The 71104-nt window shown below is 34.3% G+C and overlaps 5 protein-coding genes, 3 long non-coding RNA genes and 1 pseudogene across 18 annotated transcripts in view; 8 read left to right on the forward strand and 1 right to left on the reverse strand.

Annotated features, from left to right (window-relative positions):
- Positions 1-538, forward strand: part of LOC108848229 (uncharacterized) — a 9317-nt gene extending 8779 nt beyond the window's left edge. For all 6 annotated transcript variants that reach the window (XR_008944764.1, XR_008944765.1, XR_001949043.2 and 3 more), the window contains 2 exons: positions 1-16; positions 95-538. The exon at positions 1-16 is cut by the window's left edge and continues 232 nt beyond it. This is a non-coding gene — a long non-coding RNA (uncharacterized LOC108848229). The remainder of the gene's footprint in view (positions 17-94) is intronic.
- A 2279-nt stretch (positions 539-2817) lies between these two features.
- On the forward strand, positions 2818-5709 carry LOC108855790 (GTPase LSG1-1). The gene is made up of 7 exons (XM_018629696.2): positions 2818-3201; positions 3265-3366; positions 3455-3541; positions 4042-4135; positions 4245-4301; positions 4375-4454; positions 4533-5709. The coding sequence occupies exons 1-7, from the start codon at positions 2972-2974 to the stop codon at positions 5464-5466; spliced, it is 1584 nt and encodes a 527-aa protein (XP_018485198.2). The 5' UTR covers positions 2818-2971; the 3' UTR covers positions 5467-5709.
- Positions 5710-10150: 4441 nt separating this feature from the next.
- Positions 10151-16689, forward strand: LOC108854966 (serine/threonine-protein phosphatase BSL3). 2 transcript variants are annotated; one of them, XM_057007762.1, is made up of 21 exons: positions 10151-10797; positions 10889-10949; positions 11033-11111; positions 11183-11262; positions 11346-11440; positions 11532-11631; positions 11727-11796; positions 12109-12210; positions 12291-12372; positions 12774-12953; positions 13302-13566; positions 13641-13890; positions 14052-14222; positions 14480-14718; positions 14809-14893; positions 14981-15079; positions 15149-15348; positions 15431-15506; positions 15624-15759; positions 15858-15997; positions 16073-16689. In XM_057007762.1, exons 1-21 carry the CDS (start codon positions 10401-10403, stop codon positions 16154-16156), a joined length of 2991 nt encoding a protein of 996 aa, XP_056863742.1. In that variant the 5' UTR covers positions 10151-10400; the 3' UTR covers positions 16157-16689. The 2 variants fall into 2 exon arrangements, with proteins under 2 accessions (XP_056863742.1, XP_018484146.1); XM_018628644.2 differs by having other exon boundaries at positions 10152-10797; positions 13653-13890.
- A 3053-nt stretch (positions 16690-19742) lies between these two features.
- On the forward strand, positions 19743-21214 carry LOC108850840 (putative F-box protein At1g32420). Its single transcript, XM_057007763.1, has one exon. The coding sequence runs from the start codon at positions 19818-19820 to the stop codon at positions 20997-20999; it is 1182 nt and encodes a 393-aa protein (XP_056863743.1). The 5' UTR covers positions 19743-19817; the 3' UTR covers positions 21000-21214.
- Positions 21215-21971: 757 nt separating this feature from the next.
- On the forward strand, positions 21972-23478 carry LOC108853541 (putative F-box protein At5g50220; annotated as a pseudogene).
- Positions 23479-24469: 991 nt separating this feature from the next.
- LOC108852828 (uncharacterized) lies at positions 24470-33387 on the reverse strand. Of its 4 annotated transcripts, none has more exons than XR_008944768.1 (7): positions 33270-33387; positions 32529-33016; positions 31705-32036; positions 31262-31322; positions 30351-31127; positions 29975-30032; positions 28976-29243 (listed from the first exon to the last, which is right to left on the reverse strand). XR_008944768.1 is itself a non-coding variant. In XM_057007764.1 (4 exons), the coding sequence occupies exons 3-4, from the start codon at positions 28680-28682 to the stop codon at positions 24715-24717; spliced, it is 1359 nt and encodes a 452-aa protein (XP_056863744.1). In that variant the 5' UTR covers positions 29975-30032; positions 30351-30878; the 3' UTR covers positions 24470-24714. The 4 variants fall into 4 exon arrangements, 1 of the variants encoding a protein (XP_056863744.1); XR_008944769.1 differs by lacking the exon at positions 33270-33387 and adding an exon at positions 33113-33236; XR_008944767.1 differs by lacking the exons at positions 28976-29243; positions 31262-31322; positions 31705-32036; positions 32529-33016; positions 33270-33387 and adding exons at positions 24470-24737; positions 25469-25526; positions 25845-28682 and having other exon boundaries at positions 29975-30878.
- A 12655-nt stretch (positions 33388-46042) lies between these two features.
- On the forward strand, positions 46043-48063 carry LOC130510596 (uncharacterized). The gene is made up of 4 exons (XR_008944287.1): positions 46043-46565; positions 46666-46800; positions 46886-47368; positions 47449-48063. It is a non-coding gene; the product is annotated as an uncharacterized LOC130510596 (long non-coding RNA).
- An 845-nt stretch (positions 48064-48908) lies between these two features.
- Positions 48909-50074, forward strand: LOC108852243 (uncharacterized). The gene is made up of 2 exons (XR_001949463.2): positions 48909-49468; positions 49684-50074. It is a non-coding gene; the product is annotated as an uncharacterized LOC108852243 (long non-coding RNA).
- A 12594-nt stretch (positions 50075-62668) lies between these two features.
- On the forward strand, positions 62669-66517 carry LOC108848502 (transcription factor LHW). Of its 2 annotated transcripts, none has more exons than XM_057009049.1 (8): positions 62669-63037; positions 63119-63288; positions 63601-63892; positions 64022-64981; positions 65064-65165; positions 65253-65390; positions 65812-65937; positions 66027-66517. In XM_057009049.1, exons 2-8 carry the CDS (start codon positions 63194-63196, stop codon positions 66186-66188), a joined length of 1875 nt encoding a protein of 624 aa, XP_056865029.1. In that variant the 5' UTR covers positions 62669-63037; positions 63119-63193; the 3' UTR covers positions 66189-66517. The 2 variants fall into 2 exon arrangements, with proteins under 2 accessions (XP_056865029.1, XP_056865030.1); XM_057009050.1 differs by having other exon boundaries at positions 62669-63012.
- Positions 66518-71104: the final 4587 nt, after the last annotated feature.

Consider the following 71104-nt stretch of genomic DNA (forward strand, 5'->3'; position numbering starts at 1 on the left):
TCCGGCTCTGTTAATGGTCGAGCTCTACTTATGGATTTGTCATTGTGTTATGCACCTAGCTAGAAACTATACCTGATTACATTCATTTTTGCAGGTGAGGAGACTGTAACGGCTTTAGGAAGCAGAGTTGATCGGTTAGAGAAATAGATCAAAGAGCTTGTCCTTGGAATCCGACACGTTGACATCGAAGCACACAATCCCATAGACCAATCTCTATGATCTAACTTTCCTCCAAAGGTCTGAGTTATCGATGCATTCTCTTGGCCTCAAGAAATGGAACCCACAAGCCTGGCACTTTTGGAGAAATAGAAAAGAGAACTGTGTCAGGTTTCTGATTGGGAAATATATGCTTATGAATTCTTCTCTGTCGTGTTTTTAATATCAGAAACTCTCATGTGTTTGCTAAATAGAAAGGTTGTGCGAATGATTGAGCTTTGTTTAGTGAAACCAAACCAAAGTGTCTGTATATCTACTTAACAACCGTTTACCTGTTCATTAAAGTAGATACAAGTTGTTTAAAGAAAATCAAGTTGATTTATTCTTTGTAAGCGCAACAAAAGGACACCACAAGAGGAGGTTGCCATTGTCTAAGAATATATATACAGAGCTGTTATAGTGATTTACAAGATCCTATAGATGAAAATTATAGTTTCTGCAATTGTCATATCTAACGTGGGGATGGGTAAGTTGATATTCATAAGAGAAGATGACTTTTCTTTAAAGTTGTCGTTGGAAAGTTCCTCTGCACTTTTTGTATTGACTTGAGTGACTCACAAAATTTATTAATATATCGTTTTTATTAATTTATAGAATGTTAATTTATAGAGTTTCTACAGTATTCTGATAATATTTAGTAAAATTATATTTAAAACAACATATAAATTCTTACACCAAATAATATAATAAAATTGATTTTCTAAAATTTAATTAATATATATACAGTAAATCTTAAAAGGTTTTCTAAATTAATAATTCTATAAATTAGTAAAACAGTATATTTCGAACATTATTAATTTATAAGAGTATTTTCTGTATCATATACTTATGACTTCGACAGACATCTTATGAATAGTCTTTTAGAAATTGCTCTTCGTAAATATATAGTCCCAGTTAAAGTTATAAATTAATAATTTATAAATATTAGGTTCATATAAGTGCTAACAAAACATTGAATTATTTTCTTTATATTCACAATGAGGATTCTATTTTTCTTTAACACTTTAATATATTTTTGATAATTTTTAGTAAAATCATATCTAAAACTACATTTAAATTATATGAACATATTTTATATTCATCAAACAATCTAAAAAATAACATACTATTTGTATAATGTATCATTTAAATAATATATATACGACAAAATCAACTATTTTTAATTTTATAACAAAGAGGTTGGATGAGGCTAAGAGAGGTGAGAAAGTTATTTTGGTTTTGTAATTAAATCTTGGTGAATCAAGTTATACGAACATCATGTTGTGTTTATACATGTAATGAGTTCTTCAAGGAGCAAGAGTATTATGATGTTGTGATATATCACACTGAAGTGATCGAAAGGAATCCAAAAGATTTGAGAGTAAGTCCAGTCCTAATAATCTTATGTGCTTCACTACTGTGTACAAAGGCTTCTATATTTGATTGTTTGAATTAACAAGATACTATCAGCATTGTCTTCTGGTATTTTGATGAGTATCCCTTAGTAGAATATTTTTGTTCAGTATTTATCTCAAATTGCTTTTTTATTTAATTTAGTTTTCTGTAATAATACATTTGCTTGACTGTTTACCAATAAAAAGATTGGGTCACATTATTAGTTTATCAACAAAAATGACTACAAAATAAAATTCATTAAGAAACTTATTTTTGGTTATGGATTTTGAAGCATGGATATTAATATATTTCATTACACATTTTTATTTTTACAAAGAGTGTCTCTGTAGCCAAAAGTTTTTTGGATGCGTTATATTTCTAACAACTCACGTTAACGTATTTTAATTTCCATTTAAGTTGAAAAATTAACCAACTCTCACTAACACAGCTAAGCCCTAACTTAATATATCTATTCGTCGACCAAACTAACACAACCAAATATACACAACAAGAAAATTCAGAATTCTCTTTTCAGGTAGACTAAAGGCCATAAGATCACCGCCAACTTTTCAGTTACATCGTCTTCTAAATTGGACTTATAGGTCTATTCATACCATTCAGTTTTTTCTTCTTCCAAAAGAATATATTGCACTGCATTTTTGTCCGGTAAAGCCCCAACAAACACTTACAACCTACTGTTTTCATTTATCAACATTTCCAACAAAATAAAATTTAATTTTCAGCATTAGGACTATACTTATTATTTGCAAATATAACCATAACAAATACAAAACATCGTCAGAAAAAAATAGCATGTTTATCAATACCATGGCTAAACAAAAACTTCATAAACACCGCAACACATAAACATTAAGATAAAGTAACAGCTACGTCTACGAACCCTGCGATTGCGCGGAGGCTCCGCCCCTAGTAAAATTAATAAGAGACTTCAAAGAAACAAAGATGTCTTAAAAAAAAAGATAATGATGAGAGAGAGAAAGAGATGAAGAAGTTGATTGTTTTGTGATTGAAAGTGGCCTAACACAGCCTTGGATTCACCTGATTGCACTGCTCCAGTCAAAACAAACCGGAATCGCAAAACGAGATGACTAAACCGAACAGTTAAAAATAAATCCGAACAAGGAAAAAAAATAAATAAACCGTTTGAAGTTTTGAGTAATTACCCTTCGAACCCTACTTTTGACTTTTATTAAACTTCGCCCCACGGCGGTTTCACACGAGCCTCCTCTCTCTGATTCCGAACATCACATTTTCTCCAAATTCACCCACCACCACCGCCATTGAACATCTCTCCTTCGAGAAACACAATCAAAAAAGGTTTTCAATCTCTCCTCAAATCTCAAGAAATCCGCAAAAAAAAATGGGGAAGAACGAGAAGACGTCTCTAGGTCGAGCCCTAGTGAAGCACCACAACCACGCGATCCAGGAAACAAAGGAGAAAGGGAAACAGTACAAGTCCCAGAACAACAAGAAGGTTCTCGAATCCGTCACGGAGGTCAGCGACATCGACGCCATCATCGAGCAAGCCGAGGAAGCTGAGCGTCTCTTCGCTATTCACCACGACTCCGCAACGCCTGTGCCCATCAATATGTATGTGGGTGTTACTTAGATCATATTTCTAAGATCGGGCTTTAATGTTGTTATTTCTAACAGGGACGCGGGTTCGAGCTCGAGTGGTGTAACGGCTAAAGAATGGAAAGAGCAACGGATGAGAGAAGAGGCTTTACATGCTACTAGTCTTCAAGTTCCCAGAAGGTTTGTTTTTTTTTTCTCTCTCTACGTTTAGAGTCTTGTTTTGTTGTTTTCATTTAGTGATGTTGTATTCTTTGTTAATGATATTCAGACCTCATTGGACACCTAAAATGAGTGTGGAACAACTTGATGCTAATGAAAAACAAGCTTTTCTCTCTTGGCGCAGGAAGCTTGCCAGGTTTTGTTCTGTTTTTTTTTACCTCTCGTCTGAAAGGGTTTCTATCTTCTTTATAGTGTTGACAGTAAACAGGATGTTGTTGTTGTTAGTAGAATTTGGGAGTACTCATTCATATGCAAATTGTTCAAAATGCTTTGCATTAAGAAAATGGATACTTGCATCAGCGTTCACAAGTGAGCTAAATGCAATCTTTTTAGCTTAATGCTGATACAAAAGAAGTGCAACCTTTTAGCCATCACTTTACCCCTTGGATGATGAAATTGGGTCTAACGAGTTGATATGCTTATCTCTAATTTTACCATTTGAGAATATTGATAAGCTTTTGTGATAAAGAAGAGCTGATAAGAGTCTGGGATAGGGTACCGAAACAGTTATAGCTCACTCCAGATATTGTTTAGCTGCTATTTTAGATGCATGGTTTGATTTTATTATGTGTAACTTTCCTTGGGACCTTGTGATATTCACTTATGCATTCCTACTTTTTTCCTGCATTCATTCAGCCTCGAGGAAAATGAAAAGCTTGTGTTGACACCATTCGAGAAGAACCTTGACATATGGAGACAACTTTGGCGAGTGCTTGAACGAAGTGATTTGGTATGTCCTTTTGTTCCAGGATTATCATTTTTTTACCTCCTAGATCCCATTTGAATGTGTTAAGTTCATTTCGGAATATAATTGGCTCTTCTTTTCACTTGTATTTCAGATTGTTATGGTTGTTGATGCTAGAGATCCTCTGTTTTACCGTTGCCCTGATCTTGAGGTAACTCTCTCTCTTAATAGACTTCTCCTTGATCCATACCAAATCATCTATTTGTTCTAACACTCTAACACAGGCATATGCACGAGAAATTGATGAGCATAAAGAAACAATGCTTCTTGTAAACAAGGCGGATCTCTTACCTCCTTATGTCAGGTAAACTTCTGCCTTACGTCTTTTCCCCCTAACCTTTTTTTTTTAAGTTTTGGCTAACCATTTGGAATCTAAACACAGGGAGAAGTGGGCGGAATACTTCACCCGCAACAACATTTTGTTCGTCTTCTGGTCAGCCAAAGCCGCTACTGCTACCTTAGATGGCAAACCCTTAAAAGAACAGTGGACCCCAGCACCTGAAACCTCTCCAGCTGTTAAAGTATATGGCAGGGACGAGCTTTTGGACCGGCTAAAATTCGAGGCTCAGGAGATAGCGAAAAGGAGGAAAGCTTCTGCTGATTCGCACCGAGAACGTGTTGTGGTTGGCTTTGTTGGGTACCCTAACGTGGGGAAGAGTTCAACGATCAACGCACTGGTAGGTCAGAAGCGGACAGGCGTCACATCTACCCCCGGGAAGACAAAGCATTTCCAGACGTTGATAATCTCCGAGGAGCTGATGCTCTGCGATTGCCCTGGTTTGGTCTTCCCTTCGTTCTCGAGTTCGAGATACGATATGATCGCCTGTGGGGTGCTTCCGATAGACAGGATGACAGAGCATCGGGAAGCTGTTAAGGTCGTGGCTGAACGTGTTCCTCGAGATGTTATTGAGGAAGTGTACAACATCTCTCTGCCTAAACCCAAAAGCTATGAGTCTAGGTTCCGTCCACCACTTGCCTCGGAGCTTCTTAGAACTTACTGCCTCTCTCGTGGCTACGTTGCCGCTAGTGGTCTACCTGACGAGACGAGAGCTGCTAGGCAGATTTTGAAAGACTACATCGAAGGTAAGCTTCCACATTTTGCCATGCCTCCGGAGATGACCCGAGATGATGAAAACGAGACGGGTGAAACTGGAGAGGGGTCACAGTCTGAGGTAAGTGAAGAAGCTCGTGGGCCTGGGCTTGATCAAGTTCTAGATGATCTCAGCTCGTTTGATATTGCAAATGGGATTGGGTATTCCAAGAAGAAACAAGTGGACTCGCATAAACAGCACAAGAAGCCGCAGAGGAAAAACTGATCGGTTTCAATGTATTGATCAGTAAATGCTCGAAAATAGTATGAAACAGTGTTTGATTCTTATGTGAAAGTGTGTCCTTGCGAAATATTATCGAGAACTTTCCAGGTCGATTGCCATTGACGTATTATAGGATCGCTCTGCGCTTACTCGTAGGCAAAGCATAGTTTCATACAACCAGTAAGTTCGTTGTGTACCCATGACGAGACAACTAAACTTAAATTTCAATCGAATGTGTGTTTCTTAGGTGTTGATTGCACACAATAAACGGTTACCTTTTCATCTTCAACATTACTCGTGATCAATGCACATGCAAGGTTTCTTGTCTTTTAAAGCAAGATCACTATCTTAATTTTGCATTTTCACCTCTATTTTCATAGCTTTGGACTTTGCAGAAATGCAGTTATTTCCCTAAGTTTATGTGTCATTTTTAGCATGGTAGGTCTTTTAAAAAGCCACAAAACTTATCCCTTTAAGGAAGCCAACACGTTTTTCTGTTTTTTCTTATCACATGCATACTGAAGAACAATATAAGTTAGCATACGATTATAAATGATACATGCAATTCTCCATATAAATGTCAATTTGATATCACCGGTTTGGATACCTAAACCATTTCAAGTAGATTCTTGACAGAATAATCAAAAATATTGTTTGTATTGCAAGAAACTGAACTTTTTTTAACTTAAGATTTGGGACTCAACAATTTGAACTAGAACCATTTCTCTATTTAATTATGCAAAAGTCCAAGCCCAATATCTCGGTCATGGTGATGTTCTTTTATCTTGATGAACCCCTCAAGTCCAAGTCCAGTATCTCGGTCCCGCTTATGTGCGTATCAGCTTTTATACATTTGCTTTTCATCTTGTTGATGTTTGACAAATTGATGAAAATAGAAAACACAAAAGTGTTTATGGAAGAATTATATTAGACTCTCATGAAAATAATGTTACAAGATGCATCATAGTTTATATAGAGAATAAATCAACCTAATTTACTAAACTAATATGAAATAGTATATAATAGATAATGATAAGTTTCCTATTCTAATATATTGATTTATATATTAATATTGACTATTGGATTATGTCGATCTTTTAGATCTCCTAATACCCTTCCTCAAGCTCATATATGGTAACACGTATGAGATTGGACAATCTTTAGAATATAGTAGTAGAAATAATTCAAAGACTTGTGAAACAACGATGGTTGTTCATGTTGCAGAAGCTTGATGAATGTCTCGTAACTCTTTACGAGTTGAGATAGATGATCGGATTTTGATTTGATTGTTTGTTTTATCCATCCTGCAATGAGATGATTGTTTGCTGTCCAATCTTCACAGTACGGTGAATCGGCTGCTGGTTGACTGCCGTAAAAAAATATGAATCTTTCGTGAACTAATAGCCATACGAAAGTTGATGAATGAATATTTGAATCGATGAATGAATTTCTATGCTTTAAATCGAGAAACAAAGAAAAAGAGAATAAAATAGTTGATCTGCAATTTGCTAGAACAACAAGATTTAATTTTTCTGGAGAGTTTTGTTTAGGCTCTGATACAATGACAAATTGATGAAAATAGAAAACACAAAAGTGTTTATGGAAGAATTATATTAGACTCTCATGAAAATAATGTTACAAGATGCATAGTTTATATAGAGAATAAATCAACATAATTTCCTAAACTAATATGCAATAGTGTATAATAGATAATGATAACTTTCCTATTCTAATATATTGATTTATATCCTAATATTGACTATTGAATTATGTCGATCTTCTAGATCTCCTAATACTGTTGAAAGTGACCGAAGATTACAGACTGACCGAAGGATTTCTCGCGGCGTCATTTGCGCTTCTGTTCCCCATGGCGAAAATGAAAATCCATCTATTCTCGTTATTCGTAGGTACCTTACTCTCGCTTTCCTGAGGGAGATAACAGTTACTCCAATCATTCTGGCGATTCCATGATTCATCCGAGTGTCCGGCTACTCTTCTTCCATGATTCCTCCGCGTTCGTCGATTGGGCATAAATCGTAAATTGATTTTTTTCTTTTATCGTATTGTTTTTTTAAAAAAGTAAAAAGTAAAAAAAGATAAGAAAGTAAATAAGAAAAAGGTAAAATGTAACCATTTCAAAAAAGCTTAGTGTCACGTCAGTTTTTGCTCTTCATTCACCCTTCCATGTGGACTTCTTCTATTTCTCTCTTTCATCATTTGTTAAACGAAATGGGCTTCTATCAGAAAAAGAGTTTTTTGTTCCTATCACTATATGGGTTGTACAAGTGTTTAAGGCCCAATAAAATATATTCTGACGATCCTTCGTGTTTCTCGCATATGCCCCCCATATCATACGCTAAATGATACAGTGTATTTTATTTTTTAACACTAAAGAGAAGCTTTCATTATATCGACGATTCCATCAATTCCGACATACATAGCCAGCGGACTACAACCACAGTCCCCAGAATCCTTAGCCCACAAATGGGAAATTAGATGGAACATACTAAGACTAGGATTAACTTACATATATCAAACTAAAGCAGCCTTAAAACAGATCAAATGAACCTATAAATTGAAGAACAAATTGCATGTAGACATCAACGAACTCCTTATATAAAACAAATCGAAGAGACCAACGACTTGCGATACCTCCCATAGTGAATAGCTTCGACAAAATAAGAACACATGCTTTGAAGACCGGCAAGATAGATCACTAAGAACATAAGTCTTGAACCGGAGGCGACATCGGAAAAGAGCAACGGAAACGCCAATTGAAGCATGACAAGAGATGAGATCTCGATCAGATCTATTGGGTTGAAGACAGGGAGCACACCAATCAACTCTGGATTCATCCTCACTCGAAGAACCAAGGAGAAAGAAGATCAAGACCAGAGAAGAGCAAAGAGAGAACCAGAGTCAACATGCAAAAACAACAAGCATAATTCAGATCCGTTTTTTGCTTGATAAAATATACCTTTTACTTGTACTTTCACTTCACACCGAGAAATTATGTATCATATGCTATTTATTCACTTTTTATTTATGGACTGACCGAAAGGTTCCTGTTCCTTGCAGATTTTCAGTTTACTATATAGTCTAACATAGATTACATTACACTAACTGTCATTTCCGTCATCTACAAATTCAATAAAATGAACAAATTCTACGTTTTGATTGGCTTATCCCAAAAGTATCTTAGTTAATTAGATCTTTTTTTTGGTCAAAAGTTAATTAGATCATATTTAACTACGAAGTTTTCTCAAAAAGTTATATGTTTCTTTTTAATTGGTAACCATACCGGTTCATTCTCCTGATTCAGTGAAATCCCTTTCCCTTTTCTCCGGTTGTGACTGTATGTTACTCTAGGGCAACTTTTTACTCCAAAAGTTGTATCAAACTCCAAGGTATGATTACATTTGTATTAGTTTCCATTTGGTTTCGGTTCTTAGAATTTAAACCACGGTTAAAGCACTTCTGGTTCGTTTGCTTGTTTTAGTTGATGTTTCTAACCTGCTCCATCCTTCCTAGCAAACAAATGGGTCTGACATTTTATTTTGAAAGAAAGAGAAGACTGACTTCAAGTGTTTAAGAATATTTGTTTTATCATATTATGAAGACTACATCGAAGGTAAGCTTCCACATTTTGCAATGCCTCCAGAGATGACCCGAGATGGTGAAAACGATACGGGTGAAACTGGAGAGGGTTCTTCACAGTCTGAGGTGAGTGAAGAAGCTCGTGGGCCTGGGCTTGATCAAGTTCTAGATGATCTCAGCTCGTCTGATATTGCAAATGGGATTGGGTATTCCAAGAAGAAACAAGTGGACTCGAATAAACAGCACAAGAAGCCGCAGAGGAAAAACTGATCGGTTTCAAACTTTCAGTGTATTGGTCAGTAAATGCTCGCAAATAGTATGAAACAGTGTTTGATTCTTATGTGAAAGTGTGTCCTTGCGAAATATTATCGAGAACTTTCCAGGTTGATTGCTATTGACGTATTATAGGATCGCTCTGCGCTTACTCGTAGGCAAAGCAGAGTTTCATACAACCAGTAAGTTCGTTGTGTACCCATGATGAGACAACTAAACTTAAATTTCAACCGAATGTGTGTTTCTTAGGTGTTGATTTCACATAAGACAAATAAACGCTTACCTTTTCATCTTCAACATTACTCGTGATCAATGCACATGCAAGGTTTCTTGTCTTTTAAAGCAAGATCACTATCTTGATTTTGCATTTTCACCTCTATTTTCATAGCTTTGGACTTTGCAGAAATGTATTTACTTCCCATAAGTTTATGTGTCATTTTTAGCATGGTAGGTCTTTTAATAAGCCACAAAACTTACCCCTTAAAGGAAGCCAACACATTTTTCTGTTTTTTTCTTATCACATGCATACTGAAGAAGAATATAAGTTAGCATATGATTATAAATAATACATGCAATCTCCATCAGTTATGATAAATGTCAATTTTTGATATCACCGGTTGGGATACCTAAACCATTTCAAGTAGATTCTTAACAAAATAATCAAAAATATTGTTTGTATTGCAAGAAACTGAACCTTTTTTTTCTAACTTAAGATGTGGGGACTCAACATTTTTAGCATGAACTAGAACTATATCTCTCTATTTAACTATGCTTTTTATGAAGTAACGATTAAATTTTAGTGACAACTTATCTGGCTGAAAAAAGAGAGACTAATAAAATAGAGGAAGAGAGAGAGAGAGTGAGGGCAGGTTTTGCTGTTGGTCTCGAGTTCCGTCTCTCAGCCCTTTCTTTCTCCTCTCGAAGGTTAGAACTAACAACTTCGTAACGATTAGAGAGAAGAGAAGAGAAGAGAGAGAAGAGAAACTCTTAACTTAACTTAACAATCCTCTGAGAAGAAAGCTAGGGTTTATGCTATGCGCGAATCTCATAACTGACAAAATAAAAACATGGATTCAGATTCGTGTATGGCACCTGAGGAGAAGGACCAAGATCCCGCCTCTCTCAATCACCACCAATCCGCATCTCAACCTTCTCCCTCCGAAACCGGATCCGAATCGGCGTCTCCCCCCTCAGCTCAACAGCAGCAACAAGCGGCGGTTGTAATTGGTCCGAGATGCGCGCCGTCGTATACCGTGGTGAATGCTATACTAGAGAAGAAAGAGGACGGTCCTGGTCCTAGATGCGGCCACACTCTGACTTCTGTTCCCGCCGTCGGCGAGGAAGGCTCCTCTAATTACATTGGACCGCGTCTCGTTTTGTTCGGTGGGGCCACTGCGCTCGAGGGGAATTCAGGAGGAACGGGGACTCCTACTTCTGCTGGAAGTGCCTCCGGCGGCGGCATTCGTGCGTTTTTTTTTTGTTTCCTAATCAAGATTCAGTTCTTTTTTTATTTTTATCAATTATTTTAGAGTATTGTTTTTGTTTTATAAAACAGGTTTAGCTGGTGCAACTGCTGATGTTCATTGTTATGATGTACTTACTAATAAATGGTCGAGGTGAGAAGAGCTTTAGATAGCAACTCTTTTGTTAAATTATTTTTTTATTTAAAAAATGTGTGAAGTGAAATTTGGTGTGATAGGCTTACACCACATGGAGAACCGCCTAGCCCAAGAGCTGCGCATGTGGCTACTGCTGTTGGGACCATGGTTGTTATTCAGGTGAGGGGGAGAGTATAATATGTTAGTGTGTCTCTTTGTTTACCTGATAACCAATTGTCTCTTTGGCGCAGGGTGGAATAGGTCCTGCTGGTTTGTCAGCTGAGGATCTCCACGTTCTTGATCTGACTCAACAACGGCCACGTTGGCACAGGTTCGGATTATATAAGTCTTGCTTATAGTGAAATTTATTATGCTAGTTTGTCGCTTGATTTTGGATTATACATTTTTTTCCAGGGTTGTTGTACAGGGTCCTGGACCAGGACCGCGTTATGGACATGTCATGGCACTGGTAGGACAGAGGTATCTTATGGCGATTGGTGGAAATGACGGTAAGTATTTTTACTCGCTACCCTCAAGTAAAAGTGTGTTTATATTTTCGCTAAAATAGCTCCCTTTCTCTTAACTTCCGTAAACTATTAGGAAAGCGTCCGTTAGCTGATGTGTGGGCTTTGGACACTGCTGCTAAGCCTTATGAATGGCGTAAGCTGGAACCAGAAGGGGAAGGTCCACCTCCATGCATGTAATTTTGCTTACTTGGCTTAATTTCTTCTATGTGATTGCTTTATTTGCTCTTTAGTGATATATGTATGTCTTTGGTTTGTACGTCAAAACTAGGTATGCGACTGCAAGTGCGCGGTCTGATGGCCTTCTTCTTCTCTGTGGTGGAAGAGATGCGAGTAGTGTGGTAAGCCATATAGTTCCCCTGCTACAAAGTTTATCCCCTGTTTGAAAATAGACACTTGCTTTGGATTGAGCCTTTAAGCTTGTCAGCTGGAGGGAATCCATATATTGAATTTCTCTTAACTACCATTATATTAACGCTGCATCGAGGTGATAGGGGAGTAGCTTCTCTTTGCCAATTACTTCGAACAAAAATTCAAATAGAAAATTATCTATCATGTTTTCATAAATAGAGTTTAAGAGCTTCTTTGTCCGTATTGATCTTCAATATTTGATTGACATGCTTTATATGTCTCTGTGTACCACCATATGATAGCCCCTTGCAAGTGCATATGGACTTGCCAAGCACAGAGATGGACGTTGGGAATGGGCCATAGCTCCTGGTGTTTCACCTTCTGCCAGATACCAGCATGCAGCAGTATGAGATGTTTCTTTTCTTTTCTGTTATTCTCTTATCTATTTCCATCAGAAAAACCAACCTTTGGTAAAATATTTTAGGTCTTTGTAAATGCAAGGCTCCATGTCTCTGGTGGGGCACTTGGTGGTGGACGCATGGTAGAGGACTCATCTAGTGTTGCAGGTTAGCAAAGAAGAGAAACAATCTCATGTTTGTGTTGTTTTGGAGATTTGGGATGATAGAATACTTGTTTTTTTTACTCTTATACATGCAATATCTATAACGATGATTATGTTATACAACTTTAGGTCGTTTTAATCGATTGATTCTGACTGAAGTATATTCTTTCTTTATAAAAGTATGGTAACTATCGTCCGTTGCTTATCATTCTTCCTAATGGACTGTAGAAGCCAGAGTCTGCTTTCAGATGTGAGATTCATCTAAAAGCATCAAACATAGACTGTAATCTTTTTCACCCATCTGATATAGCTATCGTCGAGGGGCTACAATATTCGATTCGTAACAAATAGAACGTGCAGACATCTAATTTTCTCTGACTGGTTCATGTTTGTTGCTTTGTTCAGTGTTGGATACTGCAGCAGGTGTTTGGTGTGATACAAAATCAGTTGTTACTAGTCCTAGAACTGGTAGATATAGCGCTGATGCAGCTGGTGGTGATGCTTCTGTGGAACTGACTAGGCGCTGCAGGCATGCTGCTGCTGCAGTGGGTGATTTGATATTTGTCTATGGTGGTTTGCGTGGAGGTAACTAGAAAATCTTTACAGTTGTTAGTGGCAATATGTACTTGCATATTTGTTCATTTAATGTACCATTTTTATAGTATCTGAGAATCCAATTATTCTGCCAATTGGGCATATTCCATTGAGTTGCCAATGTATGATACACAATTTCCTGAATAGGTAGTTGATCTTTTGTCGAAGTCTGGTACTTTATATCATGAAGTATTAACATTAATCAGTCGTCATATTATAGAGTTTCTCTTTTCACCAAATATGGTGCCATTTATCATTTCTCTTCTCTTTCTAGACCCGTGCACTTTTTTTTTTCAAATTATAGCTGCAAAACTTAACGATAATCTATTGATGCATTAGGTGTGTTACTTGATGATCTGCTGGTTGCTGAAGATCTTGCCGCTGCGGAAACAACCTCTGCGGCCTCTCATGCTGCTGCAGAAGCCGCAGCAAACTCACCACCTGGCCGTTCACCTGGAAGATATGGATTTTCTGATGAAAGGACAGGGGAGCTACCGGAATCAGCTCCAGATGCTGTTGTGCTGGGAAGCCCTGTTGCACCGCCTGCGAATGGGGATATGCATACTGATATAAGCACAGAAAATGCAATGCTCCCTGGAACTCGGTTAGCGTCTTAATTTTTGGTTTTGGTGTATTGCTAGCGTGCCTCTGCATTTCTTCATGAAAAATATTTAACAGCCAGCATTGTAGGAGAACAAGCAAGGGTGTGGAGTATCTTGTTGAAGCATCGGCTGCGGAAGCTGAGGCTATCAGTGCAACCTTAGCTGCAGCAAAGGCACGGCAAGTCAACGGTGAAGTTGAGCAGCCAGATAGGGATCGTGGTGCTGAGGCTACACCCAGTGGAAAACCTTCATCCTCATTAATTAAGCCTGACTCTGCGGTGTCTACTAGTGTTATTCCTGCAGGGGTTCGACTTCATCATAGAGCTGTGAGTCATACTAACTATGTTAAGTAAAATCTGAAGTTTTTTCTTTTGTCAAAAAATTGAAGTCTATAAACATATTTCCAACATCATGTTTCTTTCACTTGCTAGTGTTGTACGTTTAGTTATAAGTGCTAATACTTCGATTATTTCTGGAACTTTGTAAGGTGGTGGTTGCTGCAGAAACAGGTGGAGCCTTAGGTGGAATGGTTAGACAGTTATCTATTGATCAATTTGAAAATGAGGGCCGCCGTGTTGGTTATGGGACACCCGAAAGTGCAACAGCAGCAAGGAAATTATTAGATCGGCAGCAGTCGATCAATAGTGTTCCCAAAAAGGTAAAGATTACTGCAAGAAAGCAAACATGTTCATGAATGCGGGATTTAGAAGAACTGCAAAATATTGCTTCCTTCAATTATTTCAGAGAAATTTTCTTGCTATAACACCGGTCATTTGGTTGATCTGATCGGAACCATAATAGTATTTAGATACTGCTTGTTTATTGTTCAGTGATGTTAGTAGCCTAGAGGTTCCACTTGGCGGCTCCGAAGTGGGACTATTCAATACCGTATAATGAACACCTCTGTTTTATTAGGTTGTAGCTCATCTCTTGAAGCCTCGTGGGTGGAAGCCTCCTGTTCGACGCCAGTTTTTCTTGGATTGCAATGAAATAGCTGATCTTTGCGACAGTGCAGAACGTATCTTCTCAAGCGAGCCTACTGTATTACAGCTTAAAGCTCCTATTAAGATATTTGGTGATTTGCATGGTCAGTTTGGGGATCTCATGCGACTTTTTGATGAATATGGTTCGCCATCAACAGCTGGAGACATATCGTATGTATACAGCTCAGTCTCTAGTGCAATATCATCCCTACTTTCCCTATTCTATTGTTGATCTGACATTGCGTATTAATTGGTTATCAGATATATTGATTACCTCTTCTTAGGGGACTATGTTGATCGGGGTCAACACAGCTTAGAAACAATTACACTCCTGCTCGCGTTAAAGGTAGTTTTCAGAGCACCATATTAATGATGTCTCTATTATGGTAATCTTGATAAAAAAGGGTGTGATGTTCTATGGTTGATGCTGCAGGTTGAATACCAACATAACGTACATCTAATTCGTGGAAACCATGAAGCCGCCGATATTAATGCTCTCTTTGGTTTCCGGATAGAGTGTATTGAGCGAATGGTAAGTGTCTTATCTTTGTGAATATCTTGTTCCCACTTTTAGGGTCTCATGAAAGTTGCTACTTTGCAGGGTGAACGTGATGGGATCTGGGTCTGGCACAGAATGAACCGGTTATTCAATTGGCTACCTCTGGCTGCATTGATTGAGAAGAAAATTATTTGTATGCACGGAGGAATTGGTCGGTCTATAAATCATGTGGAGCAGATCGAAAGTATCCAACGTCCAATAACGATGGAAGCAGGATCAATTGTGCTTATGGATTTATTATGGTAAGTTCATGCCTAATGCAACATCGTTCTAATTTTTCCTTTGATCCTCTGCTCACTAGTATGTAAATTTGCAATCTGTTAGGTCCGATCCAACTGAAAATGACAGTGTCGAAGGTTTAAGGCCAAATGCTAGAGGCCCTGGGCTAGTTACTTTTGGGGTGAGTGGTCTTTGTGTCTTTTGTTTCATACAGTTCACATTTGAAGTAATCTATCTTTTCTTCTTCCATAAGTCTTTCCTCCGGTTCTGTTACTTACCAAGAAACTGGCAATTGCAGCCTGACCGTGTCATGGAGTTCTGTAATAACAATGATCTTCAGTTAATTGTACGTGCGCATGAATGTGTGATGGACGGGTTTGAGCGTTTTGCACAGGGGCATTTGATAACGCTCTTTTCGGCTACGAATTATTGTGGTATGTCTCTGGAATCGAAACCTGCTACTAAACCGGCTAAAGGAGAAAACTTAGCTGATGATAGTGTCTTATGAAATGACATGTTTAATTCTTCTCAGGGAGTGCAAACAATGCTGGGGCTATCTTGGTGTTGGGGAGAGATCTTGTGGTGGTTCCAAAGCTCATCCATCCGTTACCTCCAGCAATTACATCACCTGAAACTTCACCGGAAAGACATATAGATGACACATGGATGCAGGTTTATATCACAAACACATTTTAATTCTTCTATTTATTCGCTTGGAAATTGGTGGAGCTGAGCATTTATTTTCAGGAGTTAAATGCAAATCGACCACCTACACCAACAAGAGGACGCCCACAAACCCCAGACGACCGTGGCTCTCTTGCTTGGATATAAACCTATCCAGAGAGACAGAGACGCACTTGTGGGCTTGCATACTTCTCCTGATGAGCTGCCTCTTTGATGATGATCCTCATATTGTGTACAGATCCAACCAAAACCATTCTTGGTCTATTGCGAGATGGATCACACTTGGAATCAGTGCAAGCGCTCTTAAGATACTGGGGGGATTTCACAGATGATGAAAGAGTAAAGAAGTCAAGTTGGATGGTTTTGGAGGCGGTGAGTATTTGTGAGCGAGGCAGAGTATTTTTATTGGGTAAAAGGGAATTTGTTCATTTTTGTTTGTCTTCTATATATTTTCTAAGTTTTGTTTATTTGTCTGTGGTATTGGGACACAACACAAGTGACTAGCAAAGGGGTTATGGTTGGGATATTAGAGGTGTATTAGTTTCGAGGAAGAAAGGGTGTTTGTATCATAGAGAGGTGTGTGGGCATTGTGTAATTTCTTTATTCCTAAAATCAGAGTATGTAATCTGTAACATCGTTTGTGTGTTTATTATGATTTGCAACAAAAAAAAGTTATCTCCCATTTTCATCTATCTTGTTCTCACCTTTAGAAAAAAAAGTAAAAATGATTTATTCTATAAACCCAGTTTAAGGGATAAGCTGCAAAATTACAACATTGAATTACAACAACATACTAGATCTTGATCCGCGCTTTGGAAGCGCGGAATATTTTACGATGAAAAATTTCACTAATAACTTAATAAATATTTTGGTAATTTTTAAAAGTGTGTATTTAAAATATTTTTGCATTTAAATCAGCGTTTTTAAATTCAACCCAATTGTGATTATACCGGTTAATTCGGAGATCTGACAATTCAATTTAGGTTTTTAAAATATTCATATTAAAAAAAATACTAAAACCCGAGATTAACCGATTGAACTGTTGGATGACCGATATGTAATCTAATTTGATTTAAATTGTAATAATTTCATAATTTGTAATCTTATACTCCAAATTTAAAAGTTCATTATTTTACAATTTATGAAATTATGACGTTTCTACAAAATTTTAAAAAGAAAATGATAGATATAACATAACTAAGATTAATTATTGTATTGTTTGGAAATATTGATAGTAGTATAAAAAAATATATTGTTTGGAAACATTGATAGTAGTATAAAGAAATAAATATATTGTTTGGAAACATAGATAGTAGTATAAAGAAAGAAACATTAATGATTTAATGTAAGTTTAACTATAAAATATAAAGGTGTATTTAATTTAAAAACTTACAAAATAAATGTTAGGTCCAATAGAATGTTTATGTTTTAATAAGATAGATAACATAGCAAACTAGAATCCGTAAGGGGACACAGCTCCGGATCAGATTTCATCATTGTTGCTCGGCTGGACTAAACCAGGTAAGGAGTAATATGCATCCCATTTACGCTGAAACCGCAATCCACCCGCAGAAAGAACAATCGGATTGATAAGGAAGCCACTTTGGCGGAGACGAAATGGTACCTGCATCTTAAAAAAAAAAAGGTCTCCCCCAGTCGAAAATGATCAATGCATCAGCTCCAACACTGGGATGGGAGAGACCAAACAGAGCTGCCAGTAAAGAAAATCTGGAGCTCAAAGACCAAGACCACACATGATTCTTATCTGAGAAGTGAGAACTAGATAGAGACTTTTAACAAATGCAAAAGGTACAACAACAGTGACAGATCAAAATCAAACTGAATGCAAAAACCCTAACCACAGCGTAAATATGAAATAGGGGTCACCACGTGCCAAAACCATGAGATGAAGAAAGTCGAAGAATGCAGAAGTTTTTGTTGTGCCGACATTTGAGCACATACAACTCTACGCGCTAAAACGAAAACATAAAGCAACACATGCCGCCAGGAGATCCACCTGGCACATGCCAAAAGATAAAACACCGTTGAGCGTCTTGGTGAGAAGTTCTTCTCTGGGGCAGTTGAGAGCTGCTCCGAACAGCCAACAACTACCACTCCACACTGATCAAGGTGGACCCATTAGGCACAATGAGAAATTTGTGTAAAAATTGTTTTTATGTCTGTCATTTATGGTAAAATCCATCTCTTCATATCTCATTAATCAGCTAACAATACACTATTTTTTTTGCAATTAAATTTTTGACACCCCATAAAATAACATCCTCTACCTCGTCTTTGCCTTCATGCACAATTTCTAGTTCTTTTGATTCCATGAACTCCATGGTTTCAACCAACTGAAACTCTGGCTTTAGACATTCAAGAGTTTAAAGTCTTGATATATTTTTATTATATATCCCAACTCTTAACTTGCTATAAAAATTGTTAAATAGTCTAAATTAATTTTTTATATTTTGTATATGAAATAAAATTAAAAATAAAGAAAACTAAAGTCAATTTTTTTATATATTTTTTTTAAACATAAAATATCTCATATATTTCAATAGCTGATATATTATTACATAATAAAATTAATTAATTTGTTAATCCACGATTCGCCCAATCAAATAATATAGTGACCCAGAAAGTTGTCAATTAAGGGATCAGGTATGGTTTAAGAACATTGCTTCTGAATGTCTAATACTCTCTCAGTTTTGAACTATTTATCGTTTTAGAGTAAAATTTGCGTTTCAAAATAAGTGTCGTTTTCGGTTTTCAATGCAAAATTTATTGACAATATTCTCTATTCTATTTTTCTATTGGTTGATAGATGGTTAGGTGTATTGGTAATAGTGTTTTTATTTTGAAAATATGTAAAATTAAATGTTTTCTTAATATGTGTGCATAAATCTATAACAACAAGTAATATGAAACGGAGGAAGTATATTTCTTACCCTAGCCAGCTGCCACCTCTGTTGAGAAGTAAACTTGATTTGGAGTTGGGCTAATCCCCTAAACTATATCTGAAAAGTGATTTTGCCAAATGTTTTCTCTACAATTATTCTCACAAAAATAATATGAGATTACTACTAAAATTGATGACATGTCTTCTCTACAATCATTCTCTATAATTGTCCATGTCATATTAATTTATAAGACATGTCATCAATTTTACTAGTCATGTCATATTATTTTTGTGAAAAATGATTGTAGAAGACATGTGGCAAAATCACTTTTCAAATATAGTCTAGAGGATAAAAATTTCATAATTGTCAAAAATTAAAATTAAAAAATATTTATAAAATCTGTAGATATGTATAAGAAAATAATGATTTTACGATTTAATTTGATTTAGTGATTTAATTTTTATAATTTGCTAAAAATATATAATGAAATATTTTTAATTTAAATGATATTTCGAAATTTGAAATGCCATAATTGATTATATTTATTTTAATGATGATTTATGAGTTATTACCATATTTTTAAAAAGTCCAAAAATATAAATCGAAAATAAATGTAATATATGAGTTATTACCATATTTTAAAAAAGTTTACCATCAATTTTACTAGTCATGTCATATTTATTTTTGTGAGAATGATTGTAGAGAACACATGTCGCAAAATTCGTAAATATAGTCTAGGAGATTGAGAAATAATCCAAGTAATAAGAAATCTTTTTCCATATATAAAAAGCTTTGTCTACCTAAAGTTTCTTTCTGTTCATTCCAACAGCCTCAACCCTATTTCTCCGTCTTCTTCCTCCACAATACCTCACATCTTAGCTGCTAGAACTCATCTCCGTGAGGCCATGCCTAGAAACAGTTCTGGCGTTATCACTATCCCTCTAAAGCTACTGGTGGAGATATTCGAGAAACTTCCTACCAAATCCCTAGCGAGATTTCGATGTGTCTCGCATCAGTGGGAAAGTATTATCAATAACTCCATAGTCATCGACTCGATCGTGACACGGCGATTGATTCAACCACCCCGCCGTGATCCCCACTTCTTCTTCGAGACGTGTCGGTATCAACCACAGCATGATCATCCACCTTTTACCATCTTATCGTATCATCAAGTCACAGACGAAGAACAACACTATCACGAGGAGATCATTGGCGAAGGCTATCTGATAGGCTTTCAATACGTACGTGGCTTGATAGGGTTTTGGTGTTCAGATAATCTTCAGTACTTCAGAATACACAACCCTACAACAAGGCAATCTCTTTTCATACCCAATATTAAACGTTTACCGGGAAGCTTGTTTTACTTATTCGGGTACGACCCTTTCAAGAACCAATACAAAGTATTGTGTCTAACACATAACCTACAGGAACAGTCTCTGTCTTGTACTGTTTTCGTATTGGGAGATGTCTCAAAAGAGTGGCGGGAGATCCAATGCAGCATTGGATTTCACTTCCTTTTCAACCAACAAGTTTGCATCAACGGGGCAATCTATTACAAGGCAAGGGACGCAGACGGGACTCATGTTTTGGCGAGTTTCGATGTTAGGCATGAGACATTTAATCATGTTCAGACTCCAGAAAATCTGCTGGCTCATTATAACCATGACGTTTCGTCTTTTGTGAACTATCATGGGAAGTTAGGATGCATATGTCCAAGCAGCTTCGTCTGGAACGAAATGGACATGTGGGTTATGCATGACGCTGAGAAACAAGAGTGGTCGAAGATTGATACATTCGTAGACATGTTTCAAGGTTTACCAAGTTCGGATATCAGATTTGCGGGTGTCACTAATCCTGGAGGCGAAATCGTTATGGTCCATAAAGATTATCCCAGTGAGTTGGCACTAAACGTTTATTATTATGATACGAAACAAAATGGTCTTAGGAGATCTGAAATTCAAACTACAAGGCCTAGTGAAACTACCAGGCCTAGTGATCAAGTTACAGTCAGGGCTGTGACGGATCATGTTGAGAACATCATGAGTTTTGGAATACTAGATACTATGCGACGTCTTTCATTATTATGATTATTTTCACAATTTATATGTGCCATGTCTCGTGTTGTTAGACTCTGGAGGATAATAACTAAGAAGTAATCATCAAGAACGTTAACATCAGCTGGAAGGGAAGTTATTTGTTCGTTTTGTTAATTGCTTCAGTGACCATACTGCATTTCGTTTTTTTTTTTAATTATTATGGTAATTTCTTTTTATCTAGTTTCATATGACTCTTGTAATCTGATTCCGAAATTTTTTTTTTCTTTCTTTCTTGGCTTACATGCCGTTGGGAACTATTTTTTTAAAGCTGATTTACTCTGAAAAGATTATATAGATGATTTCGGCAACCAAATTATGAGAATCTACACCTAATTGCATCTCACATGTTCTGTTTTACGAAGATCCACGCCTAACCAATTTTACGTGCATTATGTTGAAAATGTTAGAAAATTTCTTGTAAAATTTTTTTGTCGTGTTGTTTGCATAATTGTTTAATTAAGTCCTGAAATTTAGATTTCCTATCATCTACAAGAAATTATACCTGAAGTCTATAAATCTTAATCACTAGACAGTGCTGTTGGAAACTATCTATCATGGCAAAATGTTTCGAAAACATAGCCGTGGGAACCTGTTAACGGCATCGAAGCGCTCGGCTGAGGTGATTACACCATAATCGCTCAACTAATCGGTTTCACTAAGAATTTCATTTTTTTCATAGTTTTGAGCGTTTGAAATGGAATGTTAAAGTTTAAACTTATTAATTCGATGCATAACAAGAAACCTCATAAATTTGGTGATTTTTGATGGATTTATGGGTGACTGGCGGAGGAAGAAAAAAAAAAACAGAAAACCTAAACAAAGTTACATTTTTTAAATAAAAAATTGGGTTCCCGAACGTACAGGGTCGTCCCTGGGCCTTTTGTATAGTTATGGGCTTTTGATAATAGTTTTGCTATCCGCTTGTTAAAAAAGTTAGGTTTCCATTTAAACGCTACCACAAGACCTCACAACCAATCTCCTTTACATCGAAGCTGCTAGATCTTAATCTCCGTGAGACCGACCATGTCCAGAAACAGTTATGGCGTTATCACTATCCCTCTGGATCTAATAGTGGAGATACTCGAGAAACTTCCTACCAAATCTCTGGCGAGGTTTCGATGCGTCTCGTATCAGTGGCAAAGTATTATCAACAAGTACATAGTCATCGACTCGATCGTGACAAGGCGATCAAATCAACAACCACCCCGTGATCCCCACTTCTTCTTCGAGAAGCTTTTTAATCAACCGCAGCGTTATAATTTCCAAAGGCGTTCGTAACTTCGTCCCCTAAACCTTTTTCCATCTTATCGTATACCTACCTTTATCATCAAGTCACAGACGAAGAACAACTCTATCACGAGGAGATCATTGGAAAATGCGAAGGCTATCTCAATAACTTTCAAAACGTACGTGGCTTGATAGGGTTTTCGTGTTCTTCACGTAATGATCAGTTCAGAATATACAACCCTACCACGAGGCAATCTATTTTCTTGCCCGTCACGCGTCTACCAGGAACCTTGTCCTACTTATTCGGGTACGACCCTTTCAAGAACCAATACAAAGTCTTGTGTCTAACGCTGGATCGAAAGGAACAGTCTTGTAAGCTTTTCATATTGGGAGATGTCTCAAACGAGTGGTGGGACATCCCATGCAGCCTTGGACGTCACTACACCGTGGAAAATGCTGTTTGCATCAACGGGACAATCTATTACAAAGCAAGGAAAGCAAACTGGACTCATGTTTTGGTGAGTTTCGACGTTAGGCATGAGATGTTCAATCATATTCAGACTCCGGAAAATCTGCCCTTGTCAACTTTCCATGGATATTCGACTCTTGTAAACTACAATGGGAAGTTAGGATGCATGTGTCCAAACAACTTCAGCCTGAACACAGTCGATGTGGATGTGTGGGTTATGCAGGATACCGAGAAACAAGAGTGGTCCAAGGTTACATTCTTAGACATGCTTCACGGTTTACCAAATCTTAATATCAGATTTGCGGGTGTCACTAATCCTGGAGGCGAAATCGTTATAGTCCGTAGAGATTATCTGAGTGAGTTTGCACTAGATGTTTATTATTATGATCCGAAACAAAATGGTCATAGAAGAGCTGAAATCCAAACAACAACATCCTTATATAGAGTAAGGCCTAGTGAAACAGTTACAGTTAGCGCTGTTACGGATCATGTTGAGAACATCATGCGTTTGTAGTTCTCTAGGCCATGATATGGAGGTCTCTTATATTCCCTAAAGACTCTTCCTAAGAGACTTGCATTAATCATACCCTTAGTTTTGGAATACTAAATAATATGCTACTTCTTTATTATTGTGGTTATTTAGTCATGACTGAAACACAAGTTATATGTGTCACGTCTTGTTTGATTCTGGAGGATATATAATGAGCAACTCAGCTGGAAGGGCTGTCATTTGTTGGTTTTTCTTTCTCTTTTCTTAGTTTGTTAATTGCTTTAGTGACCAGACATCATTTCGCCTTTTTTTTGTTACTATTCATGTTTCTTTACTTGATTATATCCAGGACTTGTTTTCTTTTCTTGGCTTACATCCGATGGGGAGGCTCAATAATAATAACAAAATACTGTGACTACTGTCAGAGACTTCAGTTCGAACTATCAAGGAAAACCTTGGTTTCTCTTTGTGTTCATCTGTAATTTGTATTCATTACAAATTATTCTTAGCTAATCAAAGAGAAGAAAATCCAGAACAGTAGTCGACTGACAAACGCATAAGAAATGATAGTTGAGGCTGTTGCCTGTTGTAACACATTTACACACACAAACACATTTATGAAACACACAACTACAGGAAACACTTGGATCTCATGGTTGACAATCATGATCTCTATTTACACCCATTTGTCAAGCATTGGATCGATAATATGCCATCTTGAATTTAGCTAGACCATTGTGTATCTATTGTCTTATAAGCTAAGCATTGTTATCTACAGGTTTTATATCAAACTCTATATTTTAGTCTTCTGCCTACTTTACACACATTCATCTTTATGGAACCACCCATGGACTAAGGTTATACACACAAGAAGCCACAACTACATGCAGATTATACTTTTATGATATCTATTCAGATCTCTAATCCATGATTTGATATGTTAAAGATGGATATACGCCCGAGATCTTAGTTTCATTACTTGTCGACCCAAACTGAATGTTGTTGAAGGATTGGTCGCAAGAATGAGCCATGCCAAGAGAAAGGGAGACACCATTTCCAACCATTGCGTGATGGTTTTCGAACCCTCCATTGAATTGGATCAACTTAGCTTGGTTCACGTGTTGCTTCCCGAACGTCATTACGCTGCAACTTGAGAATGAGTTTTGCATAGAGGTTTCATTTTCAATGAATCTGACGCGACCGCGTCTTGCGAATATGATTGCGGAATTAAAATAACGATAAAATAATTCGAGATAAATAAATAGTAGCGCAGCGGAAGTAATAATAATAATACGGATAATAAAATCCACGTCATACAATAAAGTCAAATACAATACCATAAAGTCAAATCCGAAAATAAACATCTGAAATATAAATAACAACATAAGCCCGAAAGTCTGAAAATAGGAAGTAGCGTAAACGATAGAAGTCCGAAGGCCTAAAAGCCCAATAACGATAGAAAATAAAACAATAAAGCGATAAAGCCCACGAGCCCAAATAGTAGCACTAGTCCGATATGATCACTCCTGCTCATCGGTCTCACCTGAAAGGGGAAAGAAAGAGGGGTGAGCAACAGGGGAGTCGCTCAGTGAGGTATGGGATGCTAAACCGCAAACCACTGACTCAGTTCATAGCACTACGACTATGTAGGCCTAGCTCTAGCATGAAACAAACACGGTGTCTACACCACAAAGAACAATCAACAAGCGACTAGAGAACTATCCAACTACAACCCATGCGCTTATAGTACACAGCTACTCTCTGCACCACGCATCTCCTCATAAGGATATAGATAACCGCTGCGTCGCTAGTACAGTATGTCTCTGTACCCCCGCACAACCACCCGCTGCGTCGATAGTACAAACGTCTCTGTACCCCCGCACAAATCCCGCTGCGTCGCTAGCTCAGACGTCTCTGGGCCCCCGCACAAACACCCGCTGCGTCGATAGTACAAACGTCTCTGTACCCCCGCACAAACACCCGCTGCGTCGATAGCTCAGACATCTCCGAACCCCCGCACAATCACATAGTCCCTACTATATAACTATATATATACATATATATATGACAGTTCTCAGCATCAATCATTTCACACAACCGTTGAATCCTCTATTAACCTAGTTCCGGTTTAACAATCAATAACAATTATGAACACGCAAGACTCTCAAACAAACTCAAACAGACTCGATTCACAGAGATTATCATGTTTCGAAACTAAACTTTTCATAATAGCAGTACTAAACTAGCTCGGGATTTAAACGGAGTAGCCCTCACCTTAGCAATGAAGAGAAGTGGTATCTATGAACTCCCACTGATAAAATAGACTCCAAATCTGAAACCAGGATGAAATTCTGAGTCAGAACGCCTTTCGAACGGATGAAAACGGTTATGGTCAAGGTTTACGGAAAAGTCAACTCGCTGGTCAAAGGTCAATCTGATCAACCCTTGACCAGAAATCAATTTGACATAACCGACCGGTTTATTCCTAACCGACCCTAACCGAACTAAATTAATTTAAACCGGGTCAAACCAGTCAACCGACCGGTTTACCGAGTCAACCGAGTTGACTCGCTGAGTTGACTCGGCCGAGTTGACCGAGTCACCGGCGAGTCACCGGCGACGATCACCGGCGGCGACGGCGGAGGCTTACCGGCGGCGATGACAGTCCGGCGGCGGATAAGCGGCGGACCGGCGTCGGAGAAGCGGTGGTCCGGCGGCGGATAACGGTGGTCCGGCGGTGGCGGATGCGATTTCCGGCGAAACTTTGGAGGGCTCGTACGGCTTCGTCCGAGCTCCGATTGCGACGATTCTGGTGGCTATGGATTCGTCTCGACGAGAGGAACACGATGGTGGGTTTGCATGCACGAGATTCGCAACGGTTAGAAAGTTATAGACGATTTACTAAACGCACGAAACTAAACTCAAATGCATGGCGGTTTCCGACGCTTACCGACTACAACGAACGGTGGTGATGAGCTTGGCTTGGTCTTGGCGTGTGGTGGCTCCGGCGAGCTCTGGTGGCTCAGCTTCTCCAAAGGTTCACACTTTCTCTTCTCTCACTTCTCTCTAGCTCTTTCTCTCTAACTTCTATCTTTTTCTTTGCAGGAGGAGAAACCAAGGCTGGAGTTGATTATTTATGGGCAAAAATATGGCCATCTTGTAATGCTTGGGCTTTAGCCGGCTAAAAATTTTCGAAACCAGAATTCGGGTCGTTACAATTCTCCCCCACTTACAAGGAATTCGTCCCCGAATTCGAATATGGAGTTGACATGTCCAATATCATTGTAACAAACTCCGGATACCCAATCTGCTCTCTTTGAGGTCTTCTCCTGAACTTCGTCTCTCTCTCAACGAACTCTGACAAACACAGTTTTATTCTCTGAAATGCTTTTACTTGGTGATCCGAAATCTTCACTGGTCGAGAAGATGCTTACAATCTCTTTAAGGTCATCTGGCACAGCTGGAAAATAAGCTCTGACTTTCTCTCGACTTCTTCATAATAGATACATTTAACACGTCTTGAAATTCTGATAACTCTGTTGATAAATCCAATCTCTAAGAACTGCTCCAAACCGCTCCAAAAATAAGATATGATAACATGTACTTCGGTTTAAGCTTCTTCAACTTCCGTGTCTTAGCTCCTCCTTAAAATGTCTTCATTTTAGGTATATTCATTCACTGGCATGAAACTCCAAATCCTTACGATGCATACATGCATAACTTCTTTTCACGGTCATGGCCTTCCCAAGGCCAAACTTGATCACGTCCATTTGCTCTACCATCTCTTGACCCATTGCGGTTTTTACCTCACGTCGCTCCCCCACTTTTGTCTTCAACAAAGCGGTATGTAATAAAACTTGTTGTAAAGGACTTCATATGGTGCCATCTTAATACTCGAAAGGCAACTGGTACATCGCGATGAATACTGATTGCTCTCAAACCCTCTTTGTCTTCTTTTAAAGATACACCAAAAATGCTAAGACTTGACCATATGTGAACTCACAAATCTGTGGGAAGCTTCCATGTCGAACAAGGTGCAAGCTAACTTACTTCTAAGCAAAACCGAACTACACGAGATTTTTGCTAACTACACAGATAATTACGAGACCACAACAAATACTTAACACAAACAAGTATGATAAAGATACATACCCGCTATCGGCTCAGCTCCCTGGTGATCTCCCACCGTGAACACACGTGGAACGATGGCTAGGCGCTTCGGTGGTGGTGGAAGCGCTGCATTGCCCCTCCTAGGGCAATCTCTGAAGATATGACCTGGCTGGTTACAACCATAACAGTTCCTAGCTGCTGCTGCTGCTACTGGTGCTCCTGGCGCTATAAACTGGGTAACTAGTGGCTTTCGGCAATTTCTAGAAACATGCCCGAACAACCCACAATTATGGCACTGGATACTCGGCTGATCCCATGTCCTCTTCTGTGACCCTGAAGCTTCTTCAGACTTAGGCTGAGCTGCCTTGTTGAACTTCTGCTCCGCTGCAATACATTTCTCTTGCACAACGGCCTTTTCTACCAGATCTTCCAAACTGGTATAGGTGACCATACTGCACCTACCGTGAAGTTCTACTCGCATCCCTTTTAAGAACCTCCTGATAAGATCCTCCTCATCCATACCATTACCCGCAAATCGGTGAAGCTGGCGAAACTCATGCTCATATTCTCTGACAGACTTTCCACCCTGCCTCAAACTCTCAAAATCGTTCTTCTTCTCATCCAAAGCTTCTCTTGGAAAATACTTCTTGTTGAATGCATACATGAAATCCTCATAAGTCATCTCGCCGTGGTGCATCACTCGCACTCCATCCCACCACACTGCTGCATCTCCGCGCAAATACAACTCAGCAATCCTAAGCTTGTGCCTTGGTGGGCATGAGATAGTGTTCAAACACTTATCCAAACTGTGCCTCCAATCGTGAGCAAGTGTAGGGTCTGTGGTACCACTGAAATGCTCCAAGTTAACATACTTCATCTGTGACAACACCCTGATAAATGTTTCATCAACCTCGGGCACATGCACTGGAATGACGGGTGGCGGCGGCGGAACCTGAAAGACACCTGGAACCGGCTGAATAGGAACCTGCGGATATTGTGGCGCTGGGGCCTGCTGAGCTGGAGCCTGATGATCATGCTGAACCTGAACGGGCGGAACCTGCTGCATATGAATCTGCGGACCCTGCTGCACATGAATCTGAGGACCCTGCGGAACCTGCTGAGCTGCAGCCATCTGTCGAGCAACTTCCTGAGCAGCTACTCGGGCAGCCTCTTGAGCGGCTTGCCTGGCTGTCTCCTGAGCAATCTGCTGAACTGCTTCCTGAGCAGCCTGTCTAGCAGCATCCTGAACCATCTGTCTCATAGCCTCCTGGTCAACCTGAGGAACCTCGGGCTGCGGAACTGCAGGCTGAACATGCTCATCCTGAGCCTCTCTAGCATCTCTAGCGATCTGAGCACGGGTAGCTCTCCTCGGCGGCATCTGAAATTAAGGCAAACGAGTTAACTTCTTACTAAATCCAACAATTAAAGGAGTGATATCTAACGGAAAGGTGCTATTTTATTTTATTTTTAAAATCCCCATATCCCAATAAACATTTGAAAACCGATTAAAACCGAATAAAAATCGAGTCTCCAAAGATCGCCATCCCGGGTCGGAGCCGGGACGGAACACGGCTCTGATACCAAAAACTGACGCGACCGCGTCTTGCGAATATGATTGCGGAATTAAAATAACGATAAAATAATTCGAGATAAATAAATAGTAGCGCAGCGGAAGTAATAATAATAATACGGATAATAAAATCCACGTCATACAATAAAGTCAAATACAATACCATAAAGTCAAATCCGAAAATAAACATCTGAAATATAAATAACAACATAAGCCCGAAAGTCTGAAAATAGGAAGTAGCGTAAACGATAGAAGTCCGAAGGCCTAAAAGCCCAATAACGATAGAAAATAAAACAATAAAGCGATAAAGCCCACGAGCCCAAATAGTAGCACTAGTCCGATATGATCACTCCTGCTCATCGGTCTCACCTGAAAGGGGAAAGAAAGAGGGGTGAGCAACAGGGGAGTCGCTCAGTGAGGTATGGGATGCTAAACCGCAAACCACTGACTCAGTTCATAGCACTACGACTATGTAGGCCTAGCTCTAGCATGAAACAAACACGGTGTCTACACCACAAAGAACAATCAACAAGCGACTAGAGAACTATCCAACTACAACCCATGCGCTTATAGTACACAGCTACTCTCTGCACCACGCATCTCCTCATAAGGATATAGATAACCGCTGCGTCGCTAGTACAGTATGTCTCTGTACCCCCGCACAACCACCCGCTGCGTCGATAGTACAAACGTCTCTGTACCCCCGCACAAATCCCGCTGCGTCGCTAGCTCAGACGTCTCTGGGCCCCCGCACAAACACCCGCTGCGTCGATAGTACAAACGTCTCTGTACCCCCGCACAAACACCCGCTGCGTCGATAGCTCAGACATCTCCGAACCCCCGCACAATCACATAGTCCCTACTATATAACTATATATATACATATATATATGACAGTTCTCAGCATCAATCATTTCACACAACCGTTGAATCCTCTATTAACCTAGTTCCGGTTTAACAATCAATAACAATTATGAACACGCAAGACTCTCAAACAAACTCAAACAGACTCGATTCACAGAGATTATCATGTTTCGAAACTAAACTTTTCATAATAGCAGTACTAAACTAGCTCGGGATTTAAACGGAGTAGCCCTCACCTTAGCAATGAAGAGAAGTGGTATCTATGAACTCCCACTGATAAAATAGACTCCAAATCTGAAACCAGGATGAAATTCTGAGTCAGAACGCCTTTCGAACGGATGAAAACGGTTATGGTCAAGGTTTACGGAAAAGTCAACTCGCTGGTCAAAGGTCAATCTGGTCAACCCTTGACCAGAAATCAATTTGACATAACCGACCGGTTTATTCCTAACCGACCCTAACCGAACTAAATTAATTTAAACCGGGTCAAACCAGTCAACCGACCGGTTTACCGAGTCAACCGAGTTGACTCGCTGAGTTGACTCGGCCGAGTTGACCGAGTCACCGGCGAGTCACCGGCGACGATCACCGGCGGCGACGGCGGAGGCTTACCGGCGGCGATGACAGTCCGGCGGCGGATAAGCGGCGGACCGGCGTCGGAGAAGCGGTGGTCCGGCGGCGGATAACGGTGGTCCGGCGGTGGCGGATGCGATTTCCGGCGAAACTTTGGAGGGCTCGTACGGCTTCGTCCGAGCTCCGATTGCGACGATTCTGGTGGCTATGGATTCGTCTCGACGAGAGGAACACGATGGTGGGTTTGCATGCACGAGATTCGCAACGGTTAGAAAGTTATAGACGATTTACTAAACGCACGAAACTAAACTCAAATGCATGGCGGTTTCCGACGCTTACCGACTACAACGAACGGTGGTGATGAGCTTGGCTTGGTCTTGGCGTGTGGTGGCTCCGGCGAGCTCTGGTGGCTCAGCTTCTCCAAAGGTTCACACTTTCTCTTCTCTCACTTCTCTCTAGCTCTTTCTCTCTAACTTCTATCTTTTTCTTTGCAGGAGGAGAAACCAAGGCTGGAGTTGATTATTTATGGGCAAAAATATGGCCATCTTGTAATGCTTGGGCTTTAGCCGGCTAAAAATTTTCGAAACCAGAATTCGGGTCGTTACAGAATCCTTGATGAAACGGTGGTAAGAACAAATTCGAAGATTCATCTGAAGTTGTATTATTGCAAAGTTGCTTAGAGGATGAACCTTTGTTACCATGTTCATTGAGGTTTCCTCCTTTTCTGCTTTCTCCAATATTCATTTCTTCCAGATACATCTCCTCCACCATTGGTTTCCACACTCGAACTCGAGCATTTATGAACCAATTTGATACCTACATTCATTATACACAAAAAGCATAAAATAAGTTATTACAACACTGATAAAGACAATATCAAAATTATGCTTTTCTTTTCCAAGTTTTGGACATTTCTGGAATACTGTTAATACATAATCTCAGAAACTTACCTGGCTTTTAGTAAGGCCAGTCTGTTTGGCAAGCATTTCTTTATCTAAATCCCTTGGATATCTATACAGAACCAAAAAGGACACGACTAATTGTTAGCTTGCACGTCTAAACACAAATATCTATAATCTTATCATAACCTGACCTTACTATTGTTTCATTTTTCCAAGATTGTGTTGTTAGAAAGTCTAATATCAGAAGTAGAGATAATTATAAATTGTCAGTTCACGATCAATGTCATTAGTTCTGAATTTGAAGTGTATGATTTCTAGCTAAACAATCTTTTTTTGTCAGATCGTAGCTAAACATTATAATATTTATATTAACTAAACGTTCTTATATTTATCCTAGCTAAACATTATAATATTTAATAGTTGCACTATATATATATATCTACTACAATCGGAAAAATATAATATGTATTATGTAGGTAATGTTTTCTTACGGGTGAAGAAAATGGTTGAAAAGCCAAGTCCGGAGAACGGAAACAGCTGTTTCGGGCAAACCTCGTTGTGGTCTCCAAGCATTTGAATGGTTATGTGGCATCTTCCCCAACTGCTTGGCTAAACTTACACCTTCGCATTCTTTTTCTCCTAACAAATTGTTTATGCGTTTGATTTGCAAACATATCATGTCTTTCACAGCACGAAACTTCTTTGATATTGTTTGCAACGCCATATGTGTGTACGAGTTTGCTGAGCCTAAACCTGCTTCTTGCTCAAACGATGAGATTACTGTCTGCATTTGGTCGTGGTATTGCTTGTATATCTGTTCAACCTGTGTAATTTACCCAATTTATTTCCCAAATCAATCACTAAATCTTCAAAAGTGTACTGATCAACAAAATAGTCAATATATGATCTATGCTAGTTTTTAGTAACGGCTTAACATATTAAGTTATTAGTTTTATATAACCAAGTAAATCATGTGCATGAATATCATATATGTACTACTTAGAGAATATGTATAACATAATTTTCTTGTCAATTAAAGCATAACATGAAAGTGCGGTGGATTGATTTGGTCTCGTGCGTCAAGAAAACAACTTTATCAACATGGGTTGTTTGTAAAAGTATTCTTATGTTTGTGTATTTCTTTAACCAAACGGTTCTGCCAGAATAATCTTCTCGGGCAATGCACAAGAGCAAGTTAAATTGGATTAATCAAGTTCCCTCCCTTTTAGGGTGGCTTGCTACTTTGAGCTACCAAACGCTGAATGGTTATATAGGAATATGTGAGTATCTATATAGGTGGGCATAGATACGTTACCTTCTCCACCATGGAGATGAGCTTTGCTCTCTTCAACTGCAACTCCTGCCGACAAACGCCGGGCTCACCGTTTATGTTCCCAACTCCATTGTACAATTCATAAGTCGCCGACTCTTTATTCATTCGTTTCTCTTGTTTGGCGCCACGGCTACCGTTTCCAACATGAACAATCTCATTGAGCAATTCTTGAGCAACTTTTAGGTAAGTTGGAGCCAAAGCCCTGAAGCTTTGGGCTACTCTTCCGTTTGAAATCGTGGAGATGGTGGAAGAGTTCGCTTGTTCGATATGATCTAGTACTTCATATTTGTTCATTCGCCGCTGATGTTGTTGGGGCGCGAAGTACAAGTTGTAGAAGTGATTGTTATGAGTATTAATGGTCATTGTCTGATCAGAGGACGGATTCAGGTTCACCATAAAAAGATCGGAAGAGGGTTCTCTCATTTCAGTTTCTCCTTCGAAGAAAACAGCCATTTTATTGTTACCTCAATCTACATATATATGCATGTATATTAGGATAAGTAAAAAATTATTCTGACAATAATAAAAGAAATATGCCCTCCAGAAAAATAGAAATCAAGAACAACCTCAAATTATAATATAGATAGATCTGAAATGATCTAGCTTTGCTTGAATAAGACGATAAGAGCATATGCAAGAAAAGAGAAGCAGAGATGATGAAAATGAGAATGAAGTATATCAAGACATAAAAAAAAAAAAAGTATATCAAGACATTTTATTTACCGTTTTTATTTTTAGAAATGATGAGCTGCAAATTATAGGTGTGAGTATCCCATTGTCCTCTGCGTTCAATGCTTCAATGATCTGTCAACTAGAAAGTCCAAGAGCGATTTATAATATGAGGACATGTACACATATCTGCCTAGTAAGTCGCTTTTATATATAAACTATGATTGGACTTTTGAGAAATTGGAAATGTATACTTTCTTCTTTTCATCTGATTGGATAACTAAACAGTGACACTCACGATTATTTTCTTGTGCTGTTTCGTATTTCAATTAATGGTCATTGACTAATAATCCTATCTATAAGTTCTCTTACAACGATGATTTTTTATCATCATCCATGACATATGTACATGAAGTAACATATCTCATTTCAGAGCCTACCCAGAAAAAATGTGTATATATCTGACGAAGATTATATTTTTCTATACATATATGTGTTACAAAATATATATATACAATATAACTTTTTTTTTAAATTAATACTCTATAAATTAATATATACTAAAAATCTCTATAAAATAATATAATTTATAGTCTCAAATTGAGTTTTTGGTTCAATTAGTATATCGATAAATTAATAAAAAATTATAGTTTTGGTGTAGTCTCAATGTTATTAATTTATAGAGATTTTACTATACATGTATGTGTGTCAGTTATTTATTTTGGGTGTAACTTTTTCTGAAATCGTATTGGGGAAAGACTGAAAAGGTAGATATAATTAAATAAAATAGTTTAGTTCATTGAATTTTTAAACCTTTCAGTTGTGCATGGGTATATGCCTAAACTGAGGATTTGTTAGCACTTAGCATACTAGATAAATAGTAAAATATTTAGATGATCAAATATAGGGAATGTTTTAGTCGAGGAGAGCTCCCACATAATAATACTTATAAAGATACTTTTTGAACAAATTTTTATTTTTATTTTTATTTTTATTTTATTATTTTTTATTTAAACCTGTAAGACTATAATGTATATTCCTCTCGTAATATTTTTTGTATAGCAATTTTCGGATAAATTTTGGGTCCATTATAAAAAAAATTAACAAAATTTTATTATGTTTAATGCAAATTTATAAATATGACTAAAAATTTCACCAGTTAGATAAATTAATAAATATTCTTAAAATGAAAATAATGATATATGACTAGATACTTATTTGAAAAATAATATTCTCGCCAATTGTGATTAATCCCGAATGCTCAGAGGGTATAGGATTGAGAAAGTGATAGCTCTACAAAGGTAATCTAAGCATAGGTGTAGTTAAAAACTTTTGCAATTGAAAGAATCATAACTGTAATTTATCTATCTTTAAATGCTATTTTTAACTACAGTAAAAACTCTTTAAACCAATAATGTCGAGACTTTTATATTTTATTAATTTATAGAGTTATTAATTTACAGAAATTTTCTTTTTAAATTTATATATTTTAAAACATGCTTTTGTGTAAAAATAAGAAAAAAACTTGATTTTACAGTATATCTACTGATTAAATTTTATATATACAAATTTTATGTTGTTCTTATTCGAGTATTCGATGTAGAGAAAATATGTATTGTAAATATAAAAATTTTAAAGTGTAAAATGAAAAAATAACATCAACATATTTATAATATTGAGAAAAAATAAAGATAAAATTTACTATGAATAAAAAACAAACTATACAATATATTGTTTATATTTTAATTTTTATGTATAATAATTATTTATTTATATTTATATTGGAATCATATATGTATATAAGTTTTTTCAAAAAAAAATATTTTATTATTTTATCGATTTGCATCATATTTAACATTGATCTAACTAACTGTAAAAAATATTATTTTATAGTGTTTCTATTGTATTTTATTTTCACTCATTTTGCCATTTGTAAACTAGAAGTGAGATAAGATTATAAGAGAATAATGCGGAAGCACCATAGCCTACTCCCAAATTATGCAATTTTTGCAGATTATAAGATGAAAAGTTTATCGGATGCTCCAGTATCTATACGTAGAGCCGTTCGTTGTGGTAGTATGCTGCGGGGAGAGAACCTGTCTATCAAAAGATGTCGTACATGTAGAACTGTCCGTTGATCCAGTATTTTAGAGAGAGCTTCATCGTGAAATCTTTATTCGTAGAGCTGTTCATCAAATCACATATTTTGCATGTAATTGATCATCATATGTAATAGATTTAGAGATTATACGATGATGTAATGTGTTACTCAGCGTTATTAAAAAAAGACTAAGAGATGGAACTATCTTATCATGTGATGTATGCACGTTTCCTATATGGTAGCGCATACATATGAGCCGAAGATAATAACTTATTCGGGTCAACATTTATAAGTTATACAGTATAATACTACTTTTGTTAACAAAATCTACAATGAATCTATGTGTCAATGTGTATAATCAAATATATGGGAAAAATAACAGAAGTGGGTCAGCAGAACCATGGAGATAGTTGTGGAACGAGGAAACGTCTACTTTTCACTCCACACATCAAAGGTCTTTTCTTCTTTTTTTTTAGTAATCAAAGAGTTCTATTTGAAAATACATTAGAGCCAAATCAGTTTGGGACAACTCACTCTTTTCTTGTCATCTCCAACAAAACTAATACTTGCAGCAGAAAAGAGTTATTTAGTCAACGAAGATAAGTACATTTTCTTTGCCCAGACAAGATAGAACAAATCTTTTACATTTCTAATTTATACTAGAACATATTTTATACTTTTGACCAGAACAAAAGAGAAGTGTTGGAATGAAAAGTTCCAGTAGAGATCGAGAGATATTTTTGGAATGAGTAAAGAAATTTAGGGTTTTGTCAGCAACCTGGATTACAACCTCTTTTATAGTTTAGAAACCGTTTTTCGACGGAGATTTATTGTACCATTTTGATATTTTCATACTTAAAATATAGAATTTTTTCAAATAACATCCCATTGAATTCACAATTCAGATTCAGCACCATAGATATGATGCTCTAATATATGGCGATAATATATGAAAATAAGGTAAGATATTAAATTCACTTGTAACTTTTTTTTTTTTGCTTATAACACATAACTATTATTTATCAAATCTTTAGTTTGATTAGTATTATGTGATAAGTAATTAAGATATTCTTAGTAGTTATTAACAATTGGTACTCCAAAAAAATAATTATACAAAATGTTATCAAGAAAAGCTTTGCCTATCGATATGTTTTTGCTGCTATATTTCAAATTTTTTTTTTTTGAAAATATAATTTTTTAACGTGGTTGAATCCAGGGGAATCGCAAGCCCGCGGATGGACTCCTTCTCCAATGCATTCAAATGGGTCCTAAAGCATAGATTCATATCCGCGTTAGGTGAACAGAACAATGTGACTTAGTTTCGCATATCAGGAGGATCGAACCTGAAACGTGTTAGCGTCTCAGACCCGTCTACTGTCACTTGACTACAAGGCCGTTCTATATTTCAAAATTTATCCTACAAATTTTTAAAAAGCTATGTTCAGAAGAAAGAAGTTATACTAGAAATCAAAACTCCTCTCGAAATTCGGTACTAGTTTAGAAGTTCACAATTTAAATAATATGCATGGATTGGACCCTCACTACTATCATCGTCGTCCTCGGAGGCTTTATAATTAGGTGAAAACCAATACATATCCAAATAGTTATCAACGTATATGGTTAAAGACGTTAACGAGTTTATTATTAAAAAAAATAGCGACAGAAATGTCGAGCGCAACTAATTTCTCATAGGTTGATTGAGACTATGCATGGGACCCTATCGTGTCGGTCGAATCCAACATTGGCGCACTCATCGCCACCGATTTATAAGTGTATGCATTTTTACTGTTTACATCCATGGGTCTGTGTCGAGTTCCAATTCGTGGCTTAAGTAAATAAAGATAAAATGATTTCTGGACAAACAATAAATAGAAAATGTTGATACACTTTTCGCAGCTTTGAAAATAAGTGTTGATAAACCTAAGCGGGGAACGTACTAAATAAATGTAAATTGATTACTTAATGTATTGTTGAATGGGAAAGATATTAAACTACAAGAAATTATAAAAAAAATTCAACTAAATAAAATTAAGCAAAAATCTAAACTGAAGAAAAATCAATCAGACTAAATTAAGTAAGTCGGATTCAAATGGTTTGATTTGGTTCCAATTTTTATAAATTGTAAAGTGAAATACAAATGGAGAAAAGATAACTGAAAACGCAAGGTATCAAACTACAAAGTGGTGGTAGGATACTGGTTTTGAAGGAGTTCGGACTTAATATGGGCTTGTCTTCGAAACTACGTGTAGCCATCCGGATTAAGAATACATGGAATACCATGGACATTAATCCGTTGACTTCGATCGTCGGATCCTGACGGTTATCAAAAAAAAAAATACTCCCTCCGTTTCATATTATTTGTCATTCTAAGCTTATGCACACAGATTAAGAAAACATTTAATTTTACATATTTTCAAAATAAAAACACTATTACCAATACACCTAACCATATATCAACTAATAGAAAAATAGAATAGAGAATATTGTCAATATATTTTGCACTGAAAACCGAAAACGACATTTATTTTAAAACAAAAAATTTCCTCTAAAACGACAAATAATTCGAAACGGAGGGAGTAACTGAAAACAAAATCATATGACAAAATGTTTATCCCATCGAAGACATCACATTAAATTGGATACTACTACCTCTGTTTTTAAATAATATATATTTTAGGATTTTCACATTTATTAAGAAAACACATTAAAACTTAGTTATTAATGTAAAGTTTTTTTATAGTTTTATATTTCCTATATTTTAAAATAATAAAGTTTTAAGAAATGCAATTAATATTTTTTGAAATACACAATTTTTTATTATTGGTTGACAAAAATACATTAAAATATGAAAAATATATTTTTTTGAAACAATTTTTTTTTTCTAAAACATGATCTTTCTCAAACGGATGGAGTATATGAGGCAGCTTTGGCTTAGTTTTTTTTTCTAACTGAGCTTTGGCTTAGTTGGGATGCCCATTGACCATCAGTTTTGATTCTCTTATGTTCTCTTCTGTTGTTAATTGTTTACAGAGACGAAGAAATATGCCAAAAGAATGTTTATCGGTGATGTTGGATAGAAAATGTATGAAATTTATCTTTGACTTTATACAATTGTGACGAACATGAGATATAAGAATACAAGTAAACTCGAGAACTTTTTTTTCAAAAAAAAAAAAAACTCGAGAATAATTTATGTATGGCTATGAACTATCTATACTATTAAAGCAGAATCATATTGGTCTTTTTTACTAAAAATACAATTTCATTTACTAACATTGCATATTTCATTAAGGGCAATCAAGTAATATTAATAACACATTTATATTAGGTCATTTTTTTGGATTCAGCCCACTTCCCACATCAGATCTCTCTTGGGCCATTTGGGCCGATTAAAAAATCAGATCCAATTTTTGTTTTTTTTCTTCAAGTTCAAATAATTTATTTTCAATCATTTTTAATATTTTGTGTTGTGAAAAAAAATCACATAATTATTATGTTTTTCCTTTTTAATATAATTTAAGCATTCATAAAAAAAATTTGAATTTTTTAGTTGAAAAGTATAAATCTTTATTAAAAGTATATAACTTTTTTATTTAAAAAATTAGCCACATAATGAAATTAATTTTATCAGAGTTATACCAACTTAATTCATTAAAAATAAAGTTCAATTTTCTAAACATAAATACTCATTAGACCTGGACGTTCGGGTACTCATTCGGGTACATATCGGTTTTTTGGGTATCGGGTTTTTAGAGTTTTGAAATTAAACCCCATTCGGGTATTATAAAATTTCGGATCGGGTTCGAGTTGGGTATTTCCGGATCCGGGTGGATTCGGTTCTCATGCATAAGAACCTGAAAAATAACCAAATAACCAAAGTATCTAAAACGGGTTCGGTTATTTGTACTCAAAGTAACCAAAGTATCCGATTTGGTTCAAATTTTTGTATCCAAATTACTCAAAAGTAACATAAAGTAACCAAAATATTCATTCTACACAGTTTTTTGGGTAAACTTTTATCCAAATTATCATACTTTATCCAAAAATATTCAAAAGTACCGAAAATAACTACTATAGTTGACTTATAATATTAATTTAAAATATTAAAATAATTATAAATATAATTAATAACATATATTTTTAGATATATATTCACATTTTGGATATCTTCTGGTACTCATTCAGTTCTCGGTTCGGGTCGGGTTCGGGACCGGTTCTTTGGATATAGCAATTTAGAACTCATTCGGATATTTACTCCGGGTCTGATCGGTTCGGGACCCTGATTTTCGGGTCGGTTTCGGGTTGATTCTTCGGATCCGGATATTGTGCTCAGGTCTATACTCATTTAAAATGAAACACGATAAAAAAGATAAAAAGTTTAAATCTTTTATAAAAAAAACAAATATATGAAAATATGATATTTACTAAATATTTGTCAATTTAAAAAAAAATAATAATAAATCCGCGCTTTGAAAGTGCGGATCAAAGTCTAGTGATGTATTAAAGTTGGATCCTCTTATTTAGCAAAAAAAAAAAAGTTGGATCCTCTTCTCCTTTTCATGTATCGTCTTTTTATAGTTGTTTTATGATCGTAATAGCAACGTGATCTCCGGGAAGAATCTGGTGTTTTAAAACCGTTTTTAATTCTTCGAACAATTTTTACGTTTTGGTTTTGACCAGATTAGCTCGGCGTTAACTCTTTTATGAATTCAGGATAGTCTTCGTTTTTCATGGGCCTATTATCCTTTAACGAACTTTCAAACTACTGATCTAGATTTTTAGACCGGGTTTAGAGTAGAGTAAAACTCGCCGCCAACAGCACAAATTTTCATGTAGTATTTTTTTCGTTGTTAGTAAATCAATTTAACATTTTATAAAATAAACCGAAGTTTCCGCCTTATTTATGTAAGTCTTCTCTTTGAATAAAGAACCACGTAAGTGGCGATAACCAATTTTTCTTCTCTTGTATATTGTTAATGTTGTTTTTTTTTCCGAAACACACAAACTTGTTAGAGCACCTCCAATGTATGAGTTTTTAGAACTTCAATTGATAGATACCTCCATAGGAAGTGCTCTGGTTCCGCTTCGGTCAACAAATTGGTTCCAAAATAGCAAATTTCTTAAGAAGGTTAAAATAAGAAAAATTACGACCTCTGACCTACAATTACAAATTAAGAAAAACTATGACCTCTGACCTACCATTAGTTTCAGAACTAACGTTTGACAATATATGTGACTGGATGATCCACAATATATAGCACCTAACTTCAAATTTGGATATGATATACTGAACACATCTATTGTGTTGATTATATTACGAGGTCAAGTGAAACAAAATATTGATGGGTATTAAGGCATGACTCGGATATTCCACTATAACACTGAAAAAGTGGGGTTAGCATGAAATTTGATAAAAAAAGAAAACACGAATTATGAATTAATCTAAAGTCATGTCGGAATCAGAGATTGACAACTGTATTTTTACTTTGGAAAAACCATCATAACTGATGAATCATCATCATTATATAATGCTAAGATTAGGTTATAAAGCTAATTAAAGTAAGTTTAAAAGTAGTCATCTCGTGTGAACTGCATTATCATGCAACTTCTTATCTTAGATGGCCACTATGGAAACAATTCGTTACTTTGTCAATTTTATACGAACTTTTTGTTTATTGACTTCTTGTTACTAATTGATGTTTTTAGGGGATGGTCCGGATGGAACCTAATCTTTTTTTTCTGCCAACTGTCATTCGCAAAGATTGAATGCAACTTTGCAAGCGAGGACCAAAATAACGCAAACAACCTTCTTTGTTTTATTACGCCAGCTTATTTTTCCTTTTTTTCGGGAAGTCTTTCATGCTTTTTTAGAATTAGTTAATTAAGTGATTAGTTGTATGGTATATAATCAAGAAATTTTTTGACAGTGAATTCCGTGTCACCATTAAATAAAGATGTATTTGATTTATCGTCGATAAGATTCATAAGAAAAAGAGCATTCACGCGAGCCAAGCGGTTGAACATGAATTAAGCAATTTGGTAGATTATCAACATGACATGTATGATGTGTTTTTTTTTTTGCAACACTGACATGTACGATGTATATAATTAATGTTTTCGTATGAAGACATCACTACAGCTTTCTGTCTTTATAAATTACATAGTTTTGAAGCTAATTGTCTCTCTATTCTGTTTTATCTTTCAGAGAAAGCTAAAATTCTGATGGCAATCACATATAATCCGGAAATGATCTCCGGCGTGTCCAGATTTTGTTATATTATACTTTTGTTCGTGATATAACTTCTTTTCCGCCTTATCTCGGTTTTCACTCTCTGTAGCTTTACATGTTTATCTATCCTAAAAAAACTTGAGGGGATCCGCCTTCACCGTTTGCTTGATTAATCTCTCATGTGAGAGTAACTCTTGGCGTATGGCATTCAAAAACTTGGACCAACACTTCCTAGCATACACCAATATGCTAAAAATTGATAAATGATGAATATTGAATAGGCTCTGCGACCTGATTATCAGTCAAAAGAACAACTAAAAAATCTTGACTACCATGCTTGTTTCTATCATATAACATAAATACAAAACTGATATAGAAAATAACATATCATTCTTGTTTTATGTTAAGCTTGATGAGTTTTCACCCTAAAAAATCAATTGGTAATAACATAAGTGATCCATCTATCTTATATATTTTTTATGATCCCAGTGGTCCATCTATCTTATATATTGTTTATGATCCTTTCGAACTACCTACGTGAGATACTTTGTGTCTAATATGTCTGCTAGAGATGATGACTACTTGAGCGTTAATCTCGGAATGTTCGGAGCAAAGATCGATGGGTCAATTTTGGACTAGATCGATGATGATCTGATTGGACTGTGTGGATCGGGTTCTGATACCATGTTAAGATAGATGAACTTCCAACTTAAAATCAATTGGTGATAAGTGGCTTATCTATTTTTATATTGCTTATGATACCGTCCAACATCGATGTAGAATACTTTGTGTCTATGCCAACCTGTCCTTGGGGAGAAACAAGAGCACTATTAACCCAACACCCCATAATAGGATGTTTAATTTTTTTTTTTAATTTTTTTTTGGACTAACTTTTTTTTTTAATAAATGAACCAATTGCGCGTCGTCACGTATTAGTGGAATCCGCAAACAGATTAACAATAGACGCTTAAACAAGCTACAAAAGTGGGATGCTTAATTATTTTATGGACCCCACCACTATTATAGTAATTTTTTCTTAGGTTCCCCTTAAGCTCCCGCGTTAATTGTGCCATAAGTTTCCAATCTATTGGAATTGGACTACTTTGATCATCAGCCTCACCATTAATAAAACTAGAAATTAGAAAATAATCAAGTAACTGAATGAGAAAATTAGTAGGATAGAGATGAATTAAAAACCTTGTCTTTGTTTCATTCATAACTTGAAAATAATACTCCATCTGTTTCATTATAAGTGTCGTTTTAGACTTGTGCACACGGATTAAGAAAGCATTTAATTTTGCATATTTTCAATATAAAAACATCATTACCGATACAATTCAACCAATAGAAAAATAGAATGGAGAATAAAGTTAATAAATTTGCATTGAAACTCTAAAATGACACTTATTTTGCAACGAAAAAAATTCTCTAAAACGACACTTAATATGAAACGGAGGGAGTAATTCTTTCACGAGCTGATCCATGACTGATGAAAGTCAGGATGTTGACACCTGTTTTTTTTTGTACAGGCCACATTTTACTTTTTGTGAGAAATGAAGTGTAAGAAAAAATGGATTAGGTTTTAGAAACATCATGAAACCAAATATGCAAGAAGTAAGTTTTACTTTCTAAGATGGAAATGAAGAGGAACAACTGATTAATAGTATTAAAGTGACTAGACTTGATCCATTCCTTCTCTCTTGCTACCGGATCTTGTGTGTCAGATTGAAGTATTCTTAAAATACGTGTGATTAGTAGAAGTTTTCTCATTCAGTGAAATAATAGTTTTTTAAAAAAAAATGAAATAAGAAACGTTAATCTATACTAATAAAGTTGAGTTTTTATCTTTTTGAGGGGGAAAATGCCATGTGGCATTCTCATTTAATAATTAAAGTCTTTTTCAATTTTATTTAATGTGTTTTGGTGTTAATTGTGATTATGTGTTAGTTTATTTTTGTTATTGACAATTTATTACAATGATGTTTTAATTTTGGATTGGAAGTTTAATTTATTATGAATTTTATGTCTTGATCTTTTTTATATATCATAACTCTTATGTTACATTTTTTTAAAATACTTTAAACTACTTTTTAATATTTTGTATTCCAAATAAAAATACAAAAATGGAAACTAAAGTTAAGTATTTTCAAAAAAATTTAAACATAAAATAGATACATATCCAAACTATTACTTTATGTTTGAAAACATTCAAAATATTAAATTTAGTTTTTATATATTTATTTTCATAGCTAATATATTATTATATAATAAAACTAATTCATTTACTAAACCGCGGTTCACCCACGGTTGACCCAATGATCCAGAGACCCGGTAAATCGTTCGGTTCAATGTCTGGGTTGAGTGCCAAAACACTGGTTTATAGGGTTTTTTGTATTTGATGTTGACGATGGAGAATGAAGCCTCTGCGATTCTCCTTCTTTAACGCAATCGACGTAACCGTCATATAATCAATCTAGAAGTTCCACTCATCTCACTCTAATAATGTTTAGTAATTGATGGCGATTCAAGTCTAAAAGACTAATATTTAGTCTATTGGTATTGACACATAAACTCTATGGTATCTTTCCATGTTACACTGTGCAAGGAAACCAATAACTTTCCTGATGCATTATATCCGTGTTTACATTTTAAAAACCGTGAACATGATTAATATACTCTTAAAACTTAATTAAAAAAAAGAATCATTACTTCCAATCTAAAAAAAAATTAAAAACATAGCCTGGTTGCTAAAGTTATTTAAAATTGATGTAAACCACACACCACCCTCACCATTAATCCTTTACACCACACTAACCGTTTACCGTCAAAACCATTACTAAATGCAACAAGTCAGCAAGCCCGAATGTCACAGATAGTTAGAAATTGTCTTTCTCATGATCGTTATAGATGCTAACATCTCATTTACTAATTAACAAATTGACTTTTTACTAGGAAGATTTGGTGAAATTGTTCCATTCCGGTTAAAATAGAAGTTGTCCATTAAATAAAGGAGTTTAGGAACCATTTATAGTTTTTAGAAAAAAAACATATTTAGATTCATATTAAGATTTATTGATATTCTAAATAAGGTGGACAAACAAGAATTTCATTATGAACACACACAAAATCTTCCATTATAACAAAACTAATATAGAAAATAATTTCATGTTTCTTATTTTAAGATACATTTTTTTAGAGACCTTGAAACCAAATTAACACATACAACTCGCACCTCTATATTTTAAAAGTCAACATGGTAATTTTAAAAATATATATTAGATACTCACCAATTATTTTACCAAAAATTGACACTTCACCTTAATTTTTTATAAAATTTATAAAATTTGAAACGTATTCCATCTTTCTATTAGTTAAACTAAATATATTAGTAAAAGTTTTATAGTTCATATATAGTTATTTTAATAATTAATAATATAAGTATATTCTCTATATAAAACATCAACTTTGTTTTATGTTTAAATTCCAACTAAATTAATTTTGTTATGACTATCGGATTTTTATTCTATTTTTATTAAATTGATTAGTAACAACCACTTATGCTATTATACTTTGAACTAAACAATTTCAAACAAAGTAATGCACTACGGTCACTAACAACTATAAAAAAAAAATCAGAAAAGATCATTTTTAATATATTTTTATTTTCATATTTAACATATTTTATTTATTAAAACCATATAATAATTTATAAATTTATGTAAAAGTATAACATACGCGCCGGAAAATCAGTAGTAATTTATATAAAGTTACCTTTATTGTTAACCTCGCTAATTGAATCAGAAAGGCTTGGTCATCATGGACCAACTCATGTACTCTTCTCATCATGTTGCATGTCATCATTTTCTTCTTTCTATACAAATCATCCACTTTGACATCCACAAGACAAGAGAAACACGTCCAAGGAATTGCATGTTCTTAATCACACTACATTTCAAGTTAGCAAGAGATGTTTCATGTTACAGTCGTAAGGTCCATTGTTAGACGGTTCTTCATCCATACATACGGAGCTTCTTCGTTTTCCTCTGAAAAGAGTTGCTATGACTAAAAAACTAGTGAACTGAAAGCACTGATTTTATTCGTTTAACTAGAAATATTTCAAAAGAACAAACAAAAACTTATTTAAGTTTTTAAAGAAAATATGGATTTTTGTCCTTTTTTTTTTTTTTTTTTTGTAACAAAGATTTTTGTCTTCTGTTCTTGTAAACTGAAAATATTTCTACACACAATGGTCGAGTTTTAGGATACTTCTAGACGAGATAAACCACGACAGCGATTCTGAGAGCATCATTTGGAGAAGTTCATAGAACTCATGGAAGGGTAGTGCAGTATGCCATCCCCAACCCTTGGGAGCTTTGGACAATAGAGTTCCACTACAAGAAATATGAATATTGGTAGCAGTTCGCGGTAGCACGAATTCACGAACTGCTACTAAAAGTGTCAAAATCGAAACACAACTCTTTCGTAGCATTGAATTTGCACTAGGAAAAAAATCTATCAAGCGGGAACACAAAAATCACAAATTTTGTTTAAGATAACACTTTGGTGGGGAATTTTTTTTTTTGTCCGCCAACACTTAGAAAAAATTGATTATTCCCTCTGTTTTTTTCCCCTCTCTCATCTCTAAAGCTGAATTTTTTTTTTCTTATTTCATTCTATCGATGCTCTTCCATCATCTTCTTCAATCATAAACCTTGTTCAAAATCAAAACTTATGAACCTAAATTCCATGCCAATCGAAGACACTAAGCTGAGAACCAAACCCTAATAGTGCCTTCCTCTGTCGCTCTTCACCACCATGGCTTGAAGAGATAAGGTTGCAGAGGATGTCGGTTATTGATAAATGCTTATGAATTTCAAAGTTCTCGACGCCGTCTAGGTTTGTTGTCAGGGACGCTCTGCCAGTCTATAGAAGTTGAAGAAGAAGACGAACAAGCTGTTCAGCTACGCTCTACCAGTTACTATCACCACCAAAACTAGATCTTCTTCTAGCTTTTCTCAAGGTATCCATGATTTATCCAGTTTTAGATCTGATTTGCCTCAGATTTTAGTAAAATCATAAATCTGTTTCCGTCAATTGAATCCTTAATTTTGTTTTTTCAGGTGAAAACAAAGAGGGATGAGTTTCCTTGGCCTTTTCATCGGTTCTGCAGGTGTATGTATGGAGCAAAACATAATCCTTACATCCACATGAGTTTCCTTGGCCTTTTCACTTTTACAGCATCTTATTTACCATGGGTGAGTTTGGACTTTATCATTCTCTTTTTGGAATGACTAGAGCGATAGTTTGAATAATCTCTTACGCCATGTTCTGAAATCGCAGGTACTACTTGGATTCTCTGTCTTACTTACATCAACCGCAAAGGACATAAACATGTTCTTTAAGGCTGTGTGTGGAGAGGTGTGTACATAAAGTAGCTAACTTTGATGAGTTTACAGGTCACTGGAACGGATATAAAAATCATCGTTGAGTTTCTCAGGTTGTCTTTTGCTTTGAGTTCATGTTTCATATCAAGAGCAAGATAACCAAAATGGGATCGAATTGCAGGCTGATGAGATTTCAAGGATATGTTTTTGCTCTCTTTTGTTGTTTGAAAATGTAAGCTCTTTATCTTAACAACAGGTGATGCCTTGATCTATCTTAAAGCTGTCAAGGATATGTTGCAGGCTGATAAGATGACAAGGATATGTCTTAGATGTGAAGTCTTAATATAACTGTTATCGTGATCCATGGATATATTCAACATTGCAGCTATGCGTAGTCCATGTTTCTCTCTGTTTGGCTTTTCTTGTTCGATTCCTTCAGGTCTTTTTGTTGTTTTAATTATTTATTGTAAATTCTTTTTGATTTCTTGACCTCAGAGTCTATTTTTTTGTTGTTGTTAGCTTGAGCCTTCAATGCCATTTACTCCCTCGGTGATGGAAGTGGCCAGATCTTGTCTTTATGGATACAATGGAACTACACCAGATCTAAAGCAACATGAAGCGTGTAGATCAACAAGTGAACCCTGTGTCATTGGTACCTTCCCTTGAGGCGGAGCTAGAGGAAGCACACACTCACATTTTTGAGAATGAGAAGCGGACTCACAGGAAGAAGCTTGAGCAGTTCTTGAGGAAAGTCAGTGAGGACAGGAGAGAGCTGCTTGGTGGAGCAGAGAGCACGAGAAGGTCCGAGCAATCATTGACGACATGAAATCTCGGCGACTGCAGCTGAAGAGAAATTATAAGGTAACCAAGAAGGATGATCCAAAGGTGACAGTTTTGATGCAACAAGCTGAGTTTCTCAGTTAATTGGCTCAGAAAAATTATACAGACAACACAGAACAAAGCATGGAGGAGCTGATGGAGACTATTGGCAAAGTGGTTTTGCAAGTTTTGAAATTATGTAGTGGGTTGAGTTTTAGACGTGGAATGTATATCTTGGATAAGTTATGCTTTAAATAATTATGTATTTTTGGATAATTTATGGAATATAAGAGTTATATATAAAATTTTAATTAAATAGCATTACAAAATATTACAAACCCTTAACATATTTTGCAATTTAAAAAAAAAACAAAACCCTAAACCCTAAATATATTTTAAAAATCTAAACCTCAAACTTATAACATAAATTTGAATGATATAAATGTATGTCTTATGTGTATTGTGAATGATATATGAAATAATGAATGATTTAAACATTAAATCTTAAAAATCTACACCCTAAATATAATACCCTAAATATAATACCATAAACCTCAAACTTAATTTTTTTGCATATAAAGTCATAAATCTAATCTTTTCAAACTTATGATATAAATTTAAACTCAAACTCCAAATATATTCTAAAACTCAAATCATAAACTTAATTATAAATTTTAACTCTAAACCCTAAACCACATACCTCATACCTCGTACTAGAGTACGACCTTCTATGTTTTGGATGTTTAATGGAAAAGCATGATGTTTTATGATTTGCTTGTATTTTATTAGAGTATAAACTCCAAACCTTTTTTCCTAACCCCCATATCCTAAACTCTAAACCCTAAGTACTATACCACAAATCAAAATTATATTATTAGTTTTATGTAACTTAAAATTGCTTATAAATGTGAAATTTAATGAGTTTGTTAATTATATATCATTAGTTTTATAAATTTAAATGAATAGATTAATCGAGAAATAATTTAATAAAAAACTTTATTTAAAAAATTAGTCAAACATGTAATTACAATTAATAAAATAATTATCAAAAGAAATAACAGTTTTAACAAATTGAGCATTCTTGGCCATAGATTGACTCTAATCAAATGGCTATTAATGAATGATTTTGGTTATCCTCGTGCTTCTTTCCTATTGGTCGGTTCTTTTAAGAGAAGGATTGCTTTTCTGAGAAAAAAGAAACATTGCCATTGACCAATAATGTAACTCTACGCAGATCACAATTTTTACCGTTAGATTAGATTTAATCCAACGGACCAAATGTAATTTTATTCTCTGCCTTTTTTCTCTCCTCTATTTTTTTTTCTTTCGACATCTCATTGGTTCCCATCTCATCTCAGGTAAAAAAAACTGTAATCTTTTCTGCATCTCTCCACAGGTTTCTCTGTAAATCTCCTCTCAATCCCGAGCTCTTCTACTGATTCGAAGTGTTACTCACAGATCTCTAGTCTCGAGACTCACTCTACTCACTCAGAGAACCAGATCCGTGTCAAGTTTGAAGCGGTTGAGTTTGAAGCCTCGATTTCGTGTCCTACATACCTTGTAAACGTTCGAAGCGGTTGAGTTGTTGTTTAAAATTTCAGACTTTATCTTGTTGGATTATTCTGAGTTCTCATATGAATGGCTTATGTTTCTTATTTTTCTTTGGTGGTAGCTTTATGGAGAGATTGATACTGGAAGAAAGCAGAGGAAGAGGACGACGGTAACACCGGTTGTCTTATTTTTTTTTTTTTTTCTTATTTTCTTATTTTTCTGTGCTAATGACAAACCCACAGATTGGTAACACCGGTGTGAATCTCTGTAAATTAAAAAGTCTGAGACTTCGAGAGTTATGCAAGCTTTGTATAGCTCTGCTTACTGCAATTTTTCATCTGAGTTTGATATTGGACTGAGAAAATTTGTTTTTTTGACCTACAGTTAGCGGCTGGGACATTAGATGAAACTGGAGTCGAGCAAGATAGAAGAGAGGAGATGGAAGAGGCGACATGATAAGCTTGATGGAGTTGGTTCAGAGACAATGGTGAAGTTACAGGTGGCTTTTCATAACTCATTGGAAGCCGAGCAAGAAGAATAAGAAGAAGAGAAAGACGGAGAAGGAGAGTAGACAGACGCAAGGAGGAGAATGGAGTAGGAAGTTGACGACAGCGTAGACTAGGATTAGGTTTTGGTTTAGTTAGGTTTTGGTTAATCTGTTTAGATTAGTTTTTGGTTTAATGTATTCTGGTTTATTAGATTTTCTTATCCTGGTTTAGTTTTATATTTGTAATTTAATGTTAATTAATAAATAAAATTTATTTTTAGTTAACAATTAATTTTCGATTTTAAATATTTATTTTAATTAATTAAATTAATTAATCAATTTAATTAATTAATTTTAATTACTTAATTTTAAATATATTAATTTAAATTATAGCATTATATTCATGTTATCATAAAATATTACACAACACTAAGGAAAGACTATGAAAACTTAAATAATAGCATGGATCAGATGTTATAAAAGACTATTGTATAGTTTATTATTAACGCTACGATATATCTATTTATCATAGCTCATGAAAATACGCTATGATATGGGGGGGTCTACCATAGCTGCGGCTGTCAGAGCGTTTATAAAAATGCTACGAAAGCTCTATAGTAGCGTTTTTCGTGTGCTACCAATGCCGATATTTCTTGTAGTGTTCCTCTCTGCTTGAAGTCCCCAAACAACATCACTTCTGTTTTTGACGGGCAGATCAGCTGCAAGAACAGAAGAGAATATATTAGTGTGTTATAGAAATCAATCATTTTCGAGAAAATTGTAAGGCATGAATGAAATACAACGAATTAGATGCATCAAAACAGCACTTAAAAGTTTGTCATTCCACACATAAATACTATTGAAAACTTGAAATTAGATCATAAAACATGCTTGGTACCTTGCATACGCAGTCACTTTGTCACGAGAATCTATGTAAACGTGGACCTGAATGAGGAGTCCACTAAGTCTGCTTTACGTTAAGGATTATCACGTTAAGTATTACAGTATAAGATACCAATTTAATGTGAGGAAAACATGTGACCTCGCTATTGAGGTGAGTCAGGTTACCAATACTTCATCATTAAATGCCTAAATGCTAATCTGGATATGGTATTTAAAGGCGCGTCTCATCAGACCAAAATTTCATCAGTGGATGTCTCCAAAGAGAAAGCTTGCTGACTGAGATATGAGTTTGTTATACCTTTCAGTGAGAACCAGCATAGAAAAATTCAGGAGGATGCTCTACATGACCATTATGGACATCCTCAAATTCAACTCTGTACAACGAAAAGATCCAACTGAGGGAAACCATTTACCAAACAGGAAAAAGCAGGAAGTCACAGACTCACAGTTAAGCGAGAACAGAGCAAGAGAGTTGGTTATAACTTATAAGTAAGCAAATCAAAAACCCTACCCAAAAAAGTGATACAAAGGTGTCCTTGTATCTCCCGCTCAGTCTCCCTACTGAAGGTTCTGCTCATGAGTCTTTGATAAATAGAAAGACATTATCGCATTTATGCAAGCAAAAATATAACACTAAGTAGGTCTGCTCTAGGGTTGGGCAAATAAACCGAACCCAAAAATCCGAACCGAATCCGATCCGATAAAAATGAATCTGAACCGATCCGAACCCGACATAAAAACCGAATGGATCTTGTTTTATGGTATTACGGGTTATGGGTATTATCCGAACCGAACCTGAATCTAAATGGATATCCGATAGAACCCGAAACATTCAAAACCCCAAAAAGATCTTGTACCAAATATGATCTCAATTCCTAATATGTATTCAAAATACATTAATATATATTGAATATTTAAAATACTTATCTATTACATGAAGGTTGGTGGTACTATTACATGAAGATTGATGGTTAAATGTGGCTATTGAATCTTGAAATATTTAGATTTAGATTTTGTTTTCACTAAACAATATTTCTCATTTCCTAAGAACGTAGTTTTCGTTTTATGGTTTCGTTTATTTGGTTTTCTTTTTATCAATAAATATGTTTCCTTTTTGTTTGATTTTGAATGATCACGGTTGATATTCATTTTTTATTTTTAAATCGATTTTACTTATGTTTTGGTTACAAAAAATTACAAATTAGGTATTTCAAACCCCGAAGAACCGAATTTTCTTATGTTTTGGTTACAAAGTAGGTAAAAATTAGATACTTTTAAACCGAAGACCCGATTGGGACCCAAACCCGAAAGTACATTGGGTTGTACCGGTTCTTAGAAGATTTACTAACCCCGACCCGAACCCGAAAGAACCTGAACCGGTCCCAAACCGAATTTTTAAATAATCCGAATGGGGCTGATTTTGATAAACCCGAATAACCAAAACCCGATTGGATAAAACCGAAACCCGATTGGGATCCCGAATGCCCATACCTAGTCTGCTCATGATAAATGCCTCCAATTACTCAAAAATACCCTAAGACGCATTAAGTGCAAATATATCAAAGCATGAGCTAATCTACAGTTCCTACATTTGTATGACTAGCTGAATGAGAAAAAAAAAAGCAAATTAAGGGAAACCCAACTCGTCAAGTTTTTCTTTTTCTTTTTGGGCTTATACCTCTTCAAGTTGTTTTCTTGCTTTCAGAAGAACTTCAAATGACACTACTCCTTGAAACTGAAGTAAACAACCTTCAAAACAGAAGTTATGAATTTTTTATTTGTGATTTCTTTTTGACAGTTTCTTAGAAAATTTAACAAATTTTACATAACTTTATAGTAATATCTTAGAAAATATTTTTTATTTGATATACAAATGCATATTTTTATAAAAAATTCTAATTTTTAGAATGTTTTAAAAACTTATTTAAAAAAATTATTTTAAATTCTAATTAGCATAAATATAATTAGAAATCAAAACAGATATACTATACATTAAATAAAACAATATTTTCAAAACATAGTATTACCTAATTTAATTTAGTCACATATAAAAATTTCTAGAATAAAAATTTCCAAACAAAATATCTAATAAAATAAGTATTAATTGATATAAAACTAATTTTAAAATTAAACTTTTTAATATGCTGTTACATTTTAAAATAAACAAACAAAAAAAGAATTGTTAATATACAATTACAAACATTTCATCAAAAAGAAAAATTCACCAAATATATAATTTCGAAATAATATTTTATAGAAAAATTGATATAGAACATATATCTTTATAACTTATTTTATATTTATATTTTTATTTTAAAACGAATATATATTTACACGTCCGTACGGACTCAACTCTAACTCTTATTATATCACGTGAACAGACAGAAATTTCAAAGAACTAGATCAAAACCAACCAAAGTTTTATAAGTATCCTAATTAATATATTTATACATGAGATATCAGAAACTAAAATCTATTCAAAAAGGATGGAATATCCAAATATCCATCTTTAAAAAAATCCAAATATCCAAACCCAGTATTCAATGTGAACAAGACAGTTTAATATTCTTTCCGTTTCGTACTAGATGATGTTTTATCCTAATACACATTTATTAAGAAAACTACATTTTTAACAAAAATATAGATAAAATATAATATAAAACTAATTTATTTAATTTTAAATAGATATAATAAATGTTTAATTGACTACATAGTTTTTGATAAAATTAAAGTTATCTATATATGAACAAACATCATTTATTATGAAACAATTTTTTTTTTAAAACTTCATCTATATTAAAACAGAAGGAGTATATACTTTATCTACGTCTGTTACTTGTTAGACCATCACACTTCAATATTTTACCATAGATTAAAATTTATTATTTATCCTAGTATAGAAAGATATTTAAAATTAAAACATGTATCTATATTTTAACTAGAACAACAATATTAGTTAAAAGTTCTCCAGAGTTTTCAAAAGTATAATATTTATATTCTTTATATGATTTAGTTATTTAATTAATTTATAATTTTAAACTAAAATAGAACTAACCATAAAAAGTCTTTTACAAAGTTTTTAATGATTTTATTAGAATTTATTTTTCTGAAAAATTGGTTTATTCTTTACAATAAATAATATAGACAAAAGATACTCTAAATATTTTTTGAAATTTTCTTTTACATTACACTAGAGTCAAATAGTATTCTTCTTTTCCATCCAAGTTAAATAGAGTCAATTAGAAACGATATTTCGAATGTTACTGCCATTGATCAAAATTTAACTTGGTATTCGTCAAAAAAAATAAAAATTAACTTGGTAGAGTGGGTTCTTGACAAATATAGCATGCTTGGCATTCCAATATTTCGATTCTTGATTATAATGGATGAAATATTATTTCTAATTACCAAAAAGTTTGGGCTGAATTTTTAATATTAGTTTTGTTTTACCGGTTATTCGAACTAAGGGCATCATTATTGGTGGGCAGAGTCCGTTGTTTAAGCAGCTTTGGGTTTGTATTTTGGTGGTGGTAGATGATAGGTGAAACTATGTATTTGATTTGTAGTTCTCTATTTTTCCGTTTTAACGAATTTTAGAAGGAAAAAAAAAGAAATGGTGAAGTAACTGTTTTGTTGAGTTAAAAAAACATAGCAAGCATCAATTGGAGAATCTTCACATGATGACTCCTCATTTAGTCATTTCTCACTACTGTGAGACAGTGGGACAATTACTGACATGGCAGCAACTACATAAAGAAGTAAGAGAGAGTAATAATACCAGAATTGTTGTTGAAAATACCAATCACAACAGATGTAAGAAGAGAATTGAGAAACAGAAAAACGTGAATAATGTTGCAATGAGCCATTTCCATGTACAACTTTTATATTATTTTTTTTCTCTTAGATAAACCAAAAAAATCAAATTAAAATATTGGTTAATTATATATAAACGTTTCTAAAACATTTTTGTTTCTATATTTTTTTCTGCAACAAACAGGAAACGACTATTCTATTATTCAAATTTGAAGTGATCTAAATTGCCATATCGAAATATTTTTATATCTTTTAAAATTCATGTTTTAAAGTTTTAAAATAATTTTTTTGGATGCAAATGTTAAAATATATACCGTTTTAAAATATTTTTTTCCACATATTTGTTTTTGATTCCATGTAATTTACGTGTATACCATGTTAAAGAGAAACCTTTCTAAAGAGATAGATAATTATTTAATAAAATTATATAAATAAATACGTAATTTATATAAATATGATGGGAGAACGAGAGAAATCAAAGGATTGAATTTGAAATGAAACTTTAGTCAAAAAAAAGAATTTGAAATGAAACAAAGCAAAGCCTCTCAATATCTCATCATTCTTCATTATTCGCACTCTATTACCCTCCCTACCCTACCACTCTACCCACGTGTCATTCTTCATCTCTCCAACCCACCAACATCCTCATTTTACAATTGCTATTCATGTCGGTATTTATCATTTCTAGTATTCCTTGTTTTCATAAAAGTAAATTTGAGCTTATAATATTTTTCCCAATATAGACATTCTACAAATTAACCCTTTCATAAATGATTACATCTGTATTGTTTATAAACGAGCATGAATATCTCGATTTTATTTTGGTGCTTGTGTGCACAGTTCGCTTGGTAAAACGGAAGATGACTAACTATTTTACACTTCCCTTTTCTACAAAACCATATAAACTACAAAACAAAGAAAATAGTGTAGAATAATATAAAATTAGCAACCAACATTAACCCAGTGACTAAAAATTTAACCAAGTAGTGGTAGATAAATGATTTTGTTGGTGTAAGTTAGTTGGCAATTCGTCTACAATATGGAATTATTCCCCTATTTTGTAGATAAAAGTATCTGAATTTATATAGACATCGTAGATAAGTATAGTATTGAGACTCGAATTCAAGGATAAGTTCGGCTGTTAAAAAACAATCGACAAAAAGTGCATATTTTTGTGATTGTATTAAAAATACACTTATATTGAAACAACATACTAATGCAACCGTTAATAATATGTTTCTTAATTATATTTTAAGGATTATAGTTAAAAAAAATAAATATTTTAAGGATACTATAGAATGCCGCATTGGTACTGGACTATTAGTAGATATGCTTGCTCCTAGGCTTACACACATATAATATTTTCGGTCATATTTCAGACATATTGTTCCAATATATTAAAGATTTTCAGATCCAGCATATTGACTTTCTTCCCATTTGTAGTTAAGAGTTTTTTCTTATAAATTTAGAGACCTATATCTAAAATGTTAGTCTGTTTAAAATTTATGTAACTTAAATTTATACCGATTATTTTGTCAAATGGGGCGGTACACAAAAGTTATTTTTTTCCATATCAATCAGTAATAACAGTTTGTAATAATAACGGTTCTAGTGATCAATTTGATTTAAAAAAATTTAAAGGGTTATTCGGTTTATTAGATACGTAATTCATTCCAAAGTCGTATCAAATAAGTAAGGTTATCATTAATGAAACTTTTTTTTTCTGTTCGAAAGTTTTCATAATAAAGAAAAAAATGTTATGAATTACGATATTTAACTTTTAATCAATTATCCAGTCAATCTATTACAATATTGTTAAATAAGTTAAGACTTTTTTTCTGTTCGAAAGTTTTCATAATAAAGAAAAAATGTTATGAACATAATTTCCCATATATAACTTTCAATCAATTATCCAGTCAATCTATTACAATGTTGTTAAATAAAATCAGATCGATCTGATGGTTAGATCAGGTTCGACCATGAACAGATTATATAATCGAATTGGATCTAATAACTAGTTTGACTGTAGACCGATCATAAAGTCGAACTGGATCTCAAAACTATAGAACTCAATAAAAACTATTAAACCATCAAAAATTCATAAACCAACTAAATAAACAAAAATGGTTTATATTTCACAATATTTTATATATGATACTTAGTTATATTTTAATTATGTATCATATTTACTAAATTTACTTACAAATTTATATAGTATTAAAATTTCTGTTCGGAATTACGTTAGGAGTTAGTCGGGTGGATGACATGGACCTAGATAGTTAACAATAAATCAGAGATTAATCAAAATCTAGTTTTAAACATTTTATAAAAATTACAAATTTAATATGTATTAATAATATACTAGATCATGACCCGCGCTTTGGAAGCGCGGAATGTTTTATGATTCAAAATTTTGTTAACAATGTTACAAATATTTAATATGTAAGAATTTTGTCTATTTAAAAAACTGCGTCTGAATCAATATTTTTAAATCCAAATTTAGATCGTCGAGTTAGTAAACCCGGTAATCCGATATATAATTATGTTTGAATTGGTTAAAAGGTAATGGGTTAATAAGTTTGATTTGAATCCACTTTGAATTAATATATCATATAGTACGACTATTATCCCTTTCTTATTAAAAGAGAAGCAATTTTAATAATAAACCTTAAATATGTAAGTTATTAACAAAACTGCCATTATGTTGATGTGTCAGCTTAATATGCATTCTCACAATCCTAAATTAAAAACCCATTTATTACTAGAATATTTACAAAAAATGCCATTGGTCTTACCTATTGCATATACATCATACATGTGTTATTTGAAGAGTTACACGTCACCGTGACCAAACACTTGCGAAATAATTAACATTGCTTTACACAATACTCATGTCCAAAATAATACTTATAATGGGCTTTTCAAAATTAGTTTTTTTTTTACAATTCAAGGCATGCGTTTTACAAACAAACTCAAGAAAATGTATTAACTTGATACAGAGATTTTTTTCAAAAAAGAAAAAAAAAACTTGATACAGAGATCACTATGACAGACTCATCGTTCACCAAATACCAACTCAATCAAAGTAATCGCATATATAAGATACTTATCATTTAGAATTGCTATTAATATAATTGAAGTGTTCTAACTGATTCCTATTCACCCCACTATACTTCAGAAACTTTTTTGAATTTTTACAGTAAAATTCTTTTTGCTTATCCACGAACTTTTTTTTTTACACAAAAGGGAATGATGTATTAATGTAAAAAAAATAAGTAGTGGAAGGTCAACTCACATAACGGCAATTTCAATCATGTATTTAATTTGTCCTATATCTGAATTATTCGAGAATTCAGTAAAAGGAATGATCTATTAAAGACAAAATTTGGTTCCCAAAAACATTGATTTTTTCAGGCAAATTTTAAAAAATCATAATGATGCGATCTTCATGCCTCCTCATTAGATATTTTTTTCTAAGTACAAGGTTCCTAATATGTTCGCTAATTATGAATCATTTAGTACAAAATTTACTTCATAATATTAATGTGTGTATCTACTGCTTGACAGTAACACAAACCTTGAGCATCAAGGATTATTAAACTTTTTTTTAAAAAAAAGGATTATTAAACTATACTTTTGTTACAAAAATATGCAAATAATCATAAAATTATACGAGTAGAAACTTCATTTAATAAATATTCATATTAATAATATACTATATATCTATGTTAATATTATTTAAATTTAATTATACATATATATACATAGATAAAATTGATTACTTTGATATATTTACCATGATTGTAAACAAACAATAGTAATCGTTTAAATTATCTGTGCACGCCAATTTATTACATAATAATAACTGATTTCTTAGTTATTTAATATATATTATTTTTTTATTATTTCATGATATGCAGAAAAACATAAAATAAGTAATAAACATAAAATATTTATTCTGCACAAGACGCAGATCTTAACCTAAGTATATATCTCTTTGACAATTTAAATCTTAAACATTTCTAAATCTCAGGTCAAACAAAAGAACAAAATAAGAATAAATTCCAAAATCAATATTTATATCGAGTAATAAAAAAAATGAGAAACTGACATAAAAAGAGAAAAATATCGAAGATAAATATGATTGGTATGTGAACATAAACTTCTTAAAATCATAATTAAATTTTAAATATCTAAATCATTATATAAAACCGAGCTGACATAATTTCATTATAACCAAATAGTAGGTCTGAGATTTTTGGCATAAATGTTAGGTTCATATAAGATAAGTGATTTATTGACTTAAAATATTTTTTAAAATTGAATCAGTTCATCAGTAAACAAATTATATAATTAACAAAAAAGGTTTTTAAAAAAAAAATAGGGACCAAAACTATTAACTCGATTAAGAATACAATTTTTTTTTTCATACAATATTTCTTAAATAATTTTCGTATAAATTCATCCTGCGCAAGGCGCAGGTCTTTATCCTAGTATAAAATTAATTGGTTAAGGAGTAATGTATTGCATGGTGATCATCGCATGGACTTATTGGATGGTGATTATGAAATCTCAAATTTAACATGACTGCATGTTGGTTATGAAATCAATTGGGAAAGAAAATATTTTTTTTGAATAGAAAGAAAATTGGCCAACTGATCAAATGAATGTATATAAGGTATTAAGTTAGCATAGAATAAGGAAATAATTTACTAACATTAATTGTTAGTTAATAGGATCAGAAAATATATCATATCTAATAGTAGGTCCAATTTAAAAATCTACCTAGAAAAAGTTACAATGTTTCTGTTTTAATAAGATAGATTTATGTGCCTAATGACATGTATTCTCAGTATTCTAGTGGTAAAATGAGTCTAGTTTATAAGTTTACTTATCTAAGTTTGATCCATAACAATACGTTATTTTATTTTGTACTTTTAATAAATGTTACTACTGTCATTTTCATTTCATCTTTTCTCACTTTTAGGATTTTCGACTCTGAAGTTTGTTTCCATGGCCGTCAATAACTTTTTCACATAAATCACCAAATTTTGGTGTGTCTTCAAGTTATTTATACCTTAAATATATAGATGTGTCATAAATCATCAAATTTTCAACATTCAAAACTCAAAAAATAAAAAATTTATTGCTGTCAATTTATCGGTTGACTATGACAAAAGCGTCACGACCAACACCGTGGAGCGCCTCCTCATCGATTAGCTGCCCAGGGTGATCGAATTTTTAAACAGAGACTAAAATATATTGAACAAATTATTAAATCAATTTTAATCCGATCGAACCATATTAAATCGTAACCTAAATTTTTTTTCATCCAGCTTCCGATCTGGTTTTAAAATTATTAGTTAAGACTGTTTTCAGATTAAAAAACATAAATTAAATAAGAGAATTATTAAATAATAATTTCAAACACTGTTGCATTATTGGCTTTTTTCTTTCTACAATGTATTCAAAAGAAAAAATGAATAACAGAGAGAACGTAGTTTGGACCTCTAAATTGTCTTAGGGGTCACTCTTGAGTGTAAAAAGGCACTGTCACTTCTGTGAATATTGTCATCGGTGACGTCATCAAGACAGCAACAGCCACGAATTCTCTCTCGGCGGTTTACGAGAAACACCTATACTTTTGTACCATCCAAGTAAATACAGATAAGTTAATTATGTAGTACTTTCAAAATGTCATTTGTGAAAATAGGACTTCTTAAAATCTCTTCTGATCGAACAAACAAAAAATCTTGAGCTAATTACTAAAGTCGTTATTTTTAATAGTGAAGAGTTTATATTTCTGTAACTAATTTAATTTCAAAAGTTTCTACATTCAGAATACTGATCTAAAATGTGGTTTATCTTCAATCAAAAGAGGATATGTCCACATTCTTTTTTTTTTTTGAAACAAGGATATGTCCACATTCATTTTGGTCTTTTTGTTTGGTATATTGCAATTGTTGGTCTTTGACCAAGATTGTATAATATAACTTTTTTTTAGTCAACATATAACTTGTTATTCAATAGGAAACATTGACAAAGAAACTTATAAATACTTTTAACTTTTTATATCTTTTAAATATTTTATCGATGATTAATAATACAAAGATTTTGCTAGCACTTGCTTTTTAAAAATAATTAGACTTTAAATTGCATTTTCAAAAGAAAAAAGATAATTTTGTTATTAAAACTTAGATGGATAGTTATATAAATACATGTTAGTTTCTAATGTTTTTAGTCTACTTATAAATACAAATTATGTTAACTGGTTTTATTATTTAAACTGGGCTAAAGAAATGGACTTCTGTTCAAGAAAAATAACTAAAAGTGGAAACTGTTTGTGAGTGGAAAAATTTAACCAAAATAGTTTTTAAATGCATGATTTTTTTAGTTAATCTTAATAATTTTATTAATAGTTTTATTTTTGAAATCATTTTCCAACTAAAAATGACACATAAAAAGATTGTGATTTATTCGACCAAAAAAAATTGTATTGTCTATATTAGTAATATAGATAGATTGTGATAACTACGATGAATAAAACTATGTATTAGTTTTTGTGGTGGCTTTCTTTTTCCATTATGAGATTTTTTTATGAAACAATATAAGAAAATATTAGAATAAATGATTATTTCATTTTATTATTTTTAATGTAGCTAATGTGTGTTTTATCTTGTAACTAATTTTAGCTTGTTTTTATAAATTTATAAATTGTATAATTAAATAATAAGAGACTAATAATGTTTTTTGCTCAAAAAAGATTTCGATCATTTGATTTTTGTAGTTGTATGATATTAAGATAGTCCATTAATAAATTATAAATATTTTCAACATAAATTATTTATAAGTCATACTGATATTGGATAAAGAAATTGCCAAAGTGAAAAATTTATTAAAGTTTCTTTTTTATTTGATCAAATTCATCAAAGTTTCTTAGTTGATAAATTTTTACTGCGTTTTCAAAAAGTTAAAAGACTTTAATTTAATACTATTAATATTTTTTTTTTATAATCTTGATATCCGGATTCTTCAAAAAATTCCCAACTAGCATTTAAAACTATCCTAAAAATCTAGGTTTTGCTTGCCAGAGAACCCGCCGAAAACATCCAAAGAAACTGGTGATCACCCCATGTTAATCAATCGTTGACCGGGATTCGAATACATATGACGGAATTCACAGCTGTAAGTCACTTACCATCATGCCATAAGGCCTGGTTAATACTATCAATATTCATGTGGAGATACTATCTCTGTGGACGTTTCTATAAGGACATCTCCATTGAAGAATCATGAGAGGTGATCACACATTTTCCAAGAAAAAAAATATTAAAATAAGAAGATCTGGTAAACCTTTCTCCCGCGAAACTCTTCCTAGTGAACTCCTCCTCTCTCTTAAAGTTCATCACTGTACCGTGGGCCTCACGTGTCATGACGGCCCACGATTTATCTATTTTTTTTTAAAATGAAAAAAATGAAAAATTTTAATAATTAAAAATTAAAAAGATTAATCTCAAAAATGGTTCACCAATGCAGATACTCTAAGATTGCACATTTGAGATAAGTAGTCAAAAATATATGGGATACCTGCTTAACTTGTCAAGTTCATTGTTGGCCATGTACGGTATTGTGAGAAGCGATAACAGAAAAATTCTCTTCGAGATCATCTTTTTTTTTAAACCAACCAACCATCAAATACGAAATGTGCAAAGTACACAAATCCGGTTCTAAATTCTGAGGTTTTGCCTATTAAATTTTTTAAAATAACGTCTTTTGATTAATGTTAAAAAAATAACAACCATTATACAAAATATGCAAAGTACACAAATCCCGTCCTACATTCTAAGGTTTTGCCTATTAAATGTTTTAAAATAACGTCTTTTGATTAAAGTAAAAAAAAAAATAACGCCTTTTGATTCTCTGAGAGGTACACTTTTTTCTTTCTCTGGTTTATTTATTTATTTTGTTTTAAACAAACTTTTAGGATTTACCTTATAAAAAACAAATAAAAAAGAAAGAATTAAAATAATTCGTCGTCTACCACCATCGGAAACGGACAAAAGACTTCGACTACCCCACTCAGTGGCACCAATCTTGTAATTACTGACAAAACATTATACCCTTTCTCGAATTCATCGTCCTCTTTGTTTTAATAACTCATTTTTGCTCCCATTTTCAGTTTTACCATTCACAGAAGAAGGCAATAAAGCAGCAAACAAAGAAAAAATAACTCCACACTGATTTTGTTTTGTTTTCACTCATCAAAGACTTTCTTCACCCATTTCTTGAAGCTGAACCCAATGGCTGGAATCACTGGAATCCTAAAGCTCGAAGCTTGGAGTATATTGTGAAGAAGCTAGAAGCAAGATTTTCTTTTATTTTATTTTATTTTCTTTGTTAACGAGAAAAAATGGCATGTGGGAGTATGATCGCTAGTAGCTTAGATCCTGAGAGGAAGCAAAGTGGAGGACTTCGAACAAAACAAGCTGGACGAGGTTCTTGCCGTGGAAGTTAGTCTCTTTTGTTCATCCGAATGTAATGATGTGTTCTTCGTTTATAAGTTCTGTCTTTTTTTATTTAATTATAGTTAAAAGGTTTTTTTAATTATCTGGGCAGTTTGAAATTTGCAAAGTGAAGATCAGTTCTTTTTAAGTTGAGAAAGTGTGAGAGAGAGAGAGAAGGAAGGAAGCTATGGGTGTTTTGCTAAGAGAAGCGTTGAGTTCTATTTGCGTTAATAATCAATGGTCTTATGCTGTTTTCTGGAAAATCGGCTGCCAAAATTCAAGGTAACATCTTTCAACTCAGATCTCGAGGATTGACGACCGGGAACTATTTTATCCTCTTGGGGTTTTGTGTTTGGTTTGATCTCCCTTGTCTTTAAGAATCTTTTTTTTATAGATGCGTTCTTGACAAAACCATATCTTTGTCTTTTGGCTTTTATTGTTTTATATGAACTCTCCATCAGTTTCAACTTCATGACTTTTAAGATTTGGTTTCTTGTCCTGTTGTGTTGTAATAGTAGTAACTAAATCCACCTTGTCCTTACCTGCTTGGATGTGTTCTTTCCTTTTTTTTCTTTTTTCTTTTGGTCCTATCAGCTTGTTAATTTGGGAGGAATGCTACAACGAAACCGCCTCGAACGAGAATGTTCAGCTGCTTACAAACAGGATGATGTTGAACAACCGAATCATCTTGGTCGGAGAAGGCTTAGTCGGCCGAGCTGCATTCACCGGACATCATCAATGGATCCAAGTCAACAGTTTCAACCGCGATCTCCATCCACCTGAAGTCATCAACGAGATGCTTCTCCAATTCTCCGCTGGTATTCACACCGTTGCGGTTGTTCCAGTCGTTCCTCACGGTGTTGTCCAGCTCGGTTCTTCTCTGCCCGTAAGTTATTTTATTTCTCCATCGTCTCAGAGTTGTAGTGTTATTATTATTATTATTATTATTATTTTTTTGAATGAAAATAGTGTTATTATTTGCTATTTAATGAGATTCATGTTTATGTTTGTTCAGATCATGGAGAATTTGGGGTTTGTGAATGACGTCAAAGGTCTTATCCTGCAGCTTGGATGTGTTCCAGGAGCTCTCTTATCCGAAAACTACACGACAACTTACGAACCCGCCGCTGATTTTATCGGAGTGCCGGTGTCCACCGGGTTAATGCCATCTCAAAGGCACAAGGTCCTCCAGTCTTCAGCTTTCGTAGCTGAATCCAGCAGACCACATTTCAACTCTACTGGATCATCATCAGCATCAGATCTTCGAAACACCGAAACGTTTGAAGAAGATTCTTTTAACTACGTGGACGATGATGCACAGAACATAACCTTACCACCACCTTCGAATCCCGACGCGTGGCTGAATCAAAGCTTCTCTTGTATGTACAGTGTGGATGCACATGCAGCAGTCCCACGTGAAGACTCTAGCTCCAAACGAAGCGACGACTTGTTTGGTATGTTGGGTTTGGATGATAAGGACAGAGGTTGGGGAGTTTCGGATGTGCTCACTAGGGAGTTATCTGACTTTAGGATCGTTCAAGATTCCGAGTTTGGTTATGAGCTTTCGGGGACGGATCATCTGTTAGACGCTGTGGTCTCTGGTGCTTGCTCCTCCTCCACGAAGCAGATCTCGGATGAAACTTCCGAGTCATGCAAAACGAGTATGACCAAAGCTAGTAATAACTCCTCGGTTACCACTCCATCTCACAGTAGCCCTCGAGGGATCACACACGTGGTGGGGCCATCATCGGTGGTTTACGGGTCTCAGATCAGTTCTTGGGTTGAACAAGCTCACAGCTTAAAGCGTGAGGAGAGTCCAAGGATGATGGTTAACAAGAATGAAACTACAAAACCGGTTAATAATAACCGTAAAAGGCTTAAACCGGGAGAGAATCCAAGACCAAGGCCTAAAGATAGGCAGATGATCCAAGATCGTGTCAAGGAGTTGCGTGAAATCATACCCAACGGTGCAAAGGTAAAAAGTAATATATATATTTAAAACGTACCTTAAGAAACATTATTATTATTACTAACAAATGTGGTTTTTGTTTTAACAGTGTAGCATAGATGCGCTACTAGAACGTACAATCAAACACATGCTCTTCTTGCAAAACGTCTCTAAGCATGCTGATAAGGTGAAAGAAACTGGGGAATCCAAGGTAACACACCACGAATAGTCTTTTAGCTTCTGCGTTTTCTTCACTCTTAGATTCTTGTTCTGAGATTTCTTCTTGTGTTTCTGTAAGATAATAATGAAAGAGGAAGGTGCGTTTGAAGGAGTGGGAGGAGGAGGAGCAACATGGGCTTTTGAAGTAGGGTCAAAGTCTCTAAGGTGTCCTATAGTAGTAGAGGATCTAAACCCTCCTCGCATTTTCCTAGTTGAGGTAACATTTTCTACCTCCTGCCTTGCTCGAACTACCTGATATTTTTATCCGAACATCCCGAATTACTTGATATTTAACTTGAAAAACCTGAATTATCCAGACATTTTTACCTATTATCAAAATTACCAGAAAAACCTTACTTGATATTGAACTTGAAAAACCTGAATTATCCGACATTTTTACCTATTATCAAAATTACCCGAAAAACCGGAAAATTTATTGGTAGCTGGCTCCTAGCTTTGCTATCCAAACCGAAACTGAAATAACCGAACCAAAACCAAACCCGAATGTTGCAAGTTACCGAATTGTTCCTAAATCTCTAGAATAGAAAAACAAAATCAAAATATGGAACTGAAAACCAAACGGCCAAGGCCACTGTGTTTGCAAGTTGTCTTTACTTTTGGGGGTGTGTCTGTTACAGATGTTATGCGAACAACGGGGATTCTTTCTAGAAATTGCTGATTGGATCAGAAGCTTAGGCATGACGATCTTGAAGGGTGTCATTGAAACTCGAATAAACAAGATTTGGGCTCGCTTCACTGTTGAGGTATATTATTAACACCAGTTAAAAGTTTGTTTAGTTGACAACAGACGATAGTGTTTAGAGATTAAGAAATGATGTTTCCGATGTTGTAGGCGAGTCGTGATGTGACGAGGATGGAGATATTCATGCAGCTAGTGAATATTTTGGAGCAGACGATCAAGTGTGGAGGAATCTCTGAGACTATGTTGGATGGTATTAAAGCTACAATGCCATTTACCAACACCTTACCGGTTACTGGTGGCTGTTCAATGTAACACAATCATTGACCATACCGGTGTTAAACCGGTTTGGCTAAAGCTGAATTCATATAGAGGTTTCGAGCGGACCGCTCCAGAATTTAGGCTCGCTATGACTAATTAAAGTCGGTCTGAAAATAGAGCTGGTTATTTTTAAGTATTTTTTTAAAAAATACTTTTTGTTTGTACATTTTTTTCTATCTTTTGGGAATTTTGCAAATTTTATTTTGTACTGAACCTCATTTGTGTGGATTTTTCTTTTCTTTTTTTACTTTTAGTCCTCTGGAGTATGATGTAATGAATTAATCATGTTGTGGGAAGTAAATTTTAGTTAATTTTCTAGTAAATAGCATCTACCAATAGTTAGCTAAACTTTTGCAGTTACCGGTATAAGTCTTCGAACGATTTCACAAATTTCAAGGCCAGTAAAAAGAACCGGTCCATCAACAGCTTTATGAGTACACAACCTCACATGTAGTTTGTAACCTTTTATGCTACTTTGATTACTAACTATTATGTGGAGTATATTATTAGCTTGTTATTAAATAAACAGAGGCTCTACTTTCAATGAAATTCACTCTTTTAAACGCAGTGTGAGATTGGGAGAAAAAGCTAATATAGGTAGTTACAATACTTTAATTAGCAGCCTTATAATTAAAGTACTTGTGGTTCACTAATATGTGAATGGATGTCTTATTCCATTCCTAACTTACATTCTCTAAAATCTTTTGAGTTCATACGCATTTGTGGATTAATAACTAGTTTACTAAACCTCAAAGACTGTTTTTCACTAATCTGTGATGGATGTCTTAGTCCCATCCTAATTCTTACATTTTTTTCAATATATAATTGAGTTATACACATTTGTGGATCAAAATTAGTCTAGTTAAGCTCAAATACAATTGAAACTGTGTTTCTTTATTACAATATGTTTTTGCTTTCTGCTTTTACCCTTTTGAGGTACCTAAAGTTTGCTGCAAAAGGTACATGAACTATTTTGCTCTTGCTTTTAGCCTTCTCTCCACTGCAAACTACCTATGATGGGATAATCGACAGGACATTATGATTCACAAATTTTCATTATATTTTTTTGAGCCCTTCAATTTCTTTCTCACTTTTGAAATATGCTCCCAATACTTTATCAACAGACACGCTATAGGCTAGATATATATAATCTTTATAATACTGTAGACCTTTTTCAGATGTAAAACATAACCATCAATTGAATAACATAGCAACAAATTCAAAAAAACTATAAATTTATCTGGCGAATATCTTAAAAATAATTTCATGTACATTGTTTAATTGGTAAAATCATATATACTCATAAATGTCAACTTAAAAACGCCTCTCTATCTTGCGACAAAAAACATATATCGTGTTTGAGATATCGAATACAAGACAATATTTTTGGACTCGCATGCATGTTGTGTTCATTACCTTTCTAATTTATGAACACCTTCTAAAACATCTTCATGTTTAATTTTATTGACAGAAAACTAGTGATGAAGTGATCTATAAGCTTTAATCGAAGGATATGTTCAAAGTTGCAGGCCATTTGAGTACTATAGAACACCTAAAATCTTAAGAATATAATAGATGTGAATAATATAAAATGGTTTGGTTATGAACGTCGATCATCTAAGTGCATTTCTGTTTTCTGGAGGCTTTTTTTTTTTGTCACGAGTTTTCTGGAGGCTTATTGAAAGAATGACATACTAAACCTTTTTCGTATACGTACATCCTCCAAGTAAAGAGGACAAATAACAGGAAATTTAACAATTAATTGTAATCTTTAGGGATAGTTGACAAGTCTTGAATTTCTTTTTTTCGAGTATTAAACGTTGTCGAACAAGGGATGAAACCACGAAAAGAATTAGTCAAGAGCGAAGGGATCATGATGTTAACGAAAACGTTCTAGTGTGGCATCGGAGTTGCACACCCTAGAAAGGTGTTGGAAACCCATTAACCGGATGCGGCGTTACATAAAGTCACCCGGTTATATCCACCGTGAAAATGCATTTACAGTAGAACCTCTATAAATTAATAATGTTGGGACTTTGAAATTTTATTAATTTATAGAGATATTAATTTACAAAAGTTTCCTTATTTAGATTTTTTTTATTTTTAAATATTTTTATTTATAAAAAAATAAAATATTTTATTTTACCGTATGTACATTATTTAAATTTTAGAAATTTAACTTTCATATTGTTTTATTATCTTATTTTTTGTATATTTTTATGTTTCATAGAATTGTTAAGTGGTTTTCGGTATAATTTTACCAAATATTATTAAAATATATTGAAATGTTAAGAAAAACAAAGAATTTTCATTGTGAATATAAAACCAACAATATAATATTTAGCTTGTACTTATATAAAAATTATATATAGATAGATTATTAATTTATGATTTTAAAGGGACTATATATTTACATAGAAATTTTAAAAATATTATTATCTTATTATTTTATCGATTTGTGTTATATTTAACACTAGCCCAATTTGGGACCGGCAAAATTTATTAATTTATAGAGATTATTAATTTATAGAGTATTAATTTATAGAAGTTCTACTGTATAAAGTTTTTATTTGGTCACTGAGATGCAACTGTAGGAAAAACATCAAAAATAAATTTAGAATTATAGTGTCTGATTTTAGGGCGAAACTCATCAAGACCCTACTTCTCAAAGAGGAAGAAAAATGATACTATACAAAGTGGAGTTTGATTCCTTGTTAGTGAGTGCGGTGACTCAGCGCTTGCATTTTCCTTGTCATCCTATTGCGCCACTTCCTACAATCATGAAACCAAGTTAAAGTCCATGACATTTTGCTGTTAAGTTCATAAATTATTTTGTTATCTTTTATAAAAGATTCCTGATTTGTTATAAAATACAAAATCTCCAGTCTTCGTTTTCGCGTTTAAAAATAAGATTAAAGCATAAAGATTACTATAAAGATTTGTTTTAGTCATGAACTAAAGAAAGGTGGTCTAATAAGTATAGCCCTGTTCAAAACTACGCTAGGCGCTAGTCGGGCGGCGAGTCCGGGCCTAGCGAGTTACCGAAAAATCGGAGAGTACTCGGAGATTACGCGGGGCCTAGTTCTAAATACAATTTAATATATTTATAATATGTTTAGTTAATTTTAAATATAATGACACAAGTTCTTATACATAATTATAATTTTTTAGATAATTTTTTAAAACGATCTCCTTTCAATTTATCGAACATTTAGATTTGGGCGTGTTTGATACGAGAAAATCCCTAATGTAGTATATATGTGTTTGTTTTGGGTTAGATAACTAATTGTAACTATTTAGTAATCAATAATTATACAAATCTGTTAATAATGAGTAAAAATAATCAATCGTATTTCAGCTTAAAAAAAAAACTTAGGCGGTTAATGCGGGATTAGGCGGTCAAACGCAGGTCAACGCCTGGATTCACCGATTTGGCCCAACTCGCCGCGGTCACCCATCGAATAGCGCCCAGGCGGATGCCTAGACGGTTAGGCGGCCGCGTTTTTGAACAGGGAGTATAGGGTATAATTTTTCTTTTTTGGGTGCGAATGTTAAAAATATAGAGTATAAATTGCGTGCTCTTCTTAGTTTTGGGAGCAACTTGTGCTTCTGTATCCCATTATCACATATCAAATAGATTTGCTAAGAAGTTGGGTATAAGTACAATTTTGGAATGTGACTGCTTGTACCTTTTGATTTTATTCAAAGATAACTCATCTACTTTTACTACATGTAACCCAAGTATCATTGTCTTTGTATTAACTATTAAGATATTTTGTGGCCATCCTCTCTGCGACTTTTTCTCTTTCTTGTTTAGCAAAGAATTTGATGAGAAGAAAGTTGAGGCTTGTTTCAGTAAGCTATAGTCCAAATTTTAAGATATTTAAGATTCCTCGATTGATTTTTCAAAAGGTTGATCTTACTTTTTCTAATTTTTTGGTACAGAGTAGAGGCTGCAACAAGTTGAGCTAACCCAGTGAGGCAAATCAAACCTGAAATATATTAGAGGCCTCAAATTAATGTGAAGATATTGGTTACCAAGGCCCATCCTTGTTTGTACAGTTTCTTAATATATTATGGAAAAATGATATTTTTGTTTTCCTCTTTTATGCTTGAAGTAAGAGACAGAGAAATATTTGAAAAAGACATTAAAATATATTAGTCTACTTTTATATGTTGTTGGAAATGTATTATGAGTTATATGTACACGCGTTTACGTGATGTTTTAAAATCGTATGATATTATTAAATTTATTTATAATTTATGGGTTATAATATACTTTAAAGCATATATGAAACAAAACTGTGATGTTCTTCGATTTATAATATTTTTCTGCTCAAATGTGGTCTTGAGACTTAAAAGACTGCAAACTAGACATAAAATAAAAATAAAAACGGTCTTGCGCAGTTTTTATTTTTAAAAGAGTTTTTCCTAACCAAGTGATTGTGGTCGAGTGATAAAGAGACGGGACTGAGATGCTAACACGTTTTAGGTTCGATTCATCTGCTGTGCGAAACTAAGTCACAATTATCTTGGTCACTTTACACGGATATGAACCTATGTTTTAGGATCCATTTGAATACCCGAAAAAGAGTCTATCTGTGGACTGCACTTCTCCTTGAAGATTAGTCTGGGCTTTGCTATGGGCCTGAGATACCTTCAAATTAATTAAAAAAAAAAAGAGTTTTCCCTAAATCCATATTCGGTCTGCTAGAGTTCAACGTCAACCGGCCCCTGTGACTTTCTGCTAAAGACCAACCTTTGGTAATAAATGTAAATTAAGGTGTACACCATCAATCCTAAGCGAGGATTTGAATCCTACAACCAAGTAAGCTATTAGCGTTTGATTAGAGAATTTCCCAAATGACATTTTATTCTGAAGTTTTAAACTAGTTTTCTTCAAAAATAAA

This window comes from Raphanus sativus, chromosome 4 (assembly GCF_000801105.2).
Source record: "Raphanus sativus cultivar WK10039 chromosome 4, ASM80110v3, whole genome shotgun sequence".
NCBI lineage: Eukaryota > Viridiplantae > Streptophyta > Magnoliopsida > Brassicales > Brassicaceae > Raphanus > Raphanus sativus.

What these genes read in the sequence shown, in the direction of transcription:
- LOC108855790 (XM_018629696.2), top strand. Translation starts at nt 2,972, where the DNA reads ATGGGGAAGAACGAGAAGACGTCTCTAGGTCGAGCCCTAGTGAAGCAC. An exon ending in AGTCTTCAAGTTCCCAGAAG is followed by an intron (nt 3,367 to 3,454) that starts GTTTGTTTTTTT and finishes AATGATATTCAG; the next exon opens with ACCTCATTGGACACCTAAAA. An exon ending in TGGCGCAGGAAGCTTGCCAG is followed by an intron (nt 3,542 to 4,041) that starts GTTTTGTTCTGT and finishes GCATTCATTCAG; the next exon opens with CCTCGAGGAAAATGAAAAGC.
- LOC108854966 (XM_057007762.1), top strand. Translation starts at nt 10,401, where the DNA reads ATGGATTCAGATTCGTGTATGGCACCTGAGGAGAAGGACCAAGATCCC. An exon ending in TAGAGTGTATTGAGCGAATG is followed by an intron (nt 15,080 to 15,148) that starts GTAAGTGTCTTA and finishes GCTACTTTGCAG; the next exon opens with GGTGAACGTGATGGGATCTG. An exon ending in CTGGGCTAGTTACTTTTGGG is followed by an intron (nt 15,507 to 15,623) that starts GTGAGTGGTCTT and finishes TGGCAATTGCAG; the next exon opens with CCTGACCGTGTCATGGAGTT.
- LOC108850840 (XM_057007763.1), top strand. Translation starts at nt 19,818, where the DNA reads ATGCCTAGAAACAGTTCTGGCGTTATCACTATCCCTCTAAAGCTACTG.
- LOC108852828 (XM_057007764.1), bottom strand. Translation starts at nt 28,682, where the DNA reads ATGCCGCCGAGGAGAGCTACCCGTGCTCAGATCGCTAGAGATGCTAGA. An exon ending in GGGAGCTGAGCCGATAGCGG is followed by an intron (nt 24,738 to 27,346) that starts GTATGTATCTTT and finishes TTCCCCTTTCAG; the next exon opens with GTGAGACCGATGAGCAGGAG.
- LOC108848502 (XM_057009049.1), top strand. Translation starts at nt 63,194, where the DNA reads ATGGGTGTTTTGCTAAGAGAAGCGTTGAGTTCTATTTGCGTTAATAAT. An exon ending in ATCGGCTGCCAAAATTCAAG is followed by an intron (nt 63,289 to 63,600) that starts GTAACATCTTTC and finishes TGGTCCTATCAG; the next exon opens with CTTGTTAATTTGGGAGGAAT. An exon ending in GGGCTCGCTTCACTGTTGAG is followed by an intron (nt 65,938 to 66,026) that starts GTATATTATTAA and finishes CCGATGTTGTAG; the next exon opens with GCGAGTCGTGATGTGACGAG.